The 65,540-nt window shown below is 41.7% G+C and overlaps 3 protein-coding genes across 4 annotated transcripts; 2 read left to right on the forward strand and 1 right to left on the reverse strand.

Moving 5' to 3' along the window:
• Nucleotides 1–19,492: 19,492 nt before the first annotated feature.
• SAP18 (Sin3A associated protein 18) lies at nucleotides 19,493–25,531 on the forward strand. Of its 2 annotated transcripts, none has more exons than XM_042928025.1 (4): nucleotides 19,493–19,801; nucleotides 19,977–20,086; nucleotides 24,923–25,045; nucleotides 25,305–25,531. In XM_042928025.1, exons 1-4 carry the CDS (start codon nucleotides 19,508–19,510, stop codon nucleotides 25,459–25,461), a joined length of 684 nt encoding a protein of 227 aa, XP_042783959.1. In that variant the 5' UTR covers nucleotides 19,493–19,507; the 3' UTR covers nucleotides 25,462–25,531. The 2 variants fall into 2 exon arrangements, with proteins under 2 accessions (XP_042783959.1, XP_042784054.1); XM_042928120.1 differs by having other exon boundaries at nucleotides 19,628–19,794.
• A 4,669-nt stretch (nucleotides 25,532–30,200) lies between these two features.
• Nucleotides 30,201–51,738, reverse strand: SKA3 (spindle and kinetochore associated complex subunit 3). Its single transcript, XM_042928233.1, has 9 exons — nucleotides 51,567–51,738; nucleotides 48,139–48,200; nucleotides 47,844–48,009; nucleotides 44,270–44,681; nucleotides 41,578–41,663; nucleotides 35,840–35,925; nucleotides 34,043–34,246; nucleotides 32,166–32,296; nucleotides 30,201–31,852 (listed from the first exon to the last, which is right to left on the reverse strand). The coding sequence occupies exons 1-8, from the start codon at nucleotides 51,667–51,669 to the stop codon at nucleotides 32,168–32,170; spliced, it is 1,248 nt and encodes a 415-aa protein (XP_042784167.1). The 5' UTR covers nucleotides 51,670–51,738; the 3' UTR covers nucleotides 30,201–31,852; nucleotides 32,166–32,167.
• Nucleotides 51,739–51,834: 96 nt separating this feature from the next.
• MRPL57 (mitochondrial ribosomal protein L57) lies at nucleotides 51,835–53,015 on the forward strand. The gene is made up of 2 exons (XM_042928352.1): nucleotides 51,835–51,925; nucleotides 52,135–53,015. Exon 2 carries the CDS (start codon nucleotides 52,140–52,142, stop codon nucleotides 52,446–52,448), a length of 309 nt encoding a protein of 102 aa, XP_042784286.1. The 5' UTR covers nucleotides 51,835–51,925; nucleotides 52,135–52,139; the 3' UTR covers nucleotides 52,449–53,015.
• The last annotated feature ends 12,525 nt before the right edge of the window (nucleotides 53,016–65,540 follow it).

Genomic DNA, 65,540 nt, shown 5'->3' on the forward strand with positions numbered 1-65,540 from the left:
GAGATTCCCCAGCCTCTTGAATTTCAAAGCTCATGCGCTTTTTTTGCTTGTTTGTTTGCTTCCCGTGTGACCCTCATGTGTAGCCGGGATTAGAAACTTCCGGTTTAGAGGTTTGAAAAAATACCACCTAAATGTAACACGCCAAGTCACCATCGTTGAAGGGATACGGAGTCCCCATTGTTTTCCCAGCACGTCTCCACCGCCACAGCACTGCCGAAAGCCCTCTGCTGTTTCCTGTCCCACCACGGTGTCTTCCTGGGCCCGTGCCAGGGACCGTTGTCTTCACCTGGCCCGTAACCGCCTCCCTGCTCGCCGCCTTCCGGGAGCCTGGGATTGTGGCTGATCCCCGCTCCTGAAAGGCGGCGACTTTCCCTGGGCGAAACCAGGAGTGCCCACTAGTTGCCGTCTTCCGTCTCGGCCGCCGTCCGGAAATGTCTTCCGACAAGCCTACCCGTTTACTTTTCCTCTTTTCCCGGCTGAGACCTTAGGATTTTGAAAGAAACCGATTAAAATATATATTCTCAGGAACCTGAATTGGTTGCCAAGAATGTTGAGTCACACCCCCGATGAGGAGGATTTTCAGCAGGAGGAAATTTGCTCCCTCGCGTGACTTCCTGTAACAGAAAACGTGACCGTTGCAGTAGGTGAGCAAATGCTTCCATTTTGAATAAGTTATGCCTCAATTCCGTACCACCTCATGTTTTAAAATAGGTTGTAACGTTTAGTCTTGGAACAAGACAGTGACACAACCGTCAGGGTGACATTTGTGATGTGGGAACGAACAAGAACACCCAAAGCGATCTTCTTTCTTGTTTAGAACAAAAAATACAAAGTGGGTGAATGACTCAGGTGGCCGGTGAGTAATGCCTGGCCTGGAGTGGTTGTTGCCATCCTTTCAATGCCCCAGGGGCACATTTGGTGCAGACACTGCATTTTTGGCGGTCCTGTGGCTGAAGACTCTTTCTCTATTTCCCTCCATCAGAGGCTACCAGGGTCCGTTAGAGGCACCGCCCTGGACACTGGGCCTGCGGGGTCCACTCTGCTGGCAGCCGGGGTTCCTCCACACTAGTTCCGGGACATGGTCCCGCCTCTTCTGCCCACCGCCCGCCTCGCTGGGCAGCTGCCCATTTTCCAGACCCGACTCATCAGGCTTCTTGGTGGTCCTGCGAGTTTTCCAACCTCTTTTCGGTCAATTCCTTTTCTTAACTTGGCCGGAGCCTCTTTTTACTCGCAGAAGAGCCCCAACCACTACAGTTTCCTATTCCAATGAAAATAAAACTCAAACTCCTGCCGTGGCCTCCAACAGGTGAGCTGGTTCCCTGCCCACCTCTCAGCCTCATCTGATTCCTTTCTCTGCTCTGTCCTCCCTACTCCATCCTGGCTCTTTTCGGTCTCCAGTACACTCTGTCTGAGGCACCCCAGCTCCATCCCGGAGCTCTTCTGCCAGGAACCCTCATTTTCCAGGTCTGCTCCCTTTGCCTCAACCAGTAGAATTTCAGAGCGCTTTGCCCTATTTGTTTCCGTGTGAAGGCGCCATGATCTAAAATCCTGTGTGTGTGTGTGTCTTTGTGGTGTCTTTGTTGTTCTTCACTTCTTTTCTGTCTCCTCTACCCTAAGGTCCTCGTGGACAGGGAATTCATCCTTCTTCACTACTTTATGCTTAGCACCTACGAGGGTAGTAGGCATGTCATAGGAGAAGGTGCTTGGTAAATAGCTGTTTAAATAAATGAGTCGGTTTCCAGTGTCACAGTACTTTTATTTGATCTTCACAATAATCTCGTGAGGTGAATGTGTGCTTTATCATATCCATTTCTCAGGGAGGCCATGAGGCTTGCCTTCAGTTGGCAACTAACGGGGGAAGAACCTGGCTCATATTAGTTTCGATTTCATTCCTTTTAAAAACCCTTATGGGAAAAATCTGATATTCTTTACACCATACCATACTTGATAAACATTAAAAAAAAGCATCGTAAAAAAGATATTACTTTTTCCTTCAAAATAGAAACTTCTTAGCAAAATACCTAAGCACCAAATCCTCTCTTCACAATGTCCATGAAAACAATGCCAATTGTTCAAGCCATATGTTTTGGGACCTGCCCATTCATTAGATTAAAATAATGGCAGGGGCGCCTGGGTGGCTCAGTCGGTTAAGCGTCTGACTTCAGCTCGGGTCATAATCTCATGGTCCGTGAGTTCGAGCCCCGCACTGGGCTCCGTGCTGACAGCTCAGAGCCTGGAGCCAGCTTCAGATTCTGTGTCTCCTTCTCTCTCTGCCCCTCCCCCACTCACGCTCTGTCTCTCTCTATCAAAAAATGAATAAACGTTAAAAAAATAAATAAATAAAATAAAATAATGGGAGCAGATATGGAAAGAAGTAAAGGGATTTGAAAATGAAGGGCAGGACCAACATGGCTTGCTGATAGGTTGGATACAGAAGATGAGAGGCATCCAGGCTACACTAACTAGGTTGCCTGTTTCAATCCAGTAATTTGGGACCGTGTTCTGAACCACAGCTTGGCCTGCTCCTGATTTCTGTTTGTTTGTTTGTTCATGACAGTAGATAAATTCTGAAGACTATCAAAACTCTCTGCCTCTGTGATCCTAATATTTGTAGTGTAGGAGAGATCTTACATCAAATATTTCATTGATAACACAGATAAATGGAGGTTTTATATTAAAGGAACATTTTTGCCTGACAACTTCAGATTTTAATGGTGGTGGTAGTATTGACCTAATTTTTAAATTAAATGCCATTTAATAAAATGCAGTTACTGAGGCACCTGGGTGACTCAGTTGGTTGAGGGGCCAATTTTGGCTCAGGTCATGATCTCCTGGTACGTGGGTTTGAGTCCAGCATCGGGCTTTGTACTGACAGCTCAGGGCCTGGAGCCTGCTTCAGATTCTGTGTCTCCTTCTCTCTCTGCCCTTCCCCCCCCACTCACACTCTGTCTCTGTCTCTCAAAAATGAATACACATTAAAAAATCAATCAATAAATAAAACGCAGATACTGGCATTATGATTATATAGGAGAGAAAATAAATTTTGAGATACTTACAAAGTTTTAAAAATACAGTAAAACCTTGGTTTGCCAGAGAAACATGGTTGTGATCTGAGGCACTTGTATATCAAAGTGAATTTCCCCATAAGAAATAATGAAAACTCAGATGATTCATTCCACAACCCAACATAGTTGTATAAAAATTATTATAATACTGTAATATGATACAAAATAATAACATACAAAATATAAAGAAAAATAAACAAATTGACCTGCACTTACCTTTGAAAACCCTCGTGGCTGGTGTGAGGGAGGCCAGAGAGGAGGGTAATCGGGTAGGACGGCTTTCACTACCACTAACAGAATCACTGCTATCTATTGCTCAATGGACTCTTCTTCTTTTTGTGCAACTTTAACAAGAAACCTATCCAATGACACTTGCTTTTGCCTCCTTTGGAGGATTTCACGGAAATGGGACATTGCGTTGTCGTTAAACAGATTCATCACTCGCACTTCCACAGCCTCGCTCGGGTCATGTTTTCTACAAAATTTTGCATTGTTTCCCACATTTTACACATCTCCCTAATCTCATTTGAGGTGGGGGATTCCTTTGCCTTTTTTTCCTCCTCCTCTGCAGATGAGATGCAGATGTAGACTTCCTATAAAATCTTGCAATTTCGTACAAATCAAAACCACAAAGAGATACCACCTCACACCTGTCAGAATGGCTCACATTAACAATTCTGGCAACAACAGATGTTGGCGAGGATGTGGAGAAAGAGGAACCCTTTCCAACTGCTGGTGAGAATGCAAACTGGTGCATCCACTCTGGAAAACAGTATGGAAGCTCCTCAAAAAATTAAAAATAGAGCTACCCTACGACCCAGCAATTTCACTACTAAGTATTTATCCAAAGGATACAAAAATACTGATTCGAAGTGGTACATGCACCCCAATGTTTACAGCAACACTATCGACAATAGGCAAGGTACGGAAAGAGCCCAAATGTCCATTGACATTTGGATAAATGGATAAAGAAGATGTGGTATATATACACAATGGAATATTACTTGATGATCAAAAATAATGAAATCTTGCCATTTGCAACAACGTGGATGGAACTAGAGTGTATTATGCTAAACGAAATAAGTCAGAGAAACAAATATATGGGTTTCATTCATACGTGGAATTTAAGAAACAAAACAGATGAACATAAGGGAAGGGAAGCAAAAATAAGCAAAAAAAAACAGAGGTGGAGACAAACCATAAGAGACTCAAATACAGAGAACAAACTGAGAGTTGCCGGCGGGGTGTTGGGTCGGGCAATGGACTAAATGGACAATGGACATTAAGTAGGGCACGTGTTGGGCACTTGTAGCACTGGGTGTTACATGGAAATGATGAATCACTAAATTCTATTCATGAAATCATTATTACACTATATGTTAACTAACTTAGATTTAAATTTAAAATTAATTAATTAAGTAAAATTTTAAAATTAAAATTTAAAAAAATCTTGCAATTTCAGCCACTTGTACTTCTTGATGATTTCCTTCTTAACTTCCACTGTAATCATCTCCTTCTTCTTTACCGCCTTTCTTTTCAACCTTTCTCTGCATGGGGGGGCCATTGTATATGCTCACATGGATGTTGACTACAGCACAGTATTCATAAACTCTTATCATATACTGTATTTAACGAAACTGGCAATAAGGCAGCAGAGGAAAGGGTCTACATCTGCAGGCGCTTGACCTAGAATGAAGCAAAGCATTCCTAAGCTTACTCTTGTCTGGAAAAGCAAAGGACTGTCCACAGGTGCTTTGAAGTGACAAAAAATACACTAGTGCCAGTTGCAGGCACCTTCAGATGTTCTGAAAAATCACTGATTTCTGTCAAAACCGTGGTCTGAGACTGAGTGTCAGAGAATGGGAGACAATGACACACAATCCCACAGTGAGGGAGAGAGAGAGAGAACCATTGGTTCAGTTGTGATCATGTGATGTTCGGCGTCACATACTTCTCATATTGCAAGACATCACTCGTTTATCAAGTTAAAATTGATTAGAAATGTTCGCTCATCTGTTAGTGGAACACTCGCAGAACAGGTTCCTCGCAATCTGAGGTTTACTGTACTTGTAAATCATAGTAAACATGCATAATTTTCTTACGGTACACCTCTGGTCTGAAAACCAAAAGTGGATTTGTGATAAGTCCTAGGAGTTAAATTTCACAATTATTTAATGAAATTCACAATACAAATTATACTTCATGTAATATTTAGTAAAGAAATTTGTGTCAGCCCATATACTGGTGAATAACCCGAATAATGTTTATGGTTTCATACCCCTTATAAGATTGCAACTGCTTGTAAAGATCTAAAACAAGCAGTTTCTATTTCAGTACTTTTTATATGCTTCATAAAAAATTTCTTAAGAGATTTTTTTTGCCCTTGGGGCACCTGGCTGGCTCAGTCGGTGGAGCATGTGACTCTTGATCTCAGGTTGTGAGTTTGAGCCCCATGTTGGGTGTAGAGATTACTTAAAATCTTAAAAGAAAAATAATTTTTTTGTCCAAAATGAAATGATTTTAAGGAATTATTCCATTGCAACTTGTAATATTTTCATTTGGTAGAAGAAAATTTTATTTACTAAGGTAAATGATATAATGATCAAACCTAAGTGATATAATGCTAAAAATGAGGAGAAAAACAATATTTATATATTTATTTATTCATTCATACATTTATTCATTCATTCATTCCTTTTAAAATTTTAATTCCAATATAGCTAACATACAGTGTTATATTAGTTTCAGGTATACGGTACTGTGATTAAACAATTCTATACATTATTCAGTGCTTATCATGATAAATGTACTCTTAATCCCCTTCACCTATTTCACCCACTCCTGTAACCCATCTCCCCTCTGGTAACCATCAGTTTGTTCTCTATGGTTAAGACTCTGTTTTTTCCTTTGTCTCTTTTTTTCTTTGTTCGTTTGTTTTTTTCCTATCCTCCACAGATGAGTGAAGTCATATGGTATTTATCTTTCTCTGATGACTTGATTCCATTTAACATTACACTCATTAGATTCATCCATGTTGTTGCAAATGGCAAGATTTCATTCTTTTAATGGCTGAATAATATTCCATTTTGCGTATATACCACATCTTTACCCATTCATTTACCAATGGACACTCGGGTTGCTTCCATAGTTGGCTATTGTAAATAATATAGTGCAATAAACATAGAGGTGCATATATGTTTTTGAATTAGACTTTTTGTATCATTTGGGTAAATACCCAATAGTGGAATTACTGGTTCATATGGTAATTCTATTTTTAATTTTTTGAGGAGCCTCGATGCTGTTTTCCACAGTGGCTGCACGAGTTCACATTCCCACCAACAGTACAAGAGGGTCCCTTTTCCTCCACATCCTCACCAACACTTGTTTCTTGTGTTTTTGATTTTAGTCATTCTGACAGGTGTGAGGTGATATTTGTAGTGGTTTTGATTTGCATTTCTCTGATGATTAGTGATATTGACCATCTGTTCATGTGTCTGTTGGCTATCTGCATGTCTTTTTTGGCGGAATGTCTGTTCCTGTCTTTTGCCGATTGCTTAGTTGGATTATTTGGGTTTTGGGTGTTGAGTTTTATAAATTCTTTATATATTTTAGATACTAACTCTTCATCAGATATGTCATTTGCAAATATCTCCCATTCACTAGGTTGTCTTTTTGTTTTATTGTTTCCTTTCCTGTGTAGAAGCTTTTTATTTTGATGTAGTCCCAATAGTTTATTTTTTTTCCCCTTCCCTTTTGTTTTCCTTGCCTCAGGAGACGTATCTACAAAAATATAGCTACTGCTGTTGTCAGAGAAATTACTGCCTGTGCTCTCTTCCAGGATTTTTATGGTTTCAGGTTTCACATTTAGGTCTTTAATCCATTTTGAGTTTCTTTTTGTGTATGGTGTGAGAAAGTGGTCCAGTTTCATTATTTTGCATGTAGCCATCTGCTTTTCCCAACACCATTTGTTGAAGAGACTGTCTTTTTGGCATTGATTAGTTAATCATATAATTGTGGGCTTATTTCTGGGCTTTCTATTCTGTTTCATTGATCTATGTGTCTATTTTTATGCAAGTACCATACTATTTTGATGACTATGGCTTTGTAATACAACTTAAAGTCTGGAATTGTGATGCCCTCCAGTTCTGTTCTACTTTTTCAGGATTGCTTTGGCTATTTGGGGCTTTTTGTGGTTCCATACAAATTTGAGAATTGTTTTAGCTTTGTGGAAAATGCTGGTGGTTATTTTGATAGGGATCACATTGAATGTGCAGATTGCCTTGGGTAGTATAGACATTTGCCAAAGCAAAAAACAAGGGGGTGTACATACATCCCAATATTTGTAACAGCATTATCAACAATAGCCAAACTATGGAAAGAGGACAAGTGTCCATCTACTGATGAATGGATAAAGAAGATATGGTATATATATATATACATACATACATACAATGGAATATTACTCGGCCATCAAAAAGAATAAAATCTTGCCATTTGCAATGACATGGATAGAGCTAAGTGAAATAAGTCAGTCAGAGAAAGAAATATACCATATTATTTCACTCATATGGAATTTAGGAAACAAAGCAGATGAACATTTGGGAAGGGGGGAAAAAGAGAGAGGGAGAGAGAAGTAAGCCGTAAGAGACTCTCAATGATAGAGAAGAAACTGAGGGTTGATGGAGGGAGGGAAGTGGGGGATGGGCTAAATGGGTGATGGGCGGGGCGCCTGGGTGGCTCAGTCGGTTAAGCGGCCGACTTCGGCTCAGGTCATGATCTCGCAGTCCGTGAGTTCGAGCCCCGCGTCGGGTTCTGTGCTGACAGCTCAGAGCCTGGAGCCTGTTTCAGATTCTGTGTCTCCCTCTCTCTGACCCTCCCCCATTCGTGCTCTGTCTCTCTCTGTCTCAAAAATAAATAAACGTTAAAAAAAAAAAAAAAAAAAAAAAAAAATAAATGGGTGATGGGTATTAAGGAGGACATGTATTGTGATGAGCCCTGGGAGTTATATGTAAGTGATGAATTCTCCTGAAACCAGTATTTCACTATATGTTAACTAGAATTTAAACAAAAATTTAGGGGAAAAAACCCCACAATATTTGTTCTTCCAATCCATGAGCAGGGAATGTCTTACCATTTGTTTGTGTCATCTTCAATTTCTTTCATCAATGTTTTATAGTTTTCAGAGTACATGTCTTTCACATCCTTGGTTAATTTATTCCTAGATATTTTATTATTTTTGGTGCAATTGTAAATGGGGATGTTTTCTTAATTTTTCTTCCTGCTGCTTCACTATAGTGTATAGAAATGCAATGGATTTATGTATATTGATTTTGTACACTGTGACCTTACTCAATTCACTTGCCAGTTCTAGTAGTTTTTTAGTGGAGCCTTTAGGGTTTCTGTATATAGTTTCATGTATCTGCAAATAGTGAAAGTTTTACTTCTTCCTTACTGATTTGTATGACTTTTATTTCTTTTTCTTGTCTGATTGCTATAGCTAGAACTTCCAGTACTATGCTGAATAAAATTAGTGAGAGTGGACATCCTTGTCTTGTTTCTGGTCTTAGGGTACAATCTCTCCATTTTCCACCATTGGGTATGATGCTAACTGTGGTTTTTTTCATGTATGGACTTTATTATGTTGAGGCATGTTCCCTCTAAACCTACTTTGTTAAAGGTTTTTAATCATGAAAGGATGTTGTACTTTGTCAAATATTTTTTCTGCATCTATTGAAATGCTTGTATGGTTTTTGCCCTTTCTCTTCTTGATGTGTGTGTTTCAAACTGATTGATTTGTGAATACTGAACCACCTTTGCATCCCAGGAGGAAATCTCATTTGATCATGGCCAATGATTTTTTAATGTATTGTTGGATTTGGTTTGCTAATATTTTTTTTGAGGATTTTGCACCTATGTTCATCAAAGATAGTGGCTTATAGTTCCTCTCCTTCTTCCTCTCCTCCTCCTCCTCCTCCTCCTCCTCCTTCTTCTTCTTCTCCTTCTTCTTCTTCTTCTTTGTAGAGTCTTTATCTGGTGTTGGTATTACGGTAATGTTGGCTTCATGGAATGAATTTGGAAGCCTCCTCCTCTTTTATATTTTACAATAGTTTGAGAGAATAGATATTAACTCTAGTCAGAAAAAAATTTGCCTGTTATAAAATAATTTTATTAGTCTATGGAACCCCAAAATATCTGTAACACTCAACAGGTATATTTTTATAGAAAAATGACAACCCACATTAGTGAATTCCAGTTTCAAATTCTGGCCACAATTCTTAGTTTTACAATTTTGTAATTCTTGGTTTGCTGGTCTACTGGAAAAAATCACTCAATAGTGTGCTTGATCACTTCAAGGTATGATATTGAATCTCCCTTTAATGGACTTTGAAGTCCCCAGGCATGAGGTCCTCCATTAGTAAATTGGGCAGTTAGTGCATTGACTCCTTTAGGCTATTGGAGACTATTTAGGAACCATTTATTAAATTGCATAAGGCTAAAACATTGAGATGTTTGCTTAGACAACTAACTAATTACCAGGAACTATATCAGACATTAAGTAGAACTTAGTTAACTTAGGCTGTTTGAAAGTAAAACAAAGTAAAACTGTAAAAATTGAGATTTTTTTGATATTCAATTACATTTTTTTATTAATAGATTTCATTTTTTCTTTTCCAGTGAGATGAGAACTCCTTATCTGAATGCAATAGCTATATGAATTTAAGAAACCATTAGCTTTTCCCCGCCCCTGTCATTTCTTTCTTTGTATGGGATAAGACTTCTTCCACCCCCTTTTAAATTTTTTCCAGGGTTACTTCAATGAAAAAATCAAAGCACAGCTGGTGGAAGGTCCAAACCACCACTATGAGTAGGGATGTAAAGCAACCAGAGTTACAACAACAGAGAGCATGCAACACATTCCAAAAACACCTCCTGAAGGGCCAGGCCCTGGACAGTGTATGACCCCTTTTTAATGTAGTAGTGCTCGCCAGTGCAGGACATGTACTAAGCTATTAAAACACATAAGGGGCAGAAAACTAGCCAAAATGATGAAAAGGAAGAATTCTTCTCAAAAGAAATTCCAGGAAGAAATGACAGCTAGAGAATTGCTCAAAACAGATATAAACAATATATCTGATCAAGAATTTAGAATAATAGTCATAAGATTAATAGCTGGGCTTGAAAAAAGCATAGAAGACAGCAGGGAATCTATTGCTCAGAGATCAAGGAACTATGAAATAGTCACAACGAATTAAGAAATGCCATAAATGAGGTGCAAAATAAACTAGATGCAGTGACAGCAAGGATGCAGGAGGCAGAGGGGAGATTCAGTGAAATAGAAGATAAAATTATGGAAAATGATGAAGCCAAGAAAAAGAGAGATAAGAAAATACTAGCCCCCAAGGGGAGGATTAGAGAACTAAGTGATTCAATGAAATGTAATAATATCTGTATCATAGGAGTTCCAGAAGAAGATGAAAGAGAGAAAGGGGTAGAAGGTTTACTTGAACAAATTATAGTTGAGAACTTCTCTAATCTGGGGAAGGAAGCAGACATCCAAATCCAGGAGGCCCAGAGAACTCCCTTCAGAATCAACAAGGTCTTCACCATGGCGAATCATAATGAAACTGGCAAAATACAAAGCTAAAGAGAGGATTCTGAAAGCAGCTAGGGACAAACAGGCCTTAACTTACAAGGGTAGACACATAAATGTAGTAGCAGACCTGTCTACTGAAACTTGGCAGGACAGAAGGGAGTGGCAGGAAATATTCAATGTGCTGAATAAGAAAAATATGTAGCCAAGAATCCTTTATCCAGCAAGGCTGTCATTCAGAATAGAAGGAGAGATAAAGGCTTTCCCAAACAAAAACTGAAGAAGTTCATGACCACTAAACCAGACTTGCAAGAGGTCCTAAGGAGGACTCTGTAAGTGGAATGCTGCAAAGACTACAAAGGACCAGAGACATCACCACAAGCATGAAGCCTACAGATAACACAATGACACTAAATCCGTATCTTTCAATAATAACTCTGAATGTAAATGGACTAAATGCCCCAATCAAAAGACAGGGATCAGAATAGATAAAAAACTAAGATCCATCTATTTGCTGCCTACAAGAGACTCATTTTAGACCTGAGGACACCTTCAGATTGAAAGTGAGGGGATGGAGAACTATCTATCATGCTACTGGAAGTCAAAAGAAAGCTGGAGTAGCCATACTTGTATCAGACAAACTAGACTTTCAATTAAACGTTGTAACAAGAGATGAAGAAGGGCATTGCATCATGATTACAGGGTCTATCCTTCAAGAAGAGCTAACAATTGTCAGGTGCCTGGGTGGCTCAGTTGGTTAAGCATCTGACTTAGGTTCAGGTCATAATCTCGCAGTTCATGGGTTGGAGCCCCACACTGGGCTCTGTGCTGACAGTTTAGAGCCTGGAGCCTACTTCAGATTCTGTGTCTCCCTCTCTGTCTGCCCCTCCTCTGCTCCTTCTCTCTCTTCCTCTCTCTCTCCTTCCCTCCCCCTCTCTCTCAAAAATGAATAAACATTTTTTAAAAATTAAAGATAAGCTTACAAAAAAGAGCTAACAATTGTAAATGTTTATGCCCTCAACTTGAAACACCAACTATATAAATCAATTAATCACCAACATAAGCAATCTTATTGATAAGAATATGGTAATTGCAGGTGACTTTAATACTCCACTTACAGAAATGGGCCAATCATCTGGGCAGATAAATCAATAACGAAACAATGGCCTTGAATGATATACTGAAACCAGATAGACTTGACAGATTTATTCAGAACTTTTCATCCAAAACAGCATTCTTCTCAAGTACACGTGGAACATTCTCCAAGATAGATCACATACTGGGTCACAAATCAGCCCTCAAGAAATATAAAAGACTTGAGATCATACCATGCATATTTTCAGATCACAACACTATGGAACTATAAAAGACCCTGAATAGCCAAAGTAATGTTGAAAAAGAAAACCAAAGTGGGAGGCATCATAATCCTGGACTTTAGCCTCTACTATAAAGCTAATCATCTACTAATCATCAAGACAGTATGGCACTGGCCTGAAAACGGACACATAGGCCAATGGAATAGAATAGAGAACCCAGAATTGGATCCACAAATATATACCCAACTAATCTTTGACAAAGTAGGAAAGAGTATCCAATGGAAAAAAGACAGTCTCTGTAGCAAATGGTGCTGGGAGAACTGGACAGCAACATGCAGAAGAATGAAACTGGACCACATTCGTACACCATACACAAAAATAAACTCAAAATACATGAAAGACCTAAATGTGAGACAGGAAACCATCAAAACCCTAGAGGAGAAAACAGGCAACAACCTCTTTGCCCTCAGCTGCAGCAACTTCTTACTCAACATGTCTCCAAAGGCAAGGGAAATAAAAGCAAAAATGACCTATTGGGACTTCATCAAGATAAAAAGCTTCTGAGTAGTGCTAAGAAGTATTCTTTCTGCTCCTACTTTCTGGAAGAGATTGTAGAGAATTCATATAATTTCTACCTTAAATGTTTGGTAGGATTCACCAGTGAACCCATGTGAGCCTGGTGCTTCTCTTTCAGGAGGTTGCTAGTTATTGACTCCACTCCTTTAACAGATTTAGGTCTATTAAGAAAAACTATTTCTTCTTGTGTGACTTTTGCTAGAAGTTTACTTTTTAAAATATTACTTTTCATTTCTAAAGTAAATATATGCTTATTATGAAAAATGAGTAAAATACAAGAGAGTAGAGTGTCTCAGCTGCAACTCTGACCAAGAAGTGAAGTCTGTTTCTCCACTTCCTTCATTTTTGTCATGGCCTTGTGACTTGCTTTGACCAAGAGAACGTGGCAAAAGTGAAGTTGTGTAGCTAATGAGCCAAGTCTTCAAGATGCTCTTACTCTATTGGAACCTTGAGACTATGATGTGAAGAAGCCTGAATTGTCCTGGTAAAGACACATGACCCAGCACTATTACCTACCTGGGAGGCAAAGTCCTCTTAGAGATCAGATAACTACAGTGGCATGAGGGAAGCCAGATGAGACCAGAAAAACTGCCCAGCTGAGCCTGGCCCAGGTAAAATGGCTGGTGTCTTAAGCTTTTGTGTTTTCAGGTGGTTGTTACATAGCACTAAGAAGATAATTGATACAGTGATCAATAAATATGAACTGATATAATTATTACCATATAAATCTAAAAGATGAGAATATGACCTTGAGATAGTTACCGAGGCACTTTAAAATGTCTTTTATCATTTTTTTTGGTTTATTTATTTTGACAGAGAGAGAGAGAGAGTGAGAGAGAGAGAGAGAGAGAGAGTGTGCACAAGTGGGGGAGGGGAAGAGAGAAGGAGAGACAGAATCCTAAGCAGGCTCTGCACCATCAGTGCAGAGTCCGATGAGGGACACAAACTCGTAAACCTCGAGATCATGACCTGAGCCTAGATGAGAAGAGTCAGTCGCTCAACCAACTGTGCCACCAAGGCACACCTGTCTTTAATCATTTAATAGATACTTTAGTGTTGGGTATATATAATGGACTGCCTTAAATTTTATGGATGGTATTACGGTATCAATACCACGAAGACATCTATCACATGCATTTCCAAATCTCAAAGAACTGACACGTTACTGGAGATCTTTCTTCATGTGCAACCTTAGAATCAGGGTCAGAAGAGCCACCCAAGTCTCCCAAAGTATCACTCCTTCTAGATTTGATATTTAAATACCTAAACCAAATACCTTCCATAGCTTTTTTTTTTTCCAATTGAATAATGTTCTCAGTATTTTGCAGCGATTTAAGATGAGCCCATATCAGGGGCACCTGGATGGCTCAGTCAGTTAAGCATCTGCCTCTGGATTTTGGCTCAGGGCATGATTTCATGGTTCGTGAGATTGAGTACTGCCTTGGGCTTTGCGCTGACAGTGCGAAGCCTGCTTGGGATTTTCTCTGTCTCTCTCTGTCCACCCCTCCCCCCTCACACTCTCTCTCAAAATAAATAAACTTAAAAAAACATTAGTGCATATCTATTTGAATGTACATGATAATGAATTGGCAAGGATTTATGATTAAGTACTCATGAGAGCAATGCTATTTTTTTCCATGAGATTTTCACGAAATCAGCTATCCTTTGGCAATAGAGGGAACTGACGGGGAATTAGCCTCTTACTTCGCCCCCTTGCCTCTTTGCAAAAGATGATGCAGTCTACATAATGATGAATATAACGGCTCACATTTGTTGAGCGTTTAGTTTATAGCAGCCACTGTGCCAACTATTTTAGATGCATTTATTCCTCATGAAGTATTATCCTAATTTATGGATCAGGAATCTTTGACTCAGAACAGTTAAGTGATTCAAGATTAACCAGCTAGCAAGTGACTAAGCTCAAATTTAAATAAAGATCTATCTAAATTCAAAGACTAAGATTTTTAAGCATTAATTAAGCTTTTTAAAACTATTTTTTAAGTTTTTAATTTATTTTGAGAGAGAGTGCGAGTGGGGGAGGGGCAGAGAGAGAGGGAGAGATAGAGAGAGCAAGAGAGAATCCCAAGCATACTCCGTGCTGTTAGCACAGAGCCCGATGCAGGACTCGATCCAACGAATCGTGAGATCGTGACCTGAGCCAAGATCAAGAGCCAGACGCATAACCAGCCGAGCCACCCGGGTGCCCCACCATTAAGTAAGCTTTTTAGTTGCTCCCTACAATTTGCTTCTGGTGAATATGTTGTTGACACTGCAGACTCTTGAGGATGAGGATGTCTGTTTAAAAACGATTATCAATCTAATCGTTCAAATGCTTAAAGTAGGGGGTAAAGTGAGAGATATTTCAACCCTCTGAAATGCCAATGCGCCCTCATTCCCTTGGCTTAAAATGTACTGTAAATGAGATGGTTCTCAGAACAACCTGAGAAGCTAGTTAAAAAGTGGATTCCAGAGGCGCCTGGCTGGCTCAGTCAGTGGAGTGTGCGACTCTTGATCTCAGGGTTGTGAGTTCAAGCCCCACGTTGGGTGTAGAGATTACTTGAAAATAAAAGCCTTTAATTAAAATAAACAAAAAAAGTGGATTCCCCAAGCCATCCCCCAGAGCACATTTTAGTGGGAACAGCCTTTACAAACACTGCCTCTCTGGTTGTAGTGTGAGCAATGGCTGAAGGGGAGACACGGAGACCAGCTAGGAGTGTCAGGACTGGCTCATGGCGGCATTGCTTTTAGGGCTGATGCCAAGCAGGCGTGAATGCTTATTTGTAAAAATACAATTTTTAGGGAAACATAAGACAATGTATCTTCTAAGTAGTAATTATACTGCTTCTAGGCTTAATTTTTCTAGGAATGGTTATGGAAATTCACATATTTTTGCTACTCTTGGTAACAAGCAGATGCTTTACTGAGAGTATTCACATACACTTCTGTCCAAAAAAAGAACCCATAAATATTGTGCTTATAAATGTCGTATACCTAGTCTCCCACAGAGGCACCTGAAGAAATTTTAAAAAGGTTTCATAACTCCCCAGAAATATCCAGATTTACAACCCACAGCTTTTGTAAAAAAAGAGTCAGAAAATTTTATGAAAAATACATTCCACTAAATCTTTTCCAGAAACAGTTTGTACACGTTCATGAATATCTGTTTCCTGCCATCAGAAAGCTGTCCTTCTGAATCTCAACAGCAGAAAAAGCCATGGAGTTATAGTGATTGACTGAGGCAGATTCTATAAAACTTCACCTTACATATTTCTGATTTTAATTAGGGTAATCTACTTGCGCCCTGATTGAAAATGCCAAAACATGTTTCAGAATAAGAGCGAAGAGGACAGGTGGAGACACATACCTCAAATGTTCATTCTTTAAAATTTTTTTGTTGTGGCAAAATATAACGCGGAATTTGTAATTTTAACCATTTTTAGGCGTACAATTCAGTGGCATTAAGTATATTCACAATGTTGTGCAATTATCACCATTATTCACTTCCAGAACTTTTCATTGTCCCCAGGAGAAACTCTGTATCGTTAGACAGTAATTTCCCATTCCCCTCTCTCCCCAGGCCCAGGTGACATTTATTTTACTTTCTGTCTCTCTGAATTTCCCTATAACGAGTGCTTCATATGTGTGGAATCATACAATATTTGCTCTGTTGTGTCTGGCTTATTTCACTTGGCATAATGTTTTCAAGCTTTATCCTTGTTGGCATGTATCAGTACCTCATTTTTTTTTAAGACTGAATAATATTCCGTTAATGGGTATCGATTCATCGGTTGAGAGACACTAGGTCGTTTTCACCTTTTGACTATTGTGACTAATGCTGTTATGAACACTGGTATTCAAATACTGATTGGAGTCTCTGCTTTCAATTCTTTGGGGCATACACCTACAAGTGTAATACTCATGCGTGTAAATTCTAAAGAGAACGGACGCATATACTTAAATATTATAATTTGTGTTCAGAGCTGGATCTAGAAGCTCAAGTAGGTGGACTGAAGCATGCTGAAAATCCACCTTAACTTCTAAACTATACCTGCGGTTCCACTGCTTCAAGGTACTGGGAAATTCTGTTTTGATGAGGGCCTGTCATTTGGAAAGGTCCAAATGAGAGCTTACGTCCAAGAAATTAAACCTCCCCAATAATGCCAATAATACGTTGTGAGGTTCTTCATTTCCCCATTTTCATTGTTGTTCCTTTAACTGACTGATTACAGTGCCCTCATGTGTCTATATTTTTATACTATGCAAGTTTTGAAATAAGTGATGGGGAGAAAGGAGCATATTTGTGATGAGCCCTGGGTGATGTATGGAAGTGTTGAATCACTACACTGTACACCTGAAACGAACATGACACTGTATGTTAACTGGAACTAAAATAAAAGCTTAAGTAAAAAAAATTAAATTAAGGAAATAGAATCATAAAACTGGGGAGAAAATTTAAAGATCTTTTTAAAAACTGAATATTCACTTCATGCAAGGACCCATCTCTAAGCAGTTAAAACACTTTAACAGAGATCTAAATTGCACACACAAGAGTATTGAAAACGTATGGCCACAATGTGACCAATGAACCCCCCCCAAACCCCTCTAGTGAGAAAATGCTAGCTAGTCCATTAGAAGCTCCCTAGATGCCCTTCATAAATTGCATTACCCTGGCTTACACTCAGAAGTAACACCGTCCTGAATTTAGTGTTAATCATTTCCTTGCTTTTCTTTATAGTTTTACCACTTTGTGTTTGTTTTCCTAAACAGCATTCGGGGGAAGGGGGAGAGAAGGTTCCTATTTTTTAACTTTCCACAAATTGAATCCTATTGTATGTATTGTTCTGTGACTTGCTTTTTTTAGTCTACTTTTTAAATAAGCACATTGATGCATTCATTCATTTTCAAATCTTTATGAAATTTCATTTTATGAATATATTCTGGGTAGACATTCAGATTTTTTCTAGTTATGAAGAATAAATGTTTCAATGTTGTTCAACATGTCGCCTGGTGCTCACGTGTGACTATTTCTCTGGGTATACAAATACAACTGGTGTACCTGGGTCTTAAGTTGTGCATATATCCAATCTTTCTAGGTAACACCACTCTTTCCACAGTGGATGAGAGTGGTCTATAAGAATTCCATTTTCTCCATATCCTTGCCAGAACTTGGTTGTCAGACTTTTATATTTTGGCCAATCTGAGTAAAATGTAGTTGTGGTTCAAATGTGCATTTCTATGATTATTCACGAGGTTGGGCAGCTTTTCAAATGTTTACATGTAATTTGTGTTTCTTCTCTCCTATGAAATGCCCATCATGACTCGTGCCCATTTTTCTAATGGACTGTTTGAAAAATTTTTTTTAATCAATTGATAGGCATTCTTTTGGGGTGGGCTTTTTTTTTTTTTAATAGCAAGATATAGTATTCATACAGAAGAGCATAAAACATAAACATACTGCTTAAAGAATAATTTAAAATCCAACAACTGTGTAACCACCATAAAGGTAAAAAAAAAAAAAAATAGAATGTTGCCAATACTTCAGAAGCACCTTCTTTGCACACACCCCCATCACCGTACTCTTCTCAGAGGTAATTCCCATTCTGACTTCTGTGATTAGTTCATTGCTTTTCTTTTTATAGTTTTATCACCTGGGGATGCATCCTGAACAGTATAGTTTAGTATTGTCTGCTTTTGAATGTTATGAAAATGGATTCACACGGTATATAGATTCTTCTAGCTTTGATGCCATACAGCCACTATGATGTTTGCGAAATTCCCGTTGTTTCACATAGTTGTATGTAGTTTCATGTAGCTGTAGTTCATTTTTGTTGCCATACGGTGTTCCATTGCTGTTCGGCACTTTTGTTGCTGTACCGTATACCGTGACTCACTCAACTCATGATTCATTGTACTCATGACGGAACTGGGGTTGTTTCTAGCTTTTTGTTCTTATGAACAAAACTGCCAAGAACATTATTGTAATGTCTCTGGATACACTTCAGCAAGATCTTCTCTAGGGCATATACCAAGGAGTGGAATTATAGATCTAAAGTATACATATATTCAACTTTACTAAATAACCCTAAGCCACTTTCCAAAGTAGGTATACCAGTTTACACATTCATCACCAGCATCGGAGAATTCCCATTAAGTCTGCCAGCAAATGTCAGAGTTTCTAATTTTTGCCAAGCTAGTGAGTGTAGTTTGTTTCCAACCAATCAATTCAAGCCAATTACTATGGTTTTAATGCATTCCCTGAATAATTATTCCCGAGCACCTTATATGTTTATTGGCCATTTGGAATTCTTCATTTTAAAAGCACGTGTTCAGTTATGTTACCCATTTTCTATTGGGATGTCTGTCCTATTCTTTATATATCTTGGACACTAGTTTTTGCCAATCACATGCATCACAGATATTTTTTTTCCCACTCTGTGGTTTATGTTTTTCTTTCTTTATGATGAATTTTGAAGGTCAGGTTTTGTTTTGTTTTTCCAATTTAGTCAGATTTATCAATCCTTTCTGATTTAGTATCACGTATCCCAATCCATAGGTCACGAAGATGGCTTATGACGTTATATCCCAAAAGCTCTAGTTTTGCTGTTCATGTTCAGGTCTTTGATCCATCCGAAATCGTGTTATTGTGGTGGGGGAATGGCTCACTTCACTTTTCCCCCATACAGACAACTATTCCGTGAGCATTTACTGTTCACCGGTGTGTTACACAACTTGTTATTCCTTTACTAAAGAGTTCGATACTTTGCTAATAAAGTCATGTTTTTGCTTACTTACCTCCTGTACCACTCGTAAGAGTTTTGCGTTTGTTAACTTATTCATTACATGGGAAAAGTGCCACCGCAGGCTTCTTTGGCCCGTGAATATTTCAGGTAATAAATTCCCAGGCTACCAACGGCCTGCGAACGACCGCCTCCCTCAGAAGCTCCGCCCCGCGGACGCCAATGCCCGCCTTTTTCCTGAGGACGCAACACGCAGGCGCGGCCGGACCCGAGCTCCCGCGCCGCACAATGAGTTGCGCCTGCGCCGGCAAACGCCCCGCCCCTCCTCCTCTGGTCCTCTATAAAGCCTCGAGCTTCTCCTCGCGAGAGACTTCGTTCTCATGCTCGCTGCAGGGGTCGGAGGTCAGAGCGAGCGTCTCGCGGGCCGTAGGAGGAAGATGGCGGTGGAGTCGCGCGTTACCCAGGAGGAAATTAAGAAGGAGCCGGAGAAACCGATCGATCGGGAGAAAGTATGGGGTCCGGAAAGAGGTGGAGGTGGGCCTGGCGGGGCGGAGAGCGCGGCCTGTGCCCGAAGGCGGCGGTATTCCAGCTCCCCGGGCGGTTCGGAGGCCGCGACGCCTCCGGAGGGGAAGGGAGCTCTGGGCTCGCAGCCGCTTTCTTTACCTTCTGCCCTTCCTCCTTTCGCCCCCAGACGTGCCCGCTGCTGCTGCGTGTTTTCACCACCAATAACGGCCGCCACCACCGAATGGACGAATTCTCCCGCGGAAACGTACCGTCCAGCGAACTGCAGATCTACACTTGGTGAGAGTGCTGGGGCCGCGGGGGGCGCGGCCCTGGGGGGCGGTCGGACATTAAGTAATTCCCTGTGCCAGGAAAGAAGGGTCCCCCGTGTTTCCGCTTTTTTCCCTCCACTCGGGGCCTTTGGGCCCAGCTCTCAGGAAGTTGGAGGTTTTACCCGGTAGGTAAAAGGGGCCTGTCTTGTAACACGTTTAAGGTTCAAACTTTTTTGAGTTGTGAAGAATTGACGGACCCAAGATTGCTATCGCTTGTTGTGGCTGCTGGGTACAGAAATAATACGTAAAGAAAACGCGGCGGCCTTCTTTACGGGGCTCATGGTCATGGGATAAAGGGAAGTAAAGGGAACTCATGGGATATTTATCCTCGAGAGCATTTATGTGTGATCTTAATCCTTAGGTGCCATGCGTTTAAAAAAAAGAAAAAGAAAAAACAGGTTGATTTTTGATCTGGTGCTTGATGGAAAAGACTGTGGTGCGTGTTCAGTAAAGACCTGCCCCTGAATATTTCTCTCACGGGTGGGTACCTTCCATACCCCCAAGTCTGTCCGGGGCCAGTACATACTGCAGACTTCTCTTTAGTGCTGCACGTATTTCCTTAGTTTCACATCATAATGGCTGCTTAGTAGCAGAAAAAGGTTAATAACTCTTAAAACGATGCCTTTATTGTGATAAAGATATATGTAGCGTTACATTTGCCACTGTAAGGACTCCGTTGCATCAGCTGTATTCACATTGTGCAACTCTTAACCTGTTAGCAAAGCTTTTTCATTTCCCCCAACAGAAGTTCTACACCTAATAAGCAGTAACTCCCCATTCCCTTCTTCGCCCTGGCGGTCTGTATGAATTTGCCTATTCTAGATATCTTAAACAAGTGGACTCATAACAGTGTTTGTTGTGTTTGCTTTATTTCACTTAGCGTGATATTTCGTTCTCTTTTTATGGCTGGATAATACTTCCTTGTAGGATATACCACATTTTGTCCACTTATCTGCTGGTAGGCGCTTGAGTTTCCATTTTTTGGCTTTTGTGAATAATGCTGCTATGGACCTGGATCTGTTTAATCCCTGCTTTCAATTCTTTTGGGTATATCCCTAGAAATGGGACTGCTGGAACGTACAGTTATATGTTTAGCTTTTTGAGGAAGCACCAACCTTTTTCACAGCAGCTGCACCATTTTATAGTCCTGGAAGGGTATGTAATTTTAAACTGTGAGCCCGGCACAGTACAACTTGATTCTTTAAACATTGGGACCTTCTTTGTCTTTTTGGAGGTACCCTGTAGTGTGCTTCCAGTTGAGCATCATTCCAGGATAAAAGTTCCAGGGAGATTGATTTAACTTACAGGGAAGAACCGTTACTAAAGGGTTGATGAAAATCTCTATTCAGAGATGAAAGTGTATGCTTCTTCCAACAAATAAGAGTTCCTGTTTGCCAGGTGCTATGCTTAGATTCTGAGGGGATGAAGTAAAGGAGGTATCGCGGTTTCCTACAGTAAGCTCAGTCTAGTGGAGAAAGCCCGTGAATAAATACTAATATACTTCAGGGTGAAGATGGCAGAGTGAGATTTCACCAAAGACCTTCTGCTCCTGATCCAGAAGAAAAGTTACAAAAAAATTCTGCCCTAGAGTGTCCTGTCCTTAAAGTACAACCAAATAAGGAAAGACCACCTAGGTCGTCTCTCAAAGTGATGGCCAAAGACAGATTCTGAAAGACTGAGTAGTTGGTGTCATAGTAGCACAGAGCCCTGCCCCCTCTGCCTAAGAGCAGTACTGAAGGAAGATGAGTGAATAAATCTTGGGACTTCTTGATTGGTGCAAGTAGACTGAGGGACTAAATAGGCAGCCCTAAGACAAGTCTAAGAAAGAAGAGTGCAGTCCAGAAGACCCTAGCAGAAGCAAACTGAATGTGCCGAAGCTCAGGGCACTGTATGGAGCGGGGGTAGTAATAATAAGCCAGATGCCACAGGAGTGGTAAAGCTCCTGTGCTTGTATGGTCATTAAACAGGTTATTGAAAGAGAAGTAGTTAGGTAAGCTGTATCAGGGTTCGGTCAGAAAAACCGAACCAGCAGGAGATCTGCATGAAGGGCTTTGGTTCGCGTAATTATGGAGACTGCCTAGGTACCTAGATCCCGATCTGGAGGGCGAGCTAGCAGGAAGGGCCAGGCTGGAACTTGAGCAGGAGCTAAAACTGCCCACAGCAGCCTGGATTTCTTATTCAGGGAAGCCTCCCCTCTGTTCTTAAGGCCTTTCAACTGATTGAATCGGGCCTACTCTGATTGATTGAATGAAGCTTACTCAGATTATCTGGGATAATCTCCTTAATTTAAAGCCAACTGGTTATAGACTCATCACATACACAGAATACCTTATAGCAACACCGACATTAGTGTTTGATTGAATAACTGGGGCTGTAGCTTTCCCACGTTGACGCATAAAACTGACTCTTACAGTCACACAGCAAAGTCTCTTCCCAAGAGAGCTCTTTCTTCATCCATGCACTCAAGCTTTGGACTGGTGGTCGGAAAGCAACGCTTGGCATTCCCAGCTATTAGTTTAGGGAGACGGTCGTCGGCAGGTTGGAAGCTTGTAGGAGATTTACTGTCAGAACTGATAACGGATGTAAACCAGATTCCCTCAGCTCGTTAGGACAAGATGACAGTATGGGAAGTATTTTTAGAAAGGAAGAAAGAACTCTTTGTGGTGCACAGCATTAGTATATAAGGTGTGCCAGGGAATAATTAACATCAGGTGAAAAAAAAAGGTCACCTCCAAGACTGATTAAAAAATCAGCTTGATCCCAGACCTCATGGGGACAAAGTTAAAACAGGCAGGGGAGTTGTTGCAGAATAGAGTAGAACTCTGACAGTTAAAAAAAGAAAAAAAGCTACAAAATTAGGAGGTGATAGGAGGGTAACAGTGTGACTCTTTATCTGAAATTTTGTAATTCCTTCTATTTTACTTGTTTTTTCTTCTGTTAAATTCAATGGTGAATTTCGTTAAAAATACGTATAATATTTGAAGAATGAATTACATTTTTGAATTACAACTTCATAATACATATGAAGTATAATGTGCTTGACAATCTTCAAGGTTTTTTTTTTCTGCCTCATTGTATATGTGTACAAGAAGATGCCTACAGTGGTGTTAACGTCACTGGTCATTTCTGGTGGGTGAGATTTGGGATATAATTTACTGCATTCGTGCATGCAGCTTTTCCTCCTCTGTAAAGTGTGTCAAGTGGAGAAAGGCAGTCATGCGCAGCTTCTCGCCCCATCCTTGCGTGGCTGCATAAGAGTGACCTGGGCCTGGAGCTTTTTTACTTGTTTGTTCGTTTGTTTTCCCCAAAGAGATAAGAACCCTCACAGCCTGTGCTGGACGTGTCTCTTTGGCAGTACCTCTCCCTGTTCTGGGTTTGATGTGCCGTTGTCTGGCACCTGACCGGCCCCACTGCAGTGTCCATTCCCCGGGGGTCCTTTACCTGCAGCACAGGAAGGGTGCGTGCAGACTGTCGGCGCATCAGCTCCAGGGCGAGACCTGCTGGCGCTGAGGGACCCGCGCTCTCAAGCCAGTCTTGTGCTGTCTTTTCTCTGTGCAAGTAAAGCATCGTTCCCTCCGTGGTCTGTGTGAGTCGGGTCCGTCTGGGCAACCCCAGTACCCACACAACATGCAGTAGGTTGACATCCTGGGCCTCCTGCTCCTGCTGGAAGGCACGGGTGTGCTCTGTGCCATCCTCCACGCGATTGGACTCCTCCCCTGGAGGTGGGAACAGCTGTCACTTGTGTGACAGAGGTTTTATACAGAAACGTTTAAAAACCGAGATGGAGAGGAGTTGAAGGCAACATATACGGAGTTCCGTAATGAGGTGGAAATAAGGCAGTGGTGGTGGGGAGTGGAGAAGACGATTCGATCTGTGTTTAGGAGGCAGAAACAACAGAGATGGGAAGAACTTAACAGTGCTTTTAGGTTTATGACCTGAGCGGCTGAGTGGGTCTTGGTAGTTTCGGTGGTTAGAGGGCAAGGGCATCGTTCTGGGGGTGATGCTTTTGAAGAGTGTCTGGTGTCCTTGTTTCATTTTATCGCACCTTATAGGCAAAGTTGTTTCAGTTCCGCATCATCCATTAAGTTCTGAGTTCACATCGTTTCAGGGCAAGAATATGTATTGTCAAAGGAGCCTCTGCTTAGTCTAAAGAAAATTTCATGTTTCATTGGCCTTCTGGCTCTGTCATCTATAGAACTCTTAAGATTCCATCTTAGAAAGAAAAAACGTTACATCTTCACAAAAATGCTTTCCTGTCATTGAGTCTAAGATGCACTTCAACTTTAGACATGATAAAATGTGGAAAAGTATATATGCTTTAGAAACAAGGAAATAGAGTTATTTTAAGTGTTTAGGTTAAATTGGATTATTCTTAAGGAGGTAAATCACTAGCCCAGAAAGATGTTACATAGCAATGAAAGATAGCAGGTGTAATCCCTTAAAGTCCCTTTTGGCACTAAAAGTCTGACTTTAGTTCATCAAAATTTCAATCATTGAGGCTGGTAAGGGGAGTTTATGGGGCAAATAGTATTAGCCGCTTTAAAATTAAGTGTAGGGGGCCCGGCTGACTCCGTCGGCAGAGCTTGTGACTCCTGATTTCAGGGTTCTGAGTTTGAGCCCTGCGTTGTGTGTTTTGAGAATGCTTAAAAATAAAATCCTAAAAAAAATAAGACCTTGACAGCCTCAATTCTAACAGGTCACAATCCAGACACACATAATTAACTCATTATATGTCAATATCCTTGCTATATTACTGTTATATTGTTGATTAATCAAATGTAATGTTTTTTTAAAAAAAATTCAGGATGGATGCAACTTTGAAAGAACTGACTAGTTTAGTAAAAGAAGTCTACCCAGAAGCTAGAAAGAAGGGCACACACTTCAATTTTGCAATTGTTTTTACAGATCCTAAAAGGCCTGGCTATCGGTAGGTAACTTTTAATTTTTTAATTCCTGTAATCTTTTTGGCTTTGATATGTTTTAATTGATAGGGATAACCCCTTTTAATGAGCCTCTTATTGGGCAGAAAATAAATTTATATTATCTTAACGTCTGGTTCAGCTTAATGTAGTCATTAATTTATAACTGTGCCGTAAGATAACGGAGCGAATCCAGTTCCGTGTTTACTTTGCATATTTAGCTTCGTTGGTCTGTGATCCATTAACAGTTGGTCTCCTTTTCTGCAGAGTAAAGGAGATTGGCAGCACCATGTCTGGGAGGAAGGGGACTGATGACTCCATGACCCTGCAGTCGCAGAAGTTCCAAATAGGAGACTATCTGGACATAGCAATCACCCCTCCAAATCGGGCACCGCCTCCTTCAGGGCGCATGAGACCATATTAAATTTTATTTACTATTCCTTGAATTATTTTTCGTTCAGTTATGTAAAATAAACTTTTTCCTCCCCTCGTCATTGCCATTAAGCCTTTAAACTCTAAACGAATTGTAATGCGTCTCCTTAGGAATTAGATCTGGCCGTGTTGGGTGTTAACAGAACGTCCACGTTTCTGGTCCTTCCATAAAATAATGAAGAAAAGTGCTCTTAGCATCCGATGTAAAACTGTATTGTCAAATACATGTGTGCAATCAACCGGAGTGTGAAAGTTCATGGCGATGGGAACAGGGTTTAATTAGCATTTGGGGTTTATGCCGAGTAGCGGAGGATGTTGTGTTGAAGCCCGAGTGGGGCAAGCGAGAGCCGTGGTATGGCACGAAATGGAGTGCGAGCTCGTGGCCCGGCCGCTCCGTGCAGGTAGAACTAGGGTGAGGTGGCTGGCGAGGCGTCTTGCGGTAGCACGAGCCGAAGCGAGTCGAAGAAGCCATGTGTGCCGGAAGAGATCGCGCCGTCTGAATCAAGGTACGGTGACATAAAAAGTTAGAGGAGGACGGGTGCCACGGGGCGTTTTCTGTTTTAAAAATGGGGAGAATAGGCATTTTGAAGACAGGAACCAGTAGCGAGGAAATCAGGGTGAGAACTTAGGTGAGGGTGGAAAGGTTTCCCTTGAAGCTCTGAAAATGGAGGGAGGGATGAAAGCAGAATCTTGAGACCTGGGAGCAGAGCCAGGGAGGAGGCCCAGTGGAACGAGTAGGAGATACTCTCGCATCCCGTTGACGGGGCCGGTGAGGGGCCGGGGGGGCCGGGCTTGCGTCTGAGTATCTGCTTGGAGGGTCCGCGAGCGTGATGCCAAAGACCGGCTGGGACGACGTGATCTGGTTGCACCGGGAGCTCCGCAGCCGCGGACCCGTTGCTTGAATCTGTGTGTGTTTGTAAAAGGGATGATGGCACACAGGATTAAGTGTCTGCGAAGGCCTGACCTGTAAGCGACCGTAAATCCTACCCGTTTTCCGTAAGGTCGAGTTTAGTCACAACTGGAACCGGTCTTCCGTGGCACTCTTGTTCCCGTCTTGAAGTGTGTGGACCATGTGGCCGCTGCGGAATAAGCCTAAATTACGTTGGTGTATTACGGGAGGAAATGGGAGGCGTGTATTCCAGAATGAAAGACGAGTGCTAGCAGTGGATTTCAGAGTCGGACTGCAGTCGTTTTGTGCCCACAGAAGCAGCCTTTTAAATGTGACAGGATGGGCCCCCCATTGCGAAGGCCATCACCGGGCGGCAGAGACCAGCTTGGAGCTTAGATCTAATCTCGGGCCTCTTCTCCTCTGAAGCTTACCCCGAACTCTTAGATTCTGTATTCATTCAGACTAGATGGACTTGAGTTCTGGAGGTCATAAAAGTAATTTCAACCTTTTTTTTTTTTTTTTTTTTTTGAGAAGAAGAGCCATGGTCCCTTCCTGTGTGTGGGAAGAAACTGATTTACTGTGCAGACGGCAAAAGCAGGAACTAAATTCAGGACCTTCGTAAGACAGTGTTTCCCATGATGTGAACCGCAGTGAGGGCTCTCCTGTAATTCCAGGTTATTGTCTTAGGAGTTTTAAAGTGGTTTATTTGCTTGGTTCCAACGTGGAATTTTCCCTTTAAAGATTGCGGTCTTCCACCGAAAGTACAGTTAAGGACTATCTAATGAACTTATTACTGACTATAATGCTAAGAGTCAGAAGACTTGTACTTAGTCCTTGTTTACGTTTGGCTTTGGTAAGTATGGCTTTGGGTAAGTAACTGAGCCGTTTCCTTAAATACAAAATAGAAATAAATGGTCACCGTGACAGCACCGTGCTCAGTGCGTAGCATCCTGACTGCCTCGCTTGCTCTTAGGGTATTTTGGAGTTGAAATTTTCCCTTTGGAGTATGTGTTGTAGTTCACGTGTTGCCTGTAATGACTTGCCAGTTTCCTCACGGTGTATGTGAACTTGGCATTTTGAGTTATTTACCAGATGTTCAATAGGGAGTCTCGCCATTACATTCTATTTAGGTTTTACAAAACCCGACCGGGACCGTCCTATCCATAGTGATCCCTGGCTCAGGTGACGTTTGAGACAGCGGTGTGCACGTGTGTGTGAGCACGCGCAGGCCTGTGAGGGGGAGAGAGAGCCATTAAACTGTTAGCCTAGGTTGGAAATTCTAAAATTTAAACGCTGTTATTCTTAAATAAAGAGCTGAACTTAGCCTGCCTCTTTCTATTCAATCAGACACGAGTTCCAGACTTGGTTTTGGGGAAACCGAGGAGGCAGCACCCAGAAACAGCTTCTCAGAATTACAATCAGTGCTGGGCTGTGCCCGGCACGAGGAACTTGACTGCGTTTCCTCACTGGACCTTGACGGCCAAGCTACGGAGACCGTGGTTCCATCTAGCGATCAGGTGGGGGCCTGCTTCAAGCGGGCACCGCCGTGGGGCACGCGCACCCAGGTTCCCAGCAAAAGCTGAAACGTACGTTCCCCCAAGTAGGGTCCTTTGGCGATTTCTTTCATTCTCGCCTCTGCAGCCTGGCTCCCACTCGCGTTGCAGGGCTGCTTCCTGCAGGGAATCTCCCCGCCACAGCTGGTTTCTCCCAGGGGCCAGTCGTCTGGAGTATGTAGACCAGTTTCAGTGTTTGTACAAACCAAGCCACCCGTCGTGAGTGAAACCAGAGCTCCCAGCCGAGCGTTTCAGAGCAGCCGGACGGGGTCCGTGTGTTCCGATTGGTGTTTTGCTGCTTGACTGTGGGTGGTTTTGCCGATAGCTGTAGTTTCTTGGAGCCCGCAGTGGAACCAAACCTGAAGGAAGTCTGTTTCTCAGGGATTTTCTTCCCCCCCGTAACCCCTGGGAGGGGAATAAGCTCAAGCCTCAAAAGCAATTTTAGTACTAAATGCTAAGAAAATCATTGTGTTAAACAGAAATCGTGGTCCTGGGAATGTTATGCAGAATTTATTATAGAAAGGTGTTATCGTTACAAAACCAACCTTGAGTTTGTGGGGAGGAGCCAATGAAATGCTGCTGGGTGTGCGTCATGGTGAATATTCAGTTAAAGTGCTATTTACTAAGGAAGAAGAAAAAAGGCATCTGTGGCCCCTTGTTTCGTGCCTTCGGTTGTCAGAATTTCCTGTCCAGGCTAGCAGCTCCTAAGAAAAGTTCAGATGGGAGTTGATGAAATTAAAGCAATTTCAGTTGTGAATGAGGTGAACCTCCCGAGGCATTTTTCACACCTGTAAACTGTAGAGTCCCTGTTGGGAATTGTTGGAATCTGTACTGTTCCTGGTTACTTCAGCTCCCCTCGTGCTTCTCAGTACTTTGCCGGGACAAAATACATGTGACGAGTGCCCGTCGGGTAGCAGGTGCCGTGGGCCGGGCAGTACACCAATAAACCTGAGCCACATACGGACCCTTAGACAGTCTTCCAGTCTAGGGGTGCCTGGCAGCCGAGTCGGTTGAGCATCTGGCTTCGGCCCCGGTCATGGTCTCACAGCTCGGTTTGTGAGGTCGAGCCCCGCGTCGGGCTCCGTGCTGACCGCTCGGAGCCTGGAGTCCAATTCCGATTCTGTCTCCCTCTCTGTCTGCCCCTCCCCCGTTCACACTCTGTGTGTGTCTCTCTCTCTCCTTCAAAAATAAAAATAAAAAAATTTTTAAAAAGGCTTCCGGTCTAGTCACGGAAGTGTAACTGGTAACAGGTGGGTCGGAAGGCGTCACGACGAAGGTAATCACTGCTGAAAATGGCACTGGAGCTTGTCCAGCTCCTACGGGCAGCTGGGCCGGATTTCTGTTCCCCACGTGGGGTCTGGCAAGGGCAAAGGCGCGGCTGTGAGGAGGTAGGCGCCGAAGCGCCTGGTGGCTGGGGCAGATACAGAGGACATGTCTGATGCTACTGCGGTGATTCAGGTGAGGGTCGCAGGCCCGGCGCCGGCCGCTGGGGCCCGGGGCCGCGACGCCGCTCCGTCGCGCCCGGAGCTCGGCTGTGCGTTCTTCGGGGACGCCCGGCGGGCCGTTTCCCCTGAAAGGCCGGTGGCGGGCGGGCCGACGCGCACCCTCCGGCCACGGGAGCGCTTTCGCCAACTCAGCGGGGCGGCCGGGGAAAGTGCCCTCGAGAGCAGCGTGCGTGAGCCCCGCGGCAGGAGGGGGCGGAAAAGCAGAGTCGCCCGTGCGGCGAGAGCACGAGCTGCGAGAGAAGAGGCAGAAGTGGCCCAAGGTCGGATCGAGTAGGGCCGCGGAGGCCGCCTCCGCGATCTTGGGTTTCATTCCGAAAGCACGGGGGGGGGGGGGGGGGGGGGGGGGAGGGGGGGGGGACTGAAGGGTTTCAAGCCAGGAGACAGGCTTGCCGATCCTAACCCTCGGAGCTGAATAAGCTGGAAGCATCGCAGCGCGAAGTAACGGGCACCTGGGCCATGGGCGACAAGTGGAAAGGGTCGGGGGGAGAAGTTTCGGGCAAATGGAAGTGGAGGGGCCGCCGCGAAAAAGCAGGCGACCGGAAACGCTTCCTACGGTCTTTATTTCGCATCTTAAGACACCTGACGCTTCTCACCCCACCCTCTCTCCAGTCCACTGCCAACTTCCTTCCCTGGGGCCCCGCCAATACTAGTACAGTCGGAGGTGCCTGGGTGGCTCAGTGGGTTGAGCAGCCAACTTCGGCTCAGGTCATGATGTCACGGTTCAGGGGTCTGAACTGTGTCCGGCTCGGTGCTGACAGCTGGGGGCCTGGAGCCTGCCTCGGATTCTGTGCCTCCCTCTCTGCCCCTCCCCCGCTCACGCTCTCTCAAAAACAAACGTAAAAAACAAAAAACTAGCGCCGTCAACGACCTGTTTCGCCAAGCCCAGTGGTCGCTTCTGTCTTTCCACTCGGATCCTCAGCAACATTGATAGAGTTGATCACTGAAATATTTTCTGCCTTCACTGGCCTCTTCTCGACCTCCTTTGCTCCATCGCTCCGCCTCTTTCCGTCTTCCAAAGTTCGGGGAACCCCAGGCCTGAGTCCCGAATATGCTTCGAGTCCACCCCTCCCTCCTTCGGCCGTCTCATCTGCTCTTGGATCTATGTGCGTGCAGCTCCAGAAAACCGCCAACAAGAGCTTGACAGCAATTTGGGAGTCATATACAAAACTGACCAGAGCTTTCCCTTGAAAAATAAAACTGAAAAACTTGCAGATAATTATGTTACACTACATTTAACAAAATTAAGTTATAACCACATAGTAATTCCTAGAACAAAGAATCAAGTGTTGCTTTAGCGATGATCTTCTAACAGGATGAAAAGAGCACAGTGGGACGGGTCTTCCATTGGACTTCCGAGGCACAGGCATCAAAGAGGGTCGGGTCATCTTTCCTGCGTCAAATTTCCCAAACCTAATAAGCCTTTGAAGGTTAGTAGGTTTGGGAAACCGAAGCACCTTGTCAAGATACTTGCAAACTGCTGCTTCTCAATTTTAACTGGTGTCCACAGAGGACAGGTCCTTCTTTTCCCCCTGGTTGTAATCTGGAGTTCGCCAACATTACTTGCATGAACTTAGAACTACTTCCTGGGCTTGGACAGGGACGCCTGAAGCTATCAGAGGGCTCAAGAGACAAGGGTCCCTGCCTCCCGGGGTCCCAGGTGACAGTCCACAGAAGGGCACCTGGCCCAGGAAGAGTCCTCAAAACCTTCCACATAGAGGGTCGGGGTGTGCTAGGTGGCCAAGCTGGAGAGAGGGAACGCTGAGAGGGTCGGCAGCCACGTGGTGGATGGAGTGGACTGGAGAGGACAGAACTGACGCGTACGAAGAAGCTGTGAGTGAAAACAAAAGGCACGCGTCCTGATGGGCGAGCCCCCGGCTCCCGTGGTCCACCCGAGGCCGTCCGCGGTATAGTCACCCAGGCCTGTGGCCTTCTCCCTCTTCCTAAATTAACTTAAGCTGTCATCTGTAGACGACAGTCTTAAGAGAGCGCTGCTGAGCTAAAAGCTGTGAAAAGCTCAGGGACAGTCGTGAGAGGAGACAGGACAAGGACAGAGCCAGAATCAAGGGAGGAGCCCAGCTCTGGCGACGGCACCACCACCCCGCCACGAGAAGATCAGGATGGCCTTGTCGGAAGTCACAAACATTTAAGAACTTTAAACTTTGTACCCTGCGTCCTAGTATCTCTCGACCATTTTGTTAGATCAGGCAGGTGAACGTGAAGTCAGTGCAGTCGTAACGACAACTTTAACAATGGAATAGCTGAGGAAGATCGAGGTTAAATGGAGTCAAATCTTAACAAAAAGCACATCTGTGTCCGTGTTCATCTTTACTCTGGGCTGGTTTGGAAAAAGGGGGAAGATGTGGGGTGACACGACGAGTCCATCCCGCTCCGCTTCCACCGCCTTCTGTTCTGTGTCTACAAAACTTGCAAAGTTTTCTGCGAAAAGATACAAAGTTTAAGAAAAATCCATGAGCTATAATAGACATCAACACCACAAATGACAGAACACTGTGACTATATATTTTTGCACTTAGAAAATCGTGTAATATAGATGCCCAGTGACATCATCCTACTTGCTAGTGTGGGGATCTGAACTGCAGGGACAGCAAGCTCAGTATCCCGAGAGCCAGAGTTGGGCTGTTAACCTGTTAAGCTGGCAAATGTCAAAACGTTTTTACTACCATCTGAATGCTCATTTGTAAGTGTCTTCCTCCAATAACACAGGTGATTTCTCTGGAATGGCGCCTACCTTCACCAGTTTTCTTTGTTGCCAGCACCTCGGACGCTCGGTGCTCCGTATTTGGCGAGGAACGCTTTGCCGGGTGGCACGGCTCTCACTGCCACTGGAGTAGCTAGGTTCGAGTTGTATTTTGATAAAATCTGAAACAAAACAAATTCCTTTTTATCAAGTCCCAAGAACTACACAACAAACTTGGAAGGTGTTATAAAATACTCAAGAAAAGCCAAGAAAAGGGGCTCGGCTCAGTCGGTTAAGTGTCCGACTCTTGGTTTCGGCTCGGGTCATGATCTCACGGTTTGTGAGTTCGAGCCCCACGTCGGGCTCCGTGCTGACAGTGTGGAGTCTGCTTAGGATTCTCTCTCTCCCTCTCTTTCTGCCCCTCCCCCACTTTCTCTTTCTCAAAAATAAATAAACTTACCCCCCCAAAAAATCTTTAAAAAAAAAAAGCCAAGAAAAATGTAAAAATATGGGTTATTTGAAACAGTAATTTTTCAGCAGCACAGACATTCAACAGCAAAGAAAGGATGGAGTTTGAAATTGAACTTCGATGTAGAGGCCTGACTTCTGAAGCCTTCTAAAATGTACTCTAAGATTAGTGGAAGTACAATAAGCAGCAACATATCCCCAAGAGCAAATTAAGCCTTTACAACACTGTCAGGGAAAATATATCTAGGAAAGAGGCAAAATATGTGCTCAAAAGAAAGATGATCAGCTATTACAGATTATGAAAAGGAGACTCTGAAATATCAGCTATGATTTCTTTTTCACAAAGAGGTGATACATGAAATACAAGGATCCCCTCCTTTCACGTAGAAATAAAAAGGAGGATCGACCACAGCAAAGTAGACACTCTAGATAAACTCCTATAAAGATAGAAGACGCTCACCCGATTTTCTAATGTCCAGGAAAACAGAGAAGACTGAAAACAAAGGGTAGCAAATACTTTCTTGATATCACAGGATGAGTCCGCTCTCCTGGCATTTAGGTATTATTCCAAGTAGCCACGGCTCTCCACAAGCTAGGTAGTTTGCGAGAACGGTTCTGAACGACTCCACTTGCCTAAGCGACAGCTGCCACTCTAACTTCTATTAGGGTGGGGATGACTGGTGGTGACGGGGTAGAGTTGGCAGTCCTTACAGATCAGTAGTAGACTAGAGGTAAGTGGTGTATAAAACAATCAGACATTCTTGGGGTGCCTGGGTGGCTCAATCGGTGAAGCGTCCGACTCTTGATTTCGGTTCAGGTCATGATGTCACAGTTCGTAGGACAGAGCCCCGAGTCGAGCTCTGTGCTGACGGCGCGGAGCCTGCTTGGGATTCTTTCCTTCCCTCGCTCTCTCTGCCCCTCCCCCGCTCACGCCTGTGCACTTGTATGCTCTCTTATAAATACATAAACATTAAAAGAATCAGGTATTCTAACATGTAAGTCAGTGTTTCTCAAACTGATGTCCAAGATGTCTCAGGTTCAAGAAACACTGAAATGTTATCCATGATACCCTACCCTGGAGAATGGGGGGGTACGTGGCCTTTCCGATTTTGCCAGCCATACCTCCAATGGAAAAAATGGTCAACGTGGCAATGGCAGCTGAACAATTATTATAAAATATTATAAGAAGACATTTCAGAACATGAAGTTGAAGGTAAAGAGAAAATGCACCATGAGGAAATAAAAGTATGATGAAATCCTGAGCTCATGCTCAGTCTGAAGAGCCTTATCCAGGTACTCTCAGAAGGGACTGAGAGCCCAGAATTCGGATTTTCTCAGTACACAAACCAGCACATTAGCCCGATGAGAAATCAGACGGTTTTTATAGTTTCAGGTCGTTAATATAAATGTCTAATTTTGAAAAGAATGTATCAGAAAAAGAAACAGCCTGGGAAAATAACCTGAAGAATATCTTCTGGAATGGTAGTGACTTCTGGAGGTGTAGGTGTTCTCAGCAGATTCTCGTAAGAAGAAATTACGGGAGAAGAGGGATCCGCAAAACTCTCAAAACACTTCTCCGAATTTAAAACTAACGATGTACAGTCTTTCATTTCCAAATCGTTTGATGAACTATTTGTTTCCGATAATGGGTAATTTGTGGATCCCTATTGAACAGAATAAATCATTAAATTACGATGGCATAAAATACAGTAAATAAAAATTAGTCAATTTTAGTTCTGTCGCACAAAAATGACCCGCTCTTCCTCGACCGATTACTAAAGAAAATGGAGGAAACAAAGAAATGGCACATGGAGGACAAAATACTCTCTTCTTACTAATAAAGGCTGAGCTACAGCTTATTATGAAAACTAAACGGGCCTGACTGAACAAGGTTAGAGGGACTCACCCACCCAGTTTCAGGCAACACTAAGCTGTCCCAGGTAGGAGTAACACCATGGATGAGCAAAAGTGTGACCACACGCCCTCACTCTTGACACAAAGAAAGCCCGTGTGAGCTAAACTTAGCATGCAATTCGTGCTAACCTGACCAACCCAGTAAATCACCTCCTCTCTCTAGGGTCAGAGTTAATAGTCACACCAGCAGGGGGCCTTCCACAAGAACAGGAACACAAGGGGCGAATTCACTGCAAGTGGCAAGTACTAGCAGGGGAGAGCCTGATGGGGACTTCAACTGATACTAGTATTTTGTCCGTCTAGCTATTCCGTCCAATAGAGTAGCAACAAGCCACACGGGTCTATTTAGATTTAAATTGAAATTCATCAAGTTTTTAAAAGTGAAAAATCAGCTCCTCAGATGTACTAGCCACATTTTACGGATAGCCCGGTCTACTGTGTTGGTTGTCTTAAGTGTTCATAGTGACTTCAAAAAAGGGAGGAGGTATGATTATATTAATTTGTTCATCGAGTAATATTTGGAAAAAGCATAAAAATCACCCATGAATCTGTGACCTGGAGACAATCACATTTTGGTGTGTTTCTATCCATTCTTTTATTTTTTTCTTGAAATAAAATACATATATTGTGTGTGTGTGTGTATGTGTGTATACATGCACATGCATGTCATTTTCCATCATTAAGTATTTTTAAAACATTCTTTTTATGTTCTTATCTGTGCTTTGACACATATGTTAGGGGTGCCTGGGTGGCTCAGTGGGTTCAGCATCCAACTCTTCTTTTGGCTCAGGTCATGATCTCATGGTTCGTGAGTTTGAGTCCCATATCCGGCTTTGCACTGACAGTGCGGAGCCTGCTTTGGATTCTCTTTCCCCCGGCCCTCTCCCACTCTCTCTCTCTCAAAATAAATAAATATTTTAAAAAATAATAAAAACATATGCTAGTAACAGAACACCATACACACCCTAGTGTAGTTTGCTTCTATGCTACCACTTGACATCTAGATCTTTCCCATGCTTTGCTCTTATAAATAATGCTGTTCCTTCCTCTATAAACTCCTTGTTATAATTCTTTGTGCCAATGTACCTTAGAGTAAATTCTGAGACACGGTTGAAGGGCATGAAAATTTTAAAGCTTTTGCTATATGCTGCCAAATTCCCCTAAATTCCCCTCTAGAAATATGTAAATGTACTCTTAAAGGCTGCAGTAGTCTAAGTGGTTTTTTTTCCTTTTTAACTGAAGTATAGTCGACAGACAATATTAAAACAGACTGCGTCTAGAAATAGTAGCGTATATAGGTCATCAGGAAAAAGATCAGAGCTTTCAAGGTTATGGAAACGTACCAAAGCTATACTGTTCTTTGTAGAAGGAATTTTCAAACCAGGAGTACAGAACGTGGGTGCCAAGGGGGAATCTGTATAGTCGCCATCTAAGAGACACAAACAATGGCATGAAAATATACATTTGGAGATAAAGTTGAGGGGCACCTGGGTGGCTCAGTCGGTTGGGCGGCTGACTTCGGTTCAGGTCATGATCTCACAACTTGTGAGTTCGAGCCCCACGTCAGGGCTCTCTCAACTATTTAAAAAAAATTTTTTTTAATGTATGTTTATTTTTGAGAGACAGAGTGCGAGCAGGGGATGGGCAGACAGAGAGGGAGACACAGAATCCGAAGCAGGTTCCAGGCTCTGAGCTGTCAGCACAGAGCCTGACATGGGGCTCAAACCCACGAACCGAAAGATTATGACTTGAGCCGAAGTCAGATGCTTAACCGACTGGGCCACCCAGGCATCCCAAGATTTCAACTTTCACGTTACAGTCAATATAATTTGTGTACTTTATGTTTAAGAACTCAAGAAATTAGCTACAGTGTGTGCTTGACTAGACAGGAAGAAACAAAACTTCATATTCGCTTATCATCGGCACTAATAAAAGTTCAGCAAGGCTGCAAGGTGTAAGGGCAATATACAAAAACAAAAATCAGTAGTTCTAGCAAAAGAGCAACAAGCAATTAAAAATATAATTTGAGGGGCGCCTGGGTGGCGCAGTCGGTTAAGCGTCCGACTTCAGCCAGGTCACGATCTCGCGGTCCGTGAGTTCGAGCCCCGCGTCAGGCTCTGGGCTGATGGCTTGGAGCCTGGAGCCTGTTTCTGATTCTGTGTCTCCCTCTCTCTCTGCCCCTCCCCCGTTCATGCTCTGTCTCTCTCTGTCCCAAAAATAAAATAAAAAAAAAAAAAAAAAAAAAAAAAAAAAAAAAAAAATAAAAATATAATTTGATAGAAGATCTTTTTTTTAATATGAAATTTATCGTCAAATTGGTTTCCATACAACACCCAGTGCTCATCCCAACAGGTGCCCTCCTCAATGCCCATCACCCACTTTCCCCTCCCTCCCACCCACCCATCGACCCTCAGTTTATGAGAGAAGACATTTTTTATAACAGCAACAAAGAAGACAAGACGCCTACAGGTAACTCTATTAACATCTGTATGAACTTTCTGGAGAAGATCAAATTTATAAAGAAGAAAAGAGGGAGGGAAGAGGACAAGGAGGTCACCTACCTTTTTTTTTTTTTTTTTTTTAAGAAAATTTTTTTTTAACGTTTATTTATTTTTGAGACAGAGAGAGACAGAGCATGAACGGGGGAGGGTCAGAGAGAGGGAGACACAGAATCGGAAACAGGCTCCAGGCTCTGAGCTGTCAGCACAGAGCCTGACGCGGGACTTGAACTCATGGACCGCGAGATCATGACCTGAGCTGAAGTCGGCCGCTTAACCGACTGAGCCACCCAGGCGCCCCTGGTCACCTACCTTCTAAGACACTAGGATTTACTCTAAAGCCATAACTATCAGAACAAGAAAGAGACCTCAGAAACAGAACCATGTGTATACAGACATTTAATGACTCTCACACATAGTATGATGAAAGCAGTCTTAAAAAAAAAAATCAAAGAGAAAAAGTAAACATGTTAGAATAATGATCAGACTAGGAAAATTTTATTATGTCTAAAAATCAAGTGCTGGGAAAGATGGAGAAAAAGGAACAGAAACACTGCTGGTGGGAATCATAACAGCCACTCTTGGGTGGCAATTAAGCATTTTCCAGAATACGGAAGATATGCATCACCTTTGATCTAGAAATGCCACTCCTAGATGTAACACATGTACGCAAGGAACAAAGTCATCAGAGCATTGCCTGTAAGAGTAAAGAAGTAAAAAACAACTACCCCTTAATAAGCAAATGAATAAATGACATTTGGCTTATTCATGTAGCGCTTAAAAATTAAGATGAACTGGATTTACATGGAGTGAACGAAAAAAAAAACCAGTGACAAAATAAAAATTGGATGTTGTAACTTAAATAAAATTTTCAAACAGCACAACTATACTTTAGAATAATCATCACTTTAGGGGAGGAAGGGAAGGAGAATAACGGAGTAGGGATTTAGCTTTACGTGTAACAGTAAAAGAAAGATCTGAAGCAAATGTGGTACGATGCTAACATCTACTTAATCTGAAATCTGCCCGGAGACAGACACGTGGGACTCTAAGACGGCCTCTGAAGGGGCAGTGGAACGGAGACAGTGCATCAAGCCGAGCGCCTGGAAGACCAGTGAGGTCTGCGAAGCAGGAACTGGAAGATGCTTGCCCAGTGGCACCGACTCCAGGGGAACGGGATGAAAGCAAGTAAGGCTAAAAGTCGAGTCTTTGCAAGAAACGGAAAACCAGAGTAGCAGCTGCAAACGGTGTAGAGTCGTGGGTTCTGAGCTCACTCTGCGTGTCCAGTGCAGGCGACCTGAGTCAAGCAGTTAACACAAAGACGTGTGCGATCGGTAAGCCCGTGGGGCCTTGGCTGGGGCAAGCGTGAAATGGTTCCACAGGACTCCGTGACAACCCATGACACTGAAAACAACTTCATCTGAGAGGAGTTAAAAACTAAGAGCCTGGCAATCCCTATCAAAATAACACCAGCAGTCTTCACAGAGCTAGAACAAACGATCCTAAAATTTCTATGGAACCAGGAAAGACCCCGAATAAGGAATCTACTCCCGAGATCGCTGTTGCACTATATGCTAACTAACTTGGAGGTAGATGAAAAAAAAAAAAAAAAAAAAAAAAAAAAGACGAAAAGCCTGTAAGGAAACACACCTCCAAGAAAGAGAATCAGAGCAATAAACGAAAGTATTAACACCTTAAACAGTTTTCCAAATACATGTGTCTAAAATGTTCAGAGATAAAGGAAGGCACAGAAATCATAAGGCAAGGGAACAGGATTACGGAAGGGGAAAAAAAGAACAGTCACATCTGAAGGGAAAAACATGTAAGACAGAAAATGTAGTCCCTGGAATAAAAATTCAATAGATTAAAATAATAACTTAGACTCAGTATAAAAGAAAAATAGCAAAGTGGAAGAAAGTTCCAACTAAAGCACATGGTAGCGTAGAGAAAAGGAAGATATCAAAGGGAAGTTAACAAACCAAGGAGACTGAAGGAGAACATTCTAAAATCTGTTACAGAGATTCCAGGAGAAAAAAATTGAAGAATTAGGGAAGAGGTAATCTTATTAAAGAGAGAATCTCAGAGTATTTTCCAAAATTGATGACCTGAGTTCTTAGTTTGACAATCATACCAAATTCTAAACGCAGTAAATAAAAACAAATAAGCTTATTTTAAAATTACAGAGAAATGTAGAATATCAAAGATAATGACAAAAATCTTACGACCGGGAAGAAAAGACCACAGATCTACACAGGAAAGCACATCAGGCCCACAGGACTCTGCTCATCAGGAATGGGCACCAGATCACAATGAAATAATTTCTGTATAAAATTTTGAAGAAAGTCAGCTATCTATCGTCTATTTCCAGTTAAATCACCGTTCCAAAATGAATGACAGAGAAAGAAAAAAGAGATCTTCAGACACAAAACCAGAGACCACTTCTCCCAGACGAGAAGTATCCCAGAGAACTGCTGGAAGCTGTGCTTTCACAAGAAGAAAACTAGACCCAGAAGGAATGAGTGGGATGTAAGAAGCAACAGTAAATAAAGAAAATGGTAAACAAATGACGAATTTTCACTAGGTATAGACTCTAAGAATCATACTAAAGGTACTTTTGTGGCATAAGAATAGACTCAAACTAAAATACGATACAATCTCTCTTAACAAGCCGTCACTGAACCAAAGTTCTAATGGATAAACCTAAGCTTGCCATTCCCTCCGTCAAATACACTGCCTGTGGTATACGGAAGTTTTTTCGCCAGTAAGCTGTTCTTTAAAAACTCCCTCCCGGGGACACCTGGGTGGCTCAGTCGGTTCAGACTCTTGATTTCAGCTCAAGTCACGATCTCACATCCTGTGAGCCAGCCCACATTGGGCTCTGCACAGACCGCGCACAGCCTGCTTGGGACTCTCTCCCTGTCTCTGCCCCTTCCCCGCTCGTGCTCTTTCTCTAAAAATAAATAAACTTTAAAAAAGATGTTTAAAAAAAATCCATCCCACTTCAGAAGTAATACACAAATATTCTCCTAGATCATTTCCTTTCCTTTTTTTTTTTTTGCTTAAAGTTCATTTATTTTGACAGAGGGAGAACATGTGAGATGGGGGGGGGGGGGGGGAGAGAGGGAGCCACAGAACCGGAAGCAGGCTCCTCACTGTCAGCGCAGAGCCCCACGAGGGGCTTGAACCCATGAACCACGAGATCATGACCTGAACTGAAATCAAGAGTCAGATGCTTAACCGACTGAGCCACCCAGGTGCCCCCGCTCATCATTTTCTAAAAAGTTTATGCTCCACTGGGAACTGACTCTTGGTGTCTACGAGACGGTGGTCCACTCTCTCCCTCTTTGGTACAGACAGGCTCTTTCCCACAAGCTGAGCTCTAAGTTTACTACGAGTCATTTGTATTTCTTCACACCTGTTGATGCCAGAAATACTTGTTAATTTAATAACATAATTTAATATTATATGTCAGTGAAATTAGTACAAAAAGAATTTTTCTGAAAAGACGTTCCTAAGTTTGGAAGACTTGATAAAGACAAGTTACTTTTAAAAATATGGCAATAGGGGCGCCTGGGTGGCTCAGTCGGCTGAGCGTCCGACTTCGGCTCAGGTCATGATCTCACGTCTCGTGGGTTCGAGCCCCACGTCGGGCTCTGTGCTGACGGCTCAGAGCCTGGAGCCTGCTTCGGATTCTGTGTCTCCCTCTCTCTCTGCCCCTCTCCCGCTTGCACTCTCTCTCAAAAATAAATAAACATAAAAATTTTTTTTTTAAATGTGACAATAAATTTGACAGAGATTAGACAATTATAATTAATCAAGAAATCACAAAACTCTAGAATGTTTTCTTTTATATTTTTGTGAAAACTGATGTTTTTGTAGTTGGTGGGACAAATATGAAAACACTGTATGAAATTTTTCTTTAAGTTCTTGTAGTATTTTAAAAAAACAATTTGAAATGGTAGCTACTGTATTCTAAGTGTAGTTTATGTAAGAAAAATAATGTAGAATCTGATCAATGGGCTGAAGCTAAATTTTAAAAAAAGGTACTGTTGATTCTGTATCAGAAGTTTGGTGAATGAATATATATTTATGTTTTAAGTTAAAATGTTAGAAACAAACAGGCTGGCAAATATTTTTTTTTAATGTTTATTTATTTTTGAGAGGGAGACAGAGACAGCAAGCACACATGAGCAAGGGAGGGGAGAGAGAGAGAGGGAGACACAGAATCCGAAGCAGGCTCCAGGCTCTGAGCTGTCAGCACAGAGCCCGTCGTGGGGCTTGAACTCACGAACTGTGAGATCATCACCTGAGCTGAAGTCAGACGCTCATCCGACAGAGCCACCCAGGTGCCCCAGATAAATATTGGCTATAATCAGGAAAACTATGAAAAGCATACCGGAAAATTCTCTTTCTCTAGTATGAAATCATGCCGCACCCAATGGGACAGAAGTTTACATAACTCAATAGCATGAACTGACAAGACGCAGAAGGACGATGGGGGTGTCTAAGATGAGAGAACCATTTTTGTACAAAGATAATCTAGAAAAAGGATAGCTGAGAAGTAATGTGATTCTTATACTCACCATTTTTTTTCAACTGCTGGATTATGAGGCCAGGAGTAGCAAAGAAATGATTACTGGTCACCGGTTCTGATTCTACGGCCTCCTCACTGGCGTGATTCATAGGGAAATTATAAGGTGTAAAAAAAAAAAAAAAAAAAAAAAAAAGTTAATATTGAACCTCTGGGAAAAAATTCAGTCTTGCTATATACTGTCCAGTGTAGGCAAACATCCAGTTCCATTCTGTGTGACACGAGTCCCATTGAACTGTGTGTGTTTGTTTTTTTAATTAATGTACACACATGGCTCAAAAAAGGTTATGAACCATTTGGTATTGACAGCCTTGACTGCGAAGCAGGCTAAGAACCCCTGACTTAAGGGAAAGCTGTACGTTTAACTCATCAGTTCAAATACAGGAGCTACATAGTTCATGGTTTCAAAACCATAAAGTGGAATTTTGCAACCAGTTTACAGACATAAATTAAGAACTTGTCATTTTTTTAGACTAAAAAAGACTGATCCCTGTCATCTAAGGATGTTCTAGCCATTTACTCAGATGTCTGCAATATGAAGAGGAGTATCATCAAGTAACTATAAGATGGTTCAACTAACCAATTGTCCTGGCATAATTTACTGAATAATTTTTACTTCTGTAATATATATATTTATATGTATCTGTATATTATATATTTTACTATTCGGTCATATTCCTTCATTACTATTATTTTTTGTTACTATTTCACTACTCTTTTTTTTTAAGATTTTATGTTTTTAAGTAATCTTCACACCTAACACAGGGCTCGAACTCAAGACCTCAAGGTCAAGGGTTGCATGCTCTTCCGACTGAACCAGCCAGGCACCCCCTTTTTAGCTACTTTTTTTTAATTTTAATTTTTTTTTTCAACGTTTTTTATTTATTTTTGGGACAGGGAGAGACAGAGCATGAACAGGGGAGGGTCAGAGAGAGGGAGACACAGAATCTGAAACAGGCTCCAGGCTCCGAGCTGTCAGCCCAGAGCCTGACGCGGGGCTCGAACTCACGGACCGCGAGATCGTGACCTGGCTGAAGTCGGACGCTTAACCGACTGCGCCACCCAGGCGCCCCAAGCTACTTTTACTTATTATTCTTCCAAGTAAATTTTAGAGTCATTTTATCATTTACTTTAAAAAAATCCTATCGAGGCTTTGTTGTACATGCACATCTATAAATTAATTTGTCATGATTAAGCATCTTAACAACATTTAGCCAGTCTATCAGGATGAAGAAAAAACATTATATTCCCCACTTTTTCCTTTACTTAACCCAGAAATATTTATGGTTTTTATCATGTAGATCTTTTTACCCACGACTGGCATCAGTATTTCACTTTTTTATTGCAAATTTGAATGGATTTTTTTCTACTCCGTTTAGGAACTAGTTATTAATAAAATATAGGAAAAACATTATTTTAAATGGTTAACTTACCACTATATAAAATACATCTTCTATGAGCCTCTTTCTTGAAGTTTGAGATGTGAATTTTTTGAGTTGCCCATGTACAAAACATGGCCTAGAAATACTTGTTACTGGCCAGAGTTATCAAGAATGATGTTAAATAATGGTGACAGATAGCTTCACTATTATTAGATACTTGTAATTTATCATGTTAATGAAGTACTCTATTTGGAGTTTGACCAAATGTTTTAAAGGAACGGGTATCAAATTTTACCAAATCCTTAAGGCACCCAGGTGGCTCAGTCAGTTAGGCATCTGACTCTTGATCTCGGTTCATGATCTCACAATTAGTGACATTGAGCTCTCTGACAGCACAGAGCCTGTTTGGGATTCTCTCTCTCCTTTTCTCTTTGCCCTTCCCCCATCTGCACTCTCTCTCTCTCAAAATAAATAAACTTAAAAAAAAAATTTTATCAAATTCCTTATTGGCATCTATTAAGATTATCCTTTTTTCCCTTATTAAATCCAGTCATTAAAATGTATGTTATGGGCTTCAAGTATTAAACTATCTTTGCATTCTTGAGATAAGCTTAACTGGTAAGTTATCTACTATACTTGTAATATTCTGTGAATTCAATCTGAGTAGTTTAATTGGGACTTTACCTTATTATTCATCAAGTGGACTGGTTATAGTTTTCTCTTGCATGCTCTGTCAATGTGTGTATCAAGGGTATGTCAACCTCATAAACTAACCTCAGTGTTTTTGGTCTCAGATGTTTTAGAAAAAGAACTTTTTAAAGTAGGTTTCACGTCTGCCACGGAGCCCAGCGTGGGGCCTTAGTATGGGGCCAGAACTCACGACGCTGAGATCAAGACCTGGACTGAGATCAAGAGTTGCACACCTCACCAAGTGAGCCACCTAGGTGCCCCCAAAAAGAACTTTTTTAGGCTGTGCTCCAATAAAACTTTATGCACAAAAAACAGGGAGCAGGCTGGATTTGGCCTGTGGCGGTAGTCTGCAGACCCCTGATAGTGACAGTTCTTTTTCAAGATGATTATTTTCAGGGGACCTGGGTGGCTCAGTTAGTTGAGCATCTGACTATTGACTTTGGCTCAGGTCACGATCTCACGGTTCATGAGTTCAAGCCCTGCAGTGGGCTCTGTGCTGACAATGTGGAGCTTGCCTGGGATTCTGTCTTTCCTGCTGTCTCTGCCCCTCCTCCGCTCCTGCTCTGTCTCAAAATAAATAAATAAACTTTTTTTTTTTTTAAAGCGGCTTACCTTTTATTCTCCTTCATATTTTTAAGTCCCATCGTGTAATCTTCATTCAAACACGCAGTACAGTCAGAGATACCGAAGTGTTCTAATTTAGGAGTTACACACTCAAAATCATCCATCTTTAGGGCACATTTTGGAGTTTTTAGTACTTTAACTACGGACTGCTTGGAAGATGGAGTTAAAATTCTGGGCTCTTCTTCATGGTCGTTTACTGCCTGTGGAGGGTTTGGTGGAACTTGGGCTATCATGTACCGCTCAAGTCCAAAATCTGAAAGCTGGGGACTCCGTGGAGACTTCTCAGAACTAGCAGTGCTTGGAACAGCAGGATTGGACAGACTGTCCTTGACATCAGGCATTTGGACATTTTCATGCTTCGTGGACTCTGAGTCAGAGTCAGTGATTTCTTGTTCATCCGCTGTGAGGAAAAACCAAGGAGGTCGTATTCTGGTCAAACATCAAACCACAAAATCCCAAGTACTAAAGCCACATAAAATAGCTCCATCTGAAATGTCCCCAATCAGCAAAAGTCCTGATTCCCTCTTTAGTCTCTAAAGTTTTATTTCAACTGTCCCTGTAGGAAATTTCTGACCCAGATCCCATTTTGCCTACACATTAAAGAAGGAAAGTAAACTAAAGTATTAAAAGATGAAAAGTCAATGCAAATCAAAGTCCAATATCCTTACTCCCCCAGCTAATGTGATTTACCCATCTTTCTTAATGAATTCTGGAACTATTTTCTCATTTGATGACATTAACTACAGGGTGGAATTAACTATGATCTAGATTTAACACAAAGTATAACATTAGTTTAGAGTATTCATTTACAGATGCCTAAGTTAAAAAGGAAAGACTGTCACACCAAGATAAGTTTTTATCCTTCGTCTGGAACGCCTGTATCAAAAGTCTGGTTGAGGAAAATAATAGGAGAGCATTAGAAAGATCTGTAGTTTCTCAACCCCGAAAAGGTCATATCTGGCTCCAGACCCCATATGGTTAATCACCACACTGTACATTTCAAACTAAATAATTTACTAACAACTGTGCTTTTCCCCCACAATCCTTTGCCATTTCCTGCATACATTAATGGTTAGTGAATTTGGTGTGGAACCCAAGTTGCAGTTAAAAGGTCCAGGATAGCACTATGATGCCAAGGAACTGGAGAAGGAAAACCACTAGCTTTCAGTGTGAGAGACAACAGAAAGTCAAAGAGGATAATCAGAAAGAAGATATGTGGATTTGGCCAGGATCTGGGCAGATAACTTAAATGACAGGGTTTCAGTGAGATAGCAAGGTATGGAGAGTGGGATGGGTATTAGGAAAGCGCGGGACAAATGTAAAATGTGTAGCATGAAGTGGAGAAGAAAAATGAACCAGTAATTAGGGTAACAAGAAAGGAAGAGAAAATGGAGGGGGTGAGCTGAAGGAAGAGAAATTAAAATGTGTTTAGCACCCCCCATGGGACAGGCATTTGAATGTTTCACCCCAATTAATTTTCATATTAACTATTTCAAGCACAAAACATCTTAGGATATTTTTTTTGTTTTTATAAAGGCACCAAACAACATTTTGGAAAACACTCAGCTGATACAATGTAAAGAGCCAAAACTTGACCTCACATCCTCTCATTCCAAACGCTACCATTTGTTTAAGAATAAGGAGGGAGGGAGTTACTACAAAGATCTGTTTTAGCCAACCTTGAATACATATCATTTGGTTGCTAAATTAGAAATATGAATTGGAACAACTGTACTTGCTGAAGGAGATGGGAAAACGTTTCTCCAAAATGCCTTGTTTGTTGTATTCTTTTTAAGAAGAAAGTATTTGTACTTTTGTTATGAATCGGAATGTATTTTTGTTAAGTCTGATAATGGTCTTTTTTGTTTCTCTTCATCTTTTAAAGGAAAGTCTATAGTTAGAGTTAGATGGGGTCTATCAAACATTGGTATAGATCCCTGTCAGAATCTTTTGGGTCCAAAGGAACAGAAAAGGGATGAATTTAGGCTGTACATTTAGTTAGCCAGCGAAGAGATCAAACAGATTGGAGGAAGTGAAGAGGTGCACGCTTTCTCTTTGAAGGTAGGGTTTTCTTTGTTCTGACTGGCAACAGGAAACAAAGTAGGATAGGATACTGTTTTCGCATGCATGATAAACCAGGATGTGTTAAATATGGAGTATGCACCATACCAAAAAAAAAAAAAAAAAAAAAAAAAAAAGGTTATAGACTCTGGTTTCCTGGCTTTGGGCCCTTGGAAGAGCTGCTCATTCACAGCGTTCTGTTTTGGCATCGTGCTTTCTGCTTTCTGTTAATTCTGAGAAATGTTAGAAGAGCTACCAAAAACTTATCCTTGTATTTATCACAAGGCAGTCACTGATAAGATTAAGAAAATCATCGCGATATCACTGCCTCGCAGGGAGTTACTATCGTCCCCATTTTGCAAGTGAGGAAAAAGCAATTCCGAGAAATCATCCGAGGTCACACACCTGTAGCAACTGCTGGAGCCAGGACTTGAATCCAGAGCTTGTTCACAGTAAAGTCAACTGAATTCTTTGCACTGCACCACGCAGACTGTTTAACATACCCTCCACACAGATCCCCAGTATGTATTTGCTGAATGTAATTAATGGTTGATTTGTGTACAAAGATCATTCTCATAACGGAAACAAAGACACTGAAGTATACTGAAATTAGTCCCTCACAGGTGTGGGCCCAACAAGAGTTGACACCAGGTGATTAACATGCCAGGTACGATTCTAGACAAACTTTATGTCATTCCATCCTGCTGCAACCTCAAAGGTAAGGAGTATTAAACGTCTGCACTCTATAGATGAGATTCGGAGGCACGAGGTTAGGTAAGTGGTCAAAGATAATACAGTAAATACAGTCAACGGTGGGATTAGAGATTTGCATTCAGATGGTCTGGCTCTACTTCTAAAACACCATGTTATCCTACCCTTCGTTACAACTGTAAAACCTAAAAAAGGACTTGATCAGTTTATACTGCCCCCAATTTCTTGTTCTACGGAAGAAAAAACTGAGAACAAGAAAAATGAAATAGCATGCCTTACCTCCAGTCTCTCGGCTATTTTTGGCAGAGCTGACTAGAAACCAGCCATCCTAAAATCACGTGGATCTATCTTGTAGTCTTCTTTAACGTTTATTTATTATCGAGAGACAGAGAGACACAGAGCATGAGCAGGGGAGGGACAGAGAGAGAGAGGGAGACACGGAATCCAAGGCAGGCTCCAGGCTCTGAGCCGTCAGCCCAGAGCCCGACGCGGGGCTCGAACCCACCGACCGTGAGATCGTGACCTGAGCCGAAGTGGGTCGCTTAACCGACTGAGCCACCCAGGCACCCCTCTTGTACTCTTCTTTAATCTAGCATTTTGGAAAGGAGAGGAAGGACTGTCTTTGTTTTGCCACCACCAGTCAGCACTGCATCCAGCACACAGATTGATGAATAAATGACCACACATGACAAGCCACATAATGGCGGAGCCAGAACCAGAGTAACCGTAATCACGCTGCCTTCCTTCTTTAATACTAAAACAAACGCCATAAAATGCAAATCATTCACACCTGAGCTCTTCTTGGCACGTGGATTATATCCATACTTCTGGAAAAACTCCGTTATTTTCATGATATCCATTGAATTTTTTTTCATTAGTACTTTTGTTGCCTTTATGAAACCAATGCTTTCTTGACTTTCCAAACTTGCTTTATCAAGAAGAAGAATGACATCGTCCTTTTATGAGGAAAAAAAGTACATTATAATTTTTCTATCAAAAGACTTAGTCTTAAGACTAAAAGACTAAGTCTATTTATTTAAAAATTACCACACAAAGATGATAAATTAATATTGCAGGACCGATACCTTTAGAGTCTGGACTTCAGAAAGAAGGTCATATAAAATTCTCACTGGATAATCTTCAATGTCTTCAATATGAACAGAGAAAGGAAAAAATGCAATAAGGAAAAAGTACAATAAGGAAAAGGAGGAAAAAGAATAGAAAATATAATTTAGTATTGTTTCTTAGAATTATAAAATCCTTGTAGATATTTATCATTTGTTTCGTATCAATTACAAAGTATTACAGCCTTTGTTTTAAAAGTTATTAAATTATCACATCCGTACAAAAAAGTACAAAAATCCTAAGTATATAGCTTGATCAACTTTCCAAGTGAACATACCTAAATAATTAGCACTCAGATCAAGAAGGAAAGAAGGGAGGGAGGGAGGGGAGAAGGAGGAAATGTAATTCCACCTAGCAATTTTTTTATAACGAGCACTTTTTGGTTCCTATTTTTAAAATCTCTGCCAATGACAACACTTACGTTTTCTTCTAAAAGCTTTATTGTTCTGCCTTTTGCATTCAGAGCTACAATCCTCCTGGAATTGATTTTTTTTTTTTTTTTTTTTTTTTTTTATATGGCATGAGGTAAGGATCAAGATCCATTCTTATTTCCAGGTCCAACTGACCTGGCACCATTTATCGCAAAGACATCCTTCATCCACTGTACTGTCACCTTTCTTACTAATCGGTTGCAATATATAGACTATACATCATGTAAAAGCAGTTTTTTAAAGAATTATATTTCTCTTTCTAAACCATGCCTCCTTTGAAGATCTCCTTTCACCTGTTGAAGCTGACCAGTTTTTCTTTGGGAAATGCAAGTCAACGTGACAGTGATACTTCATACCTACTAGAAGGACTATATTCAAAAGACAGGTAATAATAAATGATGAGGATGTGGAGAAACCGCGACCTTCATTCATTGCTGGCAGAAATGTACAATGGTGCATCCACTTTAGAAAACCATGTGGCAGCTCTTCAAAAAGTGAAACATAGGTTTACCATGTGGCCCAGCAATTCTAAGTGTATACCAAAGAGACCCGAAAGCATAATGTTCACCGGAAATGTTCACATATATTCATAATATCTAAAAAGTGGAAACAACCCAAATGTTCATCAACTGATGAATAAACACAATGTGGCGTATCCATACAATGGAATATTATTCAGAAATATAATGGAATGAATCACTGATACATGCTGACACGGATGAACCTTGCAACATCAGGCTAAAATAAGTCAGTCACAAAAGCCTACTTTTGTATGATTCCTTTTATATGAAATACCCAGAATATACAAATATATACAGGCAGAAAGCAGATTAGCAGTTGCATAAGGCTAGGGTAGTTGGGGATGGGATTATGGGGAGTGGATATTAACAGTCACAGGGTTTCTTTTGAGGATGATGAAAATCTAAACTTACTGTAATGGTTGCACAACTCTGTGAATACACTAAAAACCACTGGACTGTATCCTTTAAATGCTGAATTTTATATTATGTGAATTATATCTCAAAGAAGTTTAAAAAGTCAATCAATTTAATGATTCATAAAAGCTGAAATTTTTTGGTGATCATTTTCTCTATCACATTTCCGTATATATATTTTTTAATTTTTAAATGTTTTTATTAATTTTTGAGAGAGACAAAGAGCACGAGCAGGGGAGGGGCAGAGAGAGAGAGGGAGACACAGAATCTGAAGCAGGCTCCAGGCTCTGAGCAAGCTGTCAACACAGAGCCGGACCAGGGGCTCGAACCCACAAACTGTGACATGATGACCTGAGCTGAAGTTGGACGCTTAAATGACTGAGCCACCCAGGTGCCCCCATACCATATTTTCTGTAATACATATTGGCCACAAATAGAAGAATCATCCCAACTTTTTCTTATAAAACCAGAAGAAAGTGCAAAATTTGTGTACACGTTAATATGCTGGTAAGAAGGTAAATTAGCACAAGAACCCAAAGTGGCACCTAGCTGGCTCAGTCTGTACAGCATGAGACTCTTGATCTCTGGGTCATGAATTCAAGCCCCACATTAGGTGTAGAGCTTACATTTAAAAAAAAGAAAAAAGAAAAAAGAAAAAAACCAAAAAATAATAAAATATTAATAGTGGTGTCTTTGGATGGCTGAGTTACAGAAAATATTTATTTTCCTCTTTCTACTTTTCATTTGTCAAATTTTTTGTCATGTACGTATATTGTTCTTATAGTCAAAATAAACATTTTTAAATGGCTGGAACACTATTCATAATATAACAAAAGTAAAAGGAGTCTGTCTACAGAGCACGATGTTTTAAGGCAAATTACATTTATGACATTTATGAAATAATCTCAAAACCTGAGCTACTCTTGCAATATTTTTAAATTTTTTTTATGTTTTATTTTTTCTTTTTTTGAGAGAGAGAGAGAGAGAGCGAGAGCGAGCATGAGCGGGGAAGAGCAGAGAGAGAGACACACACACACACACACACACACACAGAATCCGAAACAGGGTCCAGGCTCTGAGCTGTCTGCACAGAGCCCGACGCAGGGCTGGAACCCACGAACCAGGGCCGGAACCCACGAACCGTGCGATCATGACCTGAACTGAAGTCGGACGCTCAACCCACGGGGCCAGCCAGGCGCCCCGCAACAATTTTTCTTAAATGTCTAATACAAAGGTTAGTGGTGAAGAATTCTGCTATATTAATTTTATTTTTAAGCAGTATTGACGGGTGCCTGGCTGGCTCAATCACAAGGTCATGTGACTCTCAATCCCCAGGTCTTGAGTTTGAGCCCTGTGCTGGGTGTCGGGATTTCCAAAAAAGAAAAGAAAAAAAAAAAAAAAAAAAAAAAGGTACTCACTAGTATTGACGGGTTGCTGGGAAATATACAGGCATTTACTGCAACTGTGGGCCATTTGGGTGAGACAAAGTCAGTTTACAAGCAAAGCACCGTGCAAAATAACTGCACTTCGTTTAATTACACAGTGTTTTTATTAATAGCCATTATGTGACTCGAAGTATATCGTGTATAAATGAGTGTGCGCATTATGAGCTCAGTCTGCCAACTTAATTTACACTTCTATTCTATGCGGTTTCTCCTCCTAACACAGTGACAGTGCTATTTCAGTATTTGCGGAGAGCAAATGTGGTTGGACACAGAACCGAAAACAGCCACAACAACGCACTTGAGGGGGCAGAAGAATAAATAATAAAAAGGCGACACCTGCAGCCCCTCGGGGCCCTGCTGACGACAAACGTCGAGCGTTCTGATGGGTGTGCCACCGCCCTTCCATATCTCTTTCGAAGCACCCCTCGCCACTGTGGCTAAAATAACACACTCTCGGCCGAGTGTGTGCGTTCGTACTTGTGAAGGCCCTTCTGAGCCGCCGCACTCGGGGCGGGCTGCGGGCGCCCGGGCGGGTCGCAGGAGCCGCGAAGGCCCCGACGCCCGACGCCGCACTCACCGCTCTCCTCTCCGTCCAGCGCTCGCTGCAGCCGGGCCGTCTCGCTGTCGAGGGTGATGGCCAGAGACCGTAGCTTCGCGTGGAAGCTTCGGATCAGATCCATGGATAAGGGCTGCTCGGCAGGACGCAGGACGCAGGACGCAGGACGCAGGACGCGAGCGGACCCCACCTCTCCGGGCCGGCCCGCCACTAGTTTGAATCTCTCGGCGCCGGAAGTGTCCCGCCTCCGCGGGGGTCGCACGAGCCCTCTCTCGCGAGAGCTGCAGTCTCGCGCGAAGCGGCAGGAGGTTCCGGGAGGCGGACGCGCTTCCGGGGTCGCGTCCGCTGGCGCGCGGGGGAGCTCGTGAACGACGCGGCCGGTGAGTTGATGACCGTGTTTCGTTGCTTCGGGAGTCCCTCTCTTTCCCTAGGGAGTCTAGTTGGGCTCCCTGCTTCTTTGGGGGCACGCTCTGCGTCCTCGGGGGTGGCGGAGCGGCAGGAGAGCCGGGGTCGCGCGCGCGCGCGCTGCTGTCACCTGCGGCCGAGTGCGTAGCCAGTTCCCGGTGCGACTTTCCCCGTATCTCCGCAGGTACCATGTTCGTGACCGCCCTCCTCCTCCGCAATCGCATTCCTGGCAGCCAGTGGATCGGGAAGCACCGGCGGCCGCGCGCCGTGTCTTTCCGCGCGAAGCAGAACATGATCCGTCGCCTGGAGATAGAGGCGGAGAACCATTACTGGCTGAGCATGCCCTACCTCACCGCGGAGCAGGAGTACGGCCACGCCGCGGGGCGCCGGGCGGCGGCCTTCGAGGCCATCAAGGCGGCCAGCGTGTCCAAGTTCCCCCCCCACAGATTTGTGGGAGACCAGCTGGACCATCTCAATGTCACCAAGAAGTGGTCCTAGCCCAGAGCCACCGCCTTGGAGCTGGGCGGGTCGCGGGGCCGCCATCTCTGTGACCCGGTTCTGGAACTGAAAAGCTAACCTCGAGAGAGAAAATGAACCTTTGGACCGGAGTGGTCTGCATGTAGAATATCTGGGGCTCCCAATTCTTTACTACTTGAGAGTCTGATCTCTGTCGCATTGTTTCCTTTTTCTTCATCCTCATAGGAAGACACAGGAGATTTCCTGGGTCACAGAGGATATGAAATGTTATTTTGGGTGGAAGCTTCAAAAAAAAAAAAAACAAAAAAAAAACCTATGAGCTATGGTTTGGAATCTGTGCCTCAGTATGAAGATAGTTGATGGGGGCTTTATAAAATGTAAATGAGTTCGCTTACCTTCTGTGGAAACATCGCCTAAACATAAATGAAAAAGTGAAATAAATGAAAATCTGAAAAAGTTCAGTTGAACATACTCCCAAAAGCAGCATTTTCTTCTGGGATGCTGCTGAAAGTAGACATTTAAATTTTTTTTTTTTTTTTAATGTTTATTTATTTTTGAGAGACTGAGTGTGAGCAGGGGAGGGGCAGAGAGAAGGGGAGACAGAATCCGAAGCAGGTGCCAGGTTCTGAGCTGTCGGCATAGAGCCCGACAGGGGGCTTGAACTCACGAGATCATGACCTGAGTCAAAGTCAGTGGCTTAACCGGTGGAGCCACGCAAGGCGCCCCTGAAAGTAGACGTTTAGATAAAGTAAAAGGTATTCATCAGAACTGCGACGTGAAGTTGTATTTTAACAACCTATTTCTGGGATACAATTGACATTACAGGCCACCAGTTGAAGATGTTTGTCTTTTCGAATACCCTTTTTCAGTATATAATACTGTATTCTACTGTATAATACCCTTTACATGTATTACCCAATCGTATGATCTGTGATATTATGAATCGTATGCTATAAAGGGCTTGACTGTTGTATACCCTGTATATTTTACATGTGAAGAAAACTCGTCCAAAATCCGTTCCCAGTAATGAATGTGACTTGGGTTTCAATTTCTGTATAATCTCGATATCTCAACTGCTGTGTTTATATTTGACAACATTTTCAAAATACGGAAGAAAAAGAATTCAGTCCCATTGCCCAGAGGTGAAATAATCATCTTTTATATGTATTTTTCTTGTCGTCTTTATATGCTTTTTGAACACATACTGAATCTATAGGGGTAAATAGAATCTTGAGTTAAAAACTAACATTTAAAGGTTATGATGCATATTGCCAATGGCTTTCCAGAAAAATTGTAAAACAGCAAGACCAATGTATGAGAGTGTGAATCTCATTTGCCAGCATTGACTGTTTTCTTCATTAATGAATGATTCATGGTTCACATTTAATTATCTGCCGTTGGGATGTGTAGGCTGTGGTGCAGACACTATTATTACTTTTTTGATTCATTGCACCTAAAAAATGCCTGCCATGTGATAGTTGAATATTTAACCAAGCTGAATTCTGTTATTGATAGGTCATATTCTGTGGTGTATACTTATTGAATGCTTTCTATAGCTCACAAAAATGTCTCTAGTTCCTATGAGCAAGTTAATATCTGTGACCATCTCTTTTCATTCCTGGAAATGGTGACAGCCAATGCTGTTTAGGAGAAAGGTGAAGGAAGGGGGCTCAGGGGACCTTAGAACTGTAACCATTTCACATAAAATCGTTAACTAAGCGCCTGGGCAGTTAAGCGTTTGGCTCTTGATTTCAGCTCAGGTCGTGATCTAACGGTTCCTGAGATTGAGCCCCACATCAGGCTTTGTGCTGAACAGCACAGAGCCTGCTTGGGATTCTCTCTCTCTCCCCCTCTCTTTCTGCCCCTCTCCCTCTCGCAGACACTCTGTCTCTCAAAAAAAAAAAAAGTACCTACTTCTGTTGCTTCGATCTCTGTGTAACTCAGAAACTTTGGAGTTTGAAAAAGGAATGGTTAAGGTGAATCTCAGAGAAGGAAAAAGATGCTAGAATCTTGGGTCTGAAGAAATAGAAGGCAGTTCATGAGAGGAGAGATTTTTATGTATAATCATTGCAGTTGTAAAACAGTCTCGTGAAGTAGTCATCTCCACTGTACAGGTTAGAAACTGAAGCTCAAATGTCAGCAACACTGTCACGTTCACACGGCTAACAAACGGTAAAACTAGAATTCAGGACTAGGTTTATCTAAAGATCATACGCATTTTAATATAGTACACTAACTGCTATAAATACAAGGTCACAGCTGTGTTTTAATCACTTCTTGGCCAAAGCGATGCTGTTGAAACATTTGATTTTTTTCCCCGCGAGGCTACAAATGTTAACACCATGGCCATCCTAGAGTTCATCTTTCCTTAACAACAGAGCTCCTTGCCCTCAGCTGATTATAGTTACATGCCTAGTTGAGTATACCTGTGCCAACCTGTGCCTTCTGAACAGTCGCTGGCTTGGATCTGTAATAGAGCTCCTAGGGCTCTGTGTCATCTGGTTGTCCACCTTGCGAATATTAACCTCAAGGAGCTCACTGTCTCACCGGATGAAATGCACAGCATAAGTAATACGGCGTGATGACTCACTTCATGGATACAAGGTGTAATAAGAGTCCAGCGAAAGGGCCGTTTATCAACCTTCCCTGAACAGTCCGGAAAAACTTGAGACGATCTTCGAACGGATGCTTAATTTGCCTGGCAAGCGTGTGGCAGGAAGTAAAGGCAAAAGTAACAGTCTAATGATGAGTCATAGAATTGCCAGTGGTTGCAATGTAGGCTACTTGTGAGTGGGGGAGGAGAAGTGACCGACAGGCTAAGGATGTAAGCAGGACCAGAAGATGAAAGTTCCTGTAGGACACTTTAAGAAGTTTGGCTTTTATCCTGTAAGTAATGGGGAGCCATGAAAAATGCTTAATTCGTTAAATAATGGAGAGCATTGTGGAGAATGGGTTAGTGGAAGAAATGACTAGGAATAGAAAAACCTGGTAGCTATCAAAATAATCCAGCTAAGCACTGAATTTGGATGGCGGAGGTGGAAAGTGGTTAAAAGAATTAACAAGTGTGGACATTTGTATTACTCCTAATACCTTGGATCCCTATATGGAGGGTACTTTATCGTTTAATTAGGGTAATTAAAATTTGTTTTAATGTTGGGGCACCTGGGTGGCTCAGTCAGTTAAGTGTCTGACTTTGGCTCAGGTCATGATCTCACCGTCTGTGGGTTTGAGCCCCGCGTCGGGCTCTGTGCTGACAGCCCAGAGCCTAGAGCCTGCTTCGGATTCTGTGTCTCCCTCTCTCTCTGCCCCTCCACTGCTTGCACTCTCTCTCGAAAATAAACATTTTCTTAAAAATAATAATTAGAAAAAGTCTGAAAAAATTGTACAATACCAGTACAGTGAAAACTATAAAGTGTTTGAGGAAAGTCAAATCCTAAAGAAATGGAGATATTCTGTGCACATTAGTCAGAAGAGTCTTAAGGTAACTATGGCAATTTTACCAAAAGTAATCTATAGTTTCAATGTAATCCCATTTTATGTCCCAATAGGTTTTTTTCTTATTTTGTAGAAATTGACTAGCTAACTCTAAAATTCATGAAAATTCAAAGGACCTAGAATAGCAAAAACAATTTTGAAATACAGAAAGTTGGAGGATTTAATACTCCCTGATTTCAAGACTTAATGTAGAGCTTCAGTAATTAAGAGGGTGTGGTGTTGACATAAAGACAAATAAAATGGAAAGTTCATAAATAGGCCACACGTATGTAATTTATTAATTTTTAACAGATACACACAGGAAATGCAGTGAAGAAAGGATAATCTTTTCTAAAACCTGGTGCTGGAACAAATGAGTATTCATATGCAAAAGATGACCTCAGTCTGTGTCTAATGCTAGATACAAAAATTACTTCAGGGGCACCTGGCTGGCTCCGTCGGTTAAGCATCTGACTTCGGCTCAGGTCGTGATCTCACCATCTGTGAGTTCGAGCCCCACGATGGGCTCCGTGCTGACAGCTCAGAGCCTGGGGCCTGCTTCAGATTATGTGTCTCCTTCTCTCTCTGCCCCCTCCCCCCGTTTGTTCTCTCTCTCTTTCTCTCAAAAGTAAATAAAAACATTAATAGAAATTTTAAGGGACGGCTGGGTGGCTCAGTTCGTTGAGCGTCCGACTTCGACTCAGGTCATGATCTCATGGCTAGTGAGTTCAAGCCCCGCGTCGGGCTCTGTGCTGACAGCTCAGAGCCTGGAGCCTGCTTCATATTCTGGGTCTCTCTCTCTCTCTCTCTCTCTCTGCCCCTCCCCTGCTCATGCTGTCTCTCTCTCTCAAAAATAAACATTAAAAAAAATTATTTTTTAATTAAAAAAAAATTACCTCAAAACGGATCATGGATTAAATCTAAAACCTCAAACTTGTATAAAACTTCCCATAGGAAACATAGGGGGAAACTCTTTGTGACCTTGGGTTAGGCAAAGATTTCTTAAAAATGTATGAAGTCATGCTTTGTAAAACCCCAATCTGATGAATCAGAATTCATCAAAATGAAGAAATTCTGTTCTTTGAAAGACATTCTGCTAAAAGAATGAAAAAAAACTAAAAAGCCAAAGACTGGAAGAATACCTGATAAAGGACTCATATCCAGAATATATAAATCATTCTTAAAATTCAGTAACAGGAAAATAATTTTTTTGAATGGACAAAATATTTGGACAGATGCTTCATCAAAGGAAACAAATGGGCTGCAAAAAAACGCATGAGTAAATGCTCAGTATTATTAGTCATTAGGGAAATGCAAATTAAAACCACCATGAGATACCACTACATATCCATTAGAATGTATAAAATTTAAAAGACTGACAATACCAAGTGTCATCAAGGATACAGAATACCTAGAACACTTATATACTGATAAGAATATAAAATGGTGCAACCACTTTGGAAACAGCTTGGAAATTCCTTTAAAAGTTAAACATAACACTTATCATATGACTCAGCCACTCTACTGCTGGGTACTTACTTAAGATTAATGAAAGCATGTGTCCATAGAAAGACCTAAATGTTCATATCAACCTTTAATAAAAAAGTAGAAACAAGTCACTTTCATCTGATGAATGGATAAACATTTGTTGTATATCCTTGTACAAATGTACACAAATGATCTGATAAACACAATCAGATCTGAGTTAAATATTCAAGGAAAAACTAAAGCTTTTAGAGGAAAAAATAAAATCGTCATTATTTGGCCACAGGTAAAGATTTCAACATATCCATGTTATTGCTGCTTCCTTTATTTTTTTCTTTCTTTGTCTTTCTTCTTTCTTTTCTTTCCTTTCTTTTTCTTTCTCTTTCTTCTTTTTTTCTCTTCCTTTCTTCTTTCTCTCTTTTCTTTCTTCTCTTTCTCTCTCTTTTCTTTCTTCTTTCTTTCTTTCTCTTTTCTTTCTGATGTTGCAAGAATCCTTATCATTTTTTGTTGTTGTTTAGACATTATCTAGGGATAGGTCTGCTGGCAATGAATTCATTTACTTTTTAAAAATTGAAACATAGTTGACACACAGTGTTACGTTAGTTTAGGTGTACAACACCGTGATTCAATGTCTAGGCTCTATCTTATGCCATGCACCATTGCACCAAATTTTAACTACCATCTGTGACCACAAATTCACTTAGTTTTCATTTGAGAAAGTCTTGATTTACATTTCTTCTGGAATAACATTATCATCAGATATGGGATTCCGCATTGGTAATTCCTTTCTTTCAGCACTTGAAAAATGTGTCGCTTCCTTCTTGCCTCGTCTTTTCAGATGAGAAATCCAAATCCACTGCCGTTCTTCTTGTTTTTCCCTACAGGTAAGGTGTCGTTTCTCTCACTGCTTCCAAGAATCGTTTCCCTTGTCTTTTAGTTTTCAGAAGTGATTACGATGGGTGTTGGCTTGGATATCTTTGTATTGTTTGAGAGTCACTCAACTTCTTAAATCTGTAGGTTTCTGTATTTTGTCCAATGTTGGAATGTTGGAATTTTTTTTTGTTCTAGTCCCACAGGTCCTTGAGGCTCTGTTCTCCCCTCCTCGAGGGGAGCTCCTTTCTGTTGTTCGGATTGGGTAATTTCATTACTCTCCTTTCAACTTCACTTTCTTCTGTTCCCTCCATTCTACCTACTGTTGAGCCCATCCATTACATTTTCTATTTTGGTTATTGTGTTTTTCAGTTCTAGAACTTCCATTTTTCTTCTTCATAGCTTCTATTTCTTTGCTGAGACTATTTTTCACTTTGCTTCAAGCATGTTTATAATTGCTCACTGGGACATTTTTATGACGGCTGTCTTAACATTCTTGTCAGCTAATTCCAACATCTCAGTGCCAGTGCCTCTTGCATTACCTCTGAAGTTGAGGTTTTTCTGGTTCTTGGTAGGGTTGATTTTTTGTTGTATCTTGGCCATTTTAGGTACGACGGGACCTCGGGTCTTCTTAGATCTTCTGTTTCAGCAGGTCTCCTCTGACACTGCCCACCCTGCCGGCAAGGAAATAGGTAATGTCTCATTTCTGCCAAATGGGGGTGAAAGTCCAGGCTTTCCCTTTGACACTCACCGGGGACAAGGGGTACCTCCTTCTTGTCAGGCAGAGGTGGTATTTTGGGATCCTCTGTAGGCTTTCGCCAACCACACCTCTGGCCGCTGAAGCCTCATTATTACCCCCCACCCCACCCCATGTAGTCTCTAATGTCACTGTGGGAGGGGTGAGGTTTCATTATTATCAGATGGTGGTGAAAGTTCCAGTTTCCCTCCTGGTTTTCTCTGATACGACCCCAGCAGGATGGGGTGGGAGGGGACCTCATTACAGCTGAATGGGAGGAGAAATCTAGGCTCCTCACTGGGCTTTGCTGGTAGGGTAAGGCTAGGGCTGCATTTTGGTGGTTGTGTGTATGTAAGCGTGCTGTTGCACTCAGTGAAGTAGTTATTGTCTGAATGTTTTGTCTTGACAGGTGTTCCTTTCTTGGTCTTTTGGCTGGAGAACAGGCTGCTCCCACTGGTGTTCCACACTGCCAGCTTCTCCAACACCCAGTATTAGATATACGTGGCAAAAAAGAAATGTTGTTTCTTGGGTCCTGAGGTTCCTAAATGGCCTCTCTCTCCACTTTTCAGACCCTTATGTTTTTTAGGTAATATCCAGAAATTTTTGTTGTACTTAGTGGGAGTCATAGGGGGCATTATTCAATCTTGTTCTAGAGCTGGAAGTCCTGGAGAAATCTTGGATTACAAACTCACTGTCTTTGCCACTCAGATTTCCTTTCATCTTATCAGTTTTGGTAAGTTGTGTTTCTTTAGGGATGTTTTATCTAAGTTATCAAATTCATTGGCATAACGTTTGTAATATTCCCTTTCTATTCTCTTGATGTCAGTAGGATCTGTAGTGACTTCTTCATTACTGATACTAGTGATTTATGTATTGATCGAGACTTTGCTAATAACTTTGGTAATGTTTCCAGAGAACTTTTGGTTCTGTTAGTTTTTGTGCTATTTTTCGTATTCTACATCATTATTCTCTGGTCTTATTTTTACCTTCTTTTCATTTGAGCGTCATTTGCTTTTCTTCTTCTGGCCTTTTAATTTAGATCGATTTTGAAGGTTCTTGAAAATACAAGCTTTTAAATATTTAATTTTCCCCGTATGTACTTCATTAGCTGCACAAGACAGGTTTTGAAATTTTGTATTTTCATTATCATTCAGTTCCAAGTATTTACTAATTTCCTTTCTGATTTTTTTGACCCATTGATAGATTTTTTAAAAAATGTTTAATTTTGAGACAGAGAGTGAGCGAGCGAGAGAGCACGAGTAGGGGAGGGTCAGAGAGAGAGAGGGAGAGGGAATCCCTCTGTCTCTGCGCTATCAGCACAGAGCCCAATGCGGGGCTGGATCCCATGAACCATGAGATCATGACCTGAGCCAAAATCAAGAGCTGGATGCTTGACTGACCGAGCCACCCAGGTGCCCTGACCCATTGATAGATTTATATGCTACGAAAGGACAAATCCTTCCTGAATTTTTCAGTGTTCCTACGAAGTCTTAACCTCCTGAGCTGTAAAATTGATTTTAAGGTGCTTACTTTTAACTCCCCTAGAAATAATAGATTTTCATATATCACTTTGCAGCCATTTGCCCCTGAAAGGTAGAACTAATGGTTACCATCCAAGAGATAAATCCAAAAGATAAGAGCATAATCTCTTTGGGAGCCAAATGGTTACGTTCCAGAGTAGAGACCTAGGCTAATGGCAAGGCTGACTGAATGAATAACCCAGACCTCAGGAGTGATTTTGGACATTATCTTCCTTTTAGTCTCCCCTCCAGGGAAATATAGTTACATTTCAAAGGTAAGGACCCAGGATCCTTCCTCCTCTCATTGGACAGAAATTCTCTAAGTGCAGAAATTCATATTTTCAGGATTCCCCTCTGACAGTATAATCGCCCCACCACATATGTAGGCATACACAGTCTGAGTTCATCGTCTGCACAGTGTTAGGCATGCGGGGACTAATAATACTGCAGTGTTATTCTGGCTGTTCTTAATGTGAATTAGGCTGACCTCTGACCAAGGTGACTGGTGTTTCTGCTAGTATCTATATAAATATGTAAGAAAGGTAACATCGCAGATCCTTCACTTAATCAGTGTGTCTTTTAATTTCCAATAATTTAAGCTCTTCTAGATGTCTTATTGCTATTAATTTAGTGTTATGCTGTCACGGTAATAAGACATTGAAAATGATTTCAGCCTTTTAAAATTTATTGAAATTTTTTTTATGGCTCACCATGTGGTCTTAGTGAACATCCCATGAGTGCATTCTAAGGTTAATGGGTGAGGTGTTCTGAAATGTCAGTTACGTCAAGGTGGGTAATAGTGTCATTCAAGTCTTTTTATATTCTTACTTTATATCCTGACTTTCGGTATAGCCATTTTATCAATTATAAAGAAAGGCGTTTAGAATATCCTATGACTCCAGGTTTGTCTGTTTCTCTCTTTAGTTGTTTTCATGTATTTGAAGCTTTGTAATTAGGCACATAAAAATTTGCAGGCATTATGCCTTCCTAAAGTCTTGATCTTTGTTTTTTTTTTTAATTTTTAATGTTTATTTTTGAGAGAGAGAGACAGGGAGTGTGAGCAGGGTAGAGGCAGAGAGAGAGGAAGACACAGAATCCAAAGCAGGCTCCAGGCTCTGAGCTGTCAGTACAGAGCCCGACATGGGGCTTGAACCCATGAACTGCGAGATCATGACCTGAGCCACAGTTGGATGCTTAACCGACCAAGCCACCCAGGCACCCCTAAAGCCTTGATCTTTTATCACTATGAAAGTATATTTTATCTGATGACTAATGTTTGCATGATGTATATTTATTTTTTCATCCTTTTACTTTCAAGTTATCTTTGTGTTTAAAATACATTTCTTAGAAATACCATATAGTCATAGAATAGGGTCTTGTGGTTTTTTTTTAATCCAATATGACAATTACTGTCTTTGTAGTATTTAGTGTGTACTTACATTTAAGTATACATTTAAGCATACATTTAAGTATAACTTACACTTAAGTTATGAGTAAAGTCTGCCATTTTGCTATTTGTTTTCAATTAGTCTCATTTGTTTTTGTGTGTGTGTGTGTCTCAGTTCCCCTCTTGACTTCTTTTGGGCTAACATTTCTTATTATTCCATTTTGACTCCTTTGTTCACTTTTTGACTATACCTCTCTGCAGTATTTTTTAGCAGTTTCTCCAGGAATATGAAATACCTCTTTATCAGTCTATTTAGAGTTAATATTATGCTACTTTCGCTACAATTGTATAGTTCCATTTACCAACCCATCCTTTGTGCTTTTACTATGTTACAAATCTCACAATACAGCGCTATACTTTGTTTTAAACAAGCACCTCTTAGACATTTTTAAGTTTAGTTTATTTTGAAAGAGAGAGAGAATGCAAGTGAGGCGGGGCAGAGAGAGAAGGAGAGAATCCCAAGCAGGCTGACACCATCAGCACAGAGCCCCACGCAGGGCTCGAACTCATGAACTGCGAGATCATGACCCGAGCCAAAACCAAGAATTGGATGCTTACCCGACTGAGCCCCCCGGGAGCTCCTAAACAAGCACATCTTTTAGAGAAGATACTAAAATATAATTTTACAAACTATCTACACACTTACCATTACTGTAATCGTTTCCTGTCTATAGATCTGATGCACAAAATTTGTATTTCCTATCTAGATATCTCTTCTAAGCTCCAGATTAAAATATCCCATTATTTCACATCTTTACCGAGATGCTATCTCCAAGTTAAAATGTTCAAAACCAGGGGCGCCTGAGTGGCTCAGTTGGTTAAGCGTCCAACTCTTGATTTCGGGTCAAGCCATGATCTCACGGTTCAAGGGATCGAGCACCACACTGGGCTCTGTCTACACTGTCAGCGCAGATTGGGATTCTGCTTGGGATTCTCCTCTCTGTCCCTCCCCGGCTCACGTGCGCACGCTCTCTTTCAAAATAAATAAACATTAAAAAATAAAATAAAATGTTCAAAAATGTTCAAAACCAAACTATTCACCCCAAAGAATCTTTTCTCATTAACCTATTATGGAAATTCACATTTTCTCATACCAGAAGCCTGAAACTTCAAAGCAACGATTCCTCATATTATTCTTACTTATTTGCTGCCCTTTTTCTTTTAAAAAGTTGTTGGTAAAAATGGAAAACTTTCTGTTCCATCCATTTTTGTTCCTTCCTTATACCTTAACTTGAACATGAGTCATTTGCCCACTGAGTGATCTATATGAGCAGCACAATAAAGACCGTATGTATTATTTCACAGACTTTATTTCTAGCCACAATTCTAAATTACTCTTATACTATGTTCAATAAATTATCCCTAACTGAAACCAAGAGAGTCATTTACGGTGTCAGCGCAAATCCCACAAGCTTCGTGACATACATGGGTGGGGCGCCCGGGTGGCTCAGTCGGTTAAGCGTCCGTCCAACTTCAGCTCACGTCGTGATCTCGCGGTTAGTGGGTTCAAGCCCCACGTCGGGCTCTGTGCTGACAGCTCAGAGCCTGGAGCCTGCTTTCCGATTCTGTGTCTCCCCCTCTCTCTGTTGCTCCCGTGCTCTGTCTCTCTGTCTCTTGATAATAAATAAAAAAACATTTAAAAGAATTAAAAAAAAAAAAAAAAAAAGCTTCATGACACACGAGTCTGATTCCAGCCGGGGAGCTTTATCTCCACAGTCAAGGACGGTTTTGTTGGCTGTACTCTTTGTTTATGCTGACAACTTCTGTTTGTTGAAATTTCCAAGAAGCAGATGTTACTTTGTATTTATTTTGATGCCACAGGAATTTCACTGAACTGATTCCCATGATGACTGAAAAATTCATGTAGTATATAACATACGAAGCAAAACATGAACGATCCCTTCACGGCCACCCTACTTACTCCTCCCCCTTTTCCAACCGTCTTGGTGCTTCCTTCCAATCTCCTTCAATGCCTTTATGTATGTTTTTCTCCTCAAATTTAAAAGTAGTATGTGCCCATCACAGAGAACTAAAAAATAATTCGATAACAGAACAAACTTGCTTATAATCACAAAATCAGAGCCCAGTGCCCAGGTACCCACACTTTGTCTATGACTGGGGGTCATACACATGGTTTTGCGTCTTACATTTTCATGTATTGTGAATAATGTCCTGTGTCAGAGTCTGAAAGCATTGGTAGTTTTATCAATATGAGTTAACACCTCCAACTCAGACCATAAAGAAAGGCAGTTTAGTCTTTGCTAGGAGAAAAATACGTTTCATCTTAGAAGCAGGAAAGAACATCAGGCCTCTGTAAATATTTCAATTAGAAGGGCCCCTTTTCTCTTAATAATCAGTGTAAAATACAGCACTAAGCAACAAAGCACAGAATATATAACTGAATGCTTCTAAGACTAATCATTATTTGATCTATATACTACTAGAGTATTAGCAAGAAAGCATGTTTTCAATTTAATTGCTTAACAATGTATCTATATAGTTACATAAAATGCTGATTGACATCGATTGATCTGCAGCTATAATCTAAATATAAACACATCTGTAGAACCCTAACCATGTACTGCCTTTTCTCTCACAAACCAATGAATAAGTACTGAATGGATAGTTCTCAAAGGTGGTTTGGGGCGCCCGGGTGGCTCAGTCCATTGAGTGTCCGACTTTGGCTCAGGTCATGATCTCATGGTTCGGGGGTTCGAGTCCCGTGTAGGGCTCTGCTCACTGTCTGAGCCTGCTTTGGATTCTGTCTCCCTCTCTCTCTCTCTTTCTCTGCCCCCCTCCAAAATAAATAAATAAACATTTTAAAAAAAAGGTGGTTTAACAATTCCACCTATAAAATATGTCTCCAACTCTACATAAAACTAAACAGAAAGATATTTTAAAAATGTTATTCCACTCGGTGTTTCAAAACAAGAAATGTAATTTCACCCACTTCAAAGGCATGTTAAAGAAAACACACATATGTGGACCTTCTGGCTCACAGGAGGCCAAGGAGCAATTCTCTTCAGTCTTCCTGAATCCGGGTTCATCCGACACCAGCCACCTCCCCCATGCTAAGTTCAACCCCAAGGAGATCAAAGCCGTGCCACCTCTGCCCTGGCTCCTAACATCGGCCCCCTGGGTCAATCTCCAAAAAGGGTTGGTGATTGCATCGCCAAGGCAACGAGTGACCGGAAGGGTCTGAGGATAACAGTAAAACTGACCATTCATCGGTATGACAGGTCCAGGCTGAACTGGTACCTTCTGCCTCTGCCCTGATTATCAGAGCCCTCAAGGAACCGCCAAGAGAGAGAAGCAGAAAAACACTAAGCACAGTGGAAATACCACTTTTGAGGAGACTCTCAACACTGCCTGACGGACGTGGCACTGATCTTCAGCCAGAGAACTCTCTGGAGCCTGACACAGATCCTGGGCACTGCCCAGTATGTGGGCTGCAATGTTGATGGCCACCACCCTCGTGACATCATTGATGACGTCAATGGAGGTGCAGCCAAATGCCCGCTAGTTAACAACTACAAAGGAAAAGTATTTCAGTAAAGGATCATTTAACAACCGAAACAAAC

The sequence above is a fragment of the Panthera leo genome, chromosome A1, assembly GCF_018350215.1.
Source record: "Panthera leo isolate Ple1 chromosome A1, P.leo_Ple1_pat1.1, whole genome shotgun sequence".
Lineage (NCBI taxonomy): Eukaryota > Metazoa > Chordata > Mammalia > Carnivora > Felidae > Panthera > Panthera leo.

Bases quoted from the DNA above. Each gene is read 5' to 3' on its own strand.
- SAP18 (XM_042928025.1), top strand. From the start codon at position 19,508: ATGCCCGCCTTTTTCCTGAGGACGCAACACGCAGGCGCGGCCGGACCC. The intron at 19,802-19,976 runs GTCCGGAAAGAG...TTTCGCCCCCAG, and splicing joins CGATCGGGAGAAAGTATGGG to ACGTGCCCGCTGCTGCTGCG. The intron at 25,046-25,304 runs GTAGGTAACTTT...CCTTTTCTGCAG, and splicing joins CCTAAAAGGCCTGGCTATCG to AGTAAAGGAGATTGGCAGCA.
- SKA3 (XM_042928233.1), bottom strand. From the start codon at position 51,669: ATGGATCTGATCCGAAGCTTCCACGCGAAGCTACGGTCTCTGGCCATC. The intron at 48,201-51,566 runs GTGAGTGCGGCG...TTCATATTGAAG, and splicing joins GCTGGACGGAGAGGAGAGCG to ACATTGAAGATTATCCAGTG. The intron at 48,010-48,138 runs GTATCGGTCCTG...TCCTCATAAAAG, and splicing joins CTGAAGTCCAGACTCTAAAG to GACGATGTCATTCTTCTTCT.
- MRPL57 (XM_042928352.1), top strand. From the start codon at position 52,140: ATGTTCGTGACCGCCCTCCTCCTCCGCAATCGCATTCCTGGCAGCCAG.